Source organism: Megalops cyprinoides, chromosome 14 (genome assembly GCF_013368585.1).
Source record: "Megalops cyprinoides isolate fMegCyp1 chromosome 14, fMegCyp1.pri, whole genome shotgun sequence".
In the NCBI taxonomy this organism is placed as follows: Eukaryota; Metazoa; Chordata; class Actinopteri; order Elopiformes; family Megalopidae; genus Megalops; species Megalops cyprinoides.
The window spans coordinates 15358351-15430439 of record NC_050596.1 but is presented as its reverse complement, the minus strand read 5'-3'; the positions used below and the strand labels follow the sequence as shown (position 1 = coordinate 15430439).

The following is a 72089-nucleotide window of genomic DNA, read 5'->3' as shown; positions in this document are numbered from 1 at the left end:
TTACCACAACGCCACACTGCAACCCAGCCCATAACCCACAGGATATGCTTAAATATGAGGTGCTTAAGGGCACGTAACATAATGACACAGGATTTAAATTACATAACATTTGATTTCTTTCACAAGCATGCCTTATAATGACATGTATGTGTAGCAGAGCTCAAATAAGAAGCTTGTGTGAGTCCTGCGTAAAAGGCTGGCAGGTAGTACAGTCGTTTCAGCGGTAATGTCAATCCCTGAGACTTGATTAGTTAGAGTTGTTGCCAATAGAGCTAGGGGCAAATTGTATTTAGAGCAACTGGTAATGACACTGGCCATTAGACTTTAGCTGAGCAACGAGGACATTGGTTTATAGTACAGTATATATGAGTGCCAAGTCGTTTTTTTGTTTACAGGCATTTGTTCCAAGCATTTGGATTGTTTATAGAGAGGGATCTTGTTTCTGCCTTATAGAGGACCCTTTAAAAATACTACCATCTCTGATTTTTCACAGAGAATTTTTCATAGACAGTTTTTCAAAAACATGTTTAAATGAACACATTTTTTAAAGTGATTCCTCTTAAGTTTGCCTCCTGAATCACATTGCCATTTCGATGTGAAGCTTCTGATTCAGATGACTGATAAAATGTTCTGAAGGGGCGAGCATGCACTCTTACCCATGTGAAGTGAAAGTGTGATTTACAGTGCCGGAAGCGAAAGGGAGGCATAATCGGGCTATTGTATGGGAAATGTGTTTAGCAGCATTACTGCCAGCCCTCTGGCTGTTCTCACAAAAGAACCAAAGTCGTTAAACTCTGACTACTGTGTAGAGTCATATAATAGCAACAGAAGCCCTTCTCAGAATCAGAAGAGAAACAGGATTGTATCAGATGGTCATGCCCCAGTGTTATGTCCCAAACCTAATGCAGGTAACACAGAACAGCTGATATTGATACTAAACTAAACCTTTAGAAAAACTAGTAGAAAGAAGAACAGTGGGCTGAGAATTATACGCTATGACCACTGAAGTATTTATCAATACCTGCAACTGGCTTTGATATAAAATATGAGTCATACTCCACAAATATGAGAGGTGATGATGACAAACAATGGTTTGTTTATCTGAGTTCAGATCTGTGTTACTTTGTGTTATTTCGCTAGCTGTAGCTAATTACAACATAATATTGTTCACAAAATGCTTGTTATTCATTTATAACCCCAGTGAAACTGAACATGCTACTTGCGTGAGTCCTCCAGCTTGCAGGCACCAATGCCTAGTAACTCACAGACCTGGCCTGCAGCAATACTGGAGAAATATGCAGGATACTACACAGAAAACACCACCTAACTAATACTCTACTGATCCTTGGTCCTGCGTCTTTGCCTTGCAATTAGTCACAATGGATAGTTTTAGCTGTGGGTCGAATATGATGAGGTTAATCCTATCTAGACAAGAGTGACCAATGGTCAGAACTTGTATTAGGGGGTACTGAAGGATGTGCAGTAAGATAGTTAAGACGATAAGGAAAAAACATGAAATCGTCCAAGTTTTGGCATCTAATGTGTAGCTGTATGCTTAACTGAGTTTAGGTGGCAGGGCTGAGAAATTCTGGCTCTTTTGGTCTCACACATATCTGTTTATTTTTTTGGTGGATGATTTTGTGGTATTAAATTATGAAATGTAATTTTGATGTAAGTCAGTCTTTTGTAGAAGAAAGGCCTGCTTTTAAACTGTTACAGTATGTTACAACATGCCTGATGATCTCACACAGAAGCATATGAAAAAGTTCCAGTCTGGTCGCAATGCTGACTACTACCTGCCATAGTCTCCTTTAATTAGACTATGTTTTCAAGTTCACACAACCCTCTCTCACTTCTTTCCCACAACATACACACTGAAACCAGATCCTCTGGCACATTCCTGCAAATTAATGCTTAACACAGTTTGTTCTGGTTGAGATCTAGTATGCTGAGAAAATCTCAGCAACCTCTCTGCACTACCCCCCTCCCGCCCGTCGCCCATGATGTCTGTGCAACGGACGCTGTCTGTCTTTTAAGAATTAGTTTTGTGGAGGGCGGCCTGGCCTGGCTGTTGGCACAACTGAAAACAACACCGCATGAATGCGGGGCAGTGTGCTTGACATTGGCTAATTGCCTCCGAGTGATTCCTCGTGACCCTCTGAGACTCGCTGAAAGGAAGTCACTGTGCGCACTGAGCTGGATGCAGCTCTGAGCTGCCCTAGACACCACAGGGAGCCAAGTCACTCCATGGTGGAGTGGCGGGGTCTTACGGCAGAGGAAGTTTTCAGATGAAGTCAAAAGGGACCATCTTATAAAGGAGATATTTTCTGCCATGTGGCTATTTTGCTTTTTGAGAGATTTGTGATTCTGTCAAGGGCCAGAATGTGCACAAAGAACACTTGCTTATTAAGTGTTGCAATCCAGCACTTTGCATGTAATCTGTCTTAAATTAAGCGATGAGTTTAAAATAAACCCATACATTTAAGATCTTAAATGTTCAATAAAACAGAGCTTATTATAGATATCGTATTCAGTGTTTTTTTTTTTTTACCTTTTTTTCTTAAATGAGATTATTCAAGTATTCATTGTACACATTTCATTTATGGCATGCAGATATGTGTTCAGGTTTATTTTTAATCAGATAGATTTACTGGAGTCACTGGAGTTACTGGAGTTTCAACCCCAATATAAACTTCCATCACAAACCCTTGCTCCATTATTTTATACCCATGTAAATACACTTCTACACCAGCCCAAAATTACAGTAAATGGGGTTGGGAAAAATAAATAAATAAACACACTGAGCAACTAATTTCTCTCTCATATTTACATTTGTTATAGGGTTTAAAATAAGCTGTTTCTTCGCATGAGAAGTAATGCATTGATTGGCAGGATTAAGGGGTATTTATATGAATCAGGATAATTGTGACTATGTGAAATTGACCTTTCCTTGTGAATTCTTTTTAAGGCAATCATCTCATCAGTTTTCCACTCATATCTGTTGGGCTCCAAGACCCTCATCACATACATCATCATTTTGTTTTGATCTGAAGTTACTCTTCTTAAGTGTGTCGTGGACAATTTTTATCGTAAGATATGCCACAGTTTCAGAAAAGTTTGTAGTTATTTTTTTCTATAAAGGATAATACACATACAATCTGATGGCCTTGTTTAAAACGACTGAAAAACATTCCAAAGAATTTTCCTGGAGTCGGCAACAGACCGCTGCTGCCATCCCCCTCTCCGCCCCGTGTACTAATCTAATAAATCACATGGAATGTACAACATAATTGCAGCTAAGATACCAAATGAGGTGGGAAATTCCAAAAAACGTAACCCATCAGTTTGCAATAAAATTTCAGTTTTATTCTTGAATATATTTTATCTGCGTCATCAAATCATAGTGTCAACGAATAATCAAATGCAGCTATACAAGTGGTGCCAACAGCCAGTGTTACTAAAAGTAATACTAAAGCGGATACTTGTAATTTGTAATAACACCGAAGCAACAGTAACATATGTATTAGTTTGGTGGCAATGACTGTTCCTATGACAACATCATAACAGCTTTTGTCTTCTCTGTCCTTCTGTATTTTAGCAAAAAACAAGGTGCTGAATTGGTACAATGCTGAGGAGTGGACTGTATATCATTTACCCAGCTCCAGCAAAGAGAGGAAAGTACTATCAGGGCCAGATGTAACAGTAATTGCATCTTGAAAGCAAGGTCTGACTCTTATTAAACTATAGTTTGCCAGCCTCTGATTCAGCTAGCAAACATAACACCCCTTGTTCTCCCTGGATTATTTCTTCTTTTTTCCCCTTTTTTTATTAGATGCATGCATTAGCAATCAGTTTGCATTAACTTCTCATTCCAGCCTTAAATTACTTTACCAAATTTCCCAATTTATTTTTTTTTAATCTCTTGATGTTGAAAAAGAGAAATTGTTATGAGCTTTCATTAGGCACTGTTTGGGGTAGACATTTTAGGAAATGGAGTTGGGCTCTTGCAGCAGTGTGTTAAACCTCAGGCTGATGGAAAGAATGGGGTGAACCAAAATCCTGTCTGATCTCCAGCTCTTGATCATCATCCCACTTGTCCCAAGAGATGTTCATCTCCTAGCTCATCTCTTTTTTTCTGTCCAGATTTTCATCACATTTATCATTCAAAAGGTTAAAATACACCTCATCATCTATGCCTCATAGCATCTCTGACTGAAGTGGTGATGTAGTGCTCATGCCTCAAGAATATCACAATCAGTACTGGAATGTGGAATAATGTCCAAAATCCATTTTTTAAAATATGCAAGCATTAACAGACAGTTCTGTTTCTTTTGAAATTAAGCATCTCTTCAAATATTTCTATATATTTATTTTTTCTCATTTTCCAATTTTAAGTTCAGTGTTTTCTTTAGAAAAACGTTGTGCTTCTTCCTGAGACCGACAAATATATTTTACCTATGAATCCTCATGTCTCTCCTAAAATTATTATTAAAACTAGTGTTATAATCTGTCAAGACCTCTGTATGGATCAGTGTTCCCCCAGGAAATATGTATGCAGAAAATATGGGAAGGATTAACAGAAGCATGCCACATCAAAAACATCTATATGTTTCTGCAGCCATGAGGATTTAGAAGGACATTCCATTTACAGACACCCATATCAAGGGCAATTTACGTTGCTCACATTTTCACAATCATCCATTTGTGAGGCTGGACATAGTAGCTTTGCCCCCACCTGGTATTCAAAACAGCGATCTTCCTGCAATACGCTTACTGTATATGCAGGTACCCTCATCAGAGGTCCTCAGGGATCAAAGTGTCCTTCTTATGCACAAATATATGTAGCCGTGTTTGGGACCATTAAAGCAGTGTGTGATCTCTGTTTTTGTCCCACACACAAATGTTTCTCTCTTTTACAGGGCGAGTTTCCTTACCAGCATGCCATGCTGCCGCTAATTGTGCAGCACTAATTGGACTGGTCAAACAATTTGCTGTACAATTACATGCTCATTATGGATGGTAAAAGCAGATATATATATATTTTTTTTTTTTTCCATTGAGGACCATATTAATTGAGATGCATGCCCCAGCGAAGCTGGTTATGACTAGCAATACCACTGGCAGGCCAATAGTGGTCACTTATGAAGCCCAATCTCTCTACTGTATTGCTGGAAAAACCTGTCTTGTGTGGCTGTTAGAAGTAACACTTTGATGGACATCCCTCTTTTAAAAATGTTGATAACACTATGTCCCACTTCAGACTATTTAGATGCTGTCATGCACGTCAACATGTGACAAATATCTTGTGACTGAAATTTGAAGATGAATTTTATTTTTCTCCCTGAAAATTTAATTTCCCTTTCATGATCCACAGCTGTTATATTCACCTTAAAAGCAAATTACTGGGGTTGGATGAAGTATTGTGCTCTGAGAGGAAAGACTGGGTTTAGAAAAAAATATCTGATGTTGATATTCTTATTCCAGTAATTAAAGGTATTCTACAGTTCCAGATATCAGTTACTGATTATCCAAAGGTATTTTTGACTTTCAAGAGAAACTTTTACTAGAACAGTATAACTTTTTGATATGTATCTTCATGTCTTTATGTGCATGACACAAAACCTTTATGAGCTCTAAATAAGCATTAATAAGTAATGCAGTATACTGACCTACGCTGTCATAGGCATCATTAGCATAAAATACATTACTATGATACTCTGATTCGATATGTGAATAGACATACAAAACACTGTTTACTGACAAGCCAGAAAATAGGTCATGTGAAGCACTCAGATGCCTTTTCTTTGAATTTCCTGCATTTCCTGGCTTTTTGTCCTTACCTCTGTGTAAAACAACTTTCATTAATTCAAAATGTGTCTCACCTCATTTTTTTTCACTAGCTTTTCACCCTAGTTCCCCTTAAACCACATTAAGATTTGCAGTAGAAAACTGTGCAGATATCTTTGCAAATTGAACACCATCTATGTGTTGTATGTAAAATTTTTGACAATATATGTAAAATGCTGATGATATACATAAAAGTAATTTTTCATATTTTGAATTTTTCAAAAAGCAGTATAAAATTAAATGTCACTGGGCATGTCTTGTAATGAAAGTGTCACTAGTAATGAAATTGTCTTGAAACATAAGAAATAATACTAATGTAATAGTGTGATATAAACATCTGTTATTATTTGGTCTATTTTTTCCACACTTTTATATGTAAATAGAGAACATATTTTAAATTTCCTCTGGAATGAAAGATTGGAGATCTCGAAAAGCATGTTAATTTTGTTATCTTGTGCAAGAACCAAGACTGGATAAAGTTTCTAATTATATTTTCGGCTGACCAAAACTCAGCACCATTCATGGGCCTATTGCTCACATGGTTAGCTATAAGCACAGGCCTCTCAACAGCTGTACACTACACTGTAAATGCATATGCTTGCATCGCATACTAATGTGTGGCAACCTCCACTTCGGTCTCACTATCCCTGACATAATTTATGTTTGTTTATTTAGTCTTATTCTTTTCATATTAGATGTGCAGGGAATAGTCTTTTCCATAGAAACCAATATATATATATATATATATATATATATATATATATATATATATATATATATATGTATGCATGTATATATGCATGTTTAGCCTCATTCTAGTCTATAACAGATTGCATTTGCTGCATTTGGGCTTGAGCTTCATTCAGATTCACCAGAAGCAGCAGGCTCACACACGTTGCATATGGAGATATTTCAAACAAAACTTGCCAAAATATATAAATAAGCAGAGGCACTCTCTGTCAATAGCAATCCTGTCATAAATGGGTTCTCTGTCCATTAGGCATGACAGCATATCTTCAAATAAGCCACACAATGTAGATGACGACCAAGAGCATTAGCTGCCATGGCTGAAGCCCAGCCTGCATTACTGAGAATCAGCACAGGCCTACAGTGGATGAAGGTGTGTCTAACCTAGCTGAGCACCACGGTTGCTAAGAAAGGTCATGTGCTAAGTCATCCTTGGGTAGACAGTATCTCACACACCAACAGCTGAATAAGAGCAGTGACAAGCAAAGTAACCAGCTCTTCACAGCAAAAACACTAACATTTTACATCAGTTATGTTCTGTTATGTTTCATTACAAGTATAAAACATGAGGTTTTGAGTGGCATGTATTTCCCCACCGATTAGTTAGTATAGAATTGCTCCAAATTTAAATGAATATGTACAATAAAACATTAAAAAAACTTTTTTTTTTAAGATTAAAATTCTGAAACAAGCCAATGACTAAGATAGCCTTTATTCTTCTCTGACATTCTTCCTAGTTTTAATGACGAGACAAAAGACAGCATAGCTTTTGTTTTTCAAAGTGCAGTATATAATCAAATGATGCAAAGAACGCAGAGATAATAAGCAGCTCCTGTCCCTTTAAGTGAGCTTAATATAATACTGTACGGCACATTCCAGGCTGTTATCTGTCTGGCCCTATATGAACTCTGCATCCTTTCCGCTTAGAGCTTGGGGAGAAACTCGTCCAGTTGGCTCGGCTGCAGGATGGACCGCCCACAGCTGGATTCACGGTTCCGGTCCACAGCTTTCTTGGAGACAGTGCAACGGTCTTTCATCTCAGGCATTCCCTGAGGTGAGGAGCAACCAAATGATTTTGACTCAAGCTATGCCAGTTGGAGACCCATAATCACATATGGTGGTGTCCGATGCGCACACATTACAGACACAATATGGGTAAAGATGGTTCTTCAGTGGTTATCATCAGGCAGTGGTGCAGTTTTTTTAAGTGGTTTATAATACTAACATTTTAGGACATTTAGCAGATAAGCAAGGGTTTAAGGTGCCAAAGTGAAAGCAGGAAAATCTGTTCCTACAGCTAAATGACAACAAAAATGAGGCTGTGAGTCTCAGAAATGACAGTAATAATCCCGGGTTTGAATACAGCACTAATAAAGCCATTTTTCCTCACTGGTTAAATCAAATTACATGAAGATGAGAGTGCCATCTAGTGTTGAATATCTGAACCACATCATTTATTTGGGTAACCCCATTATACTTTTCACTTTTATATTTCATAATCTTCACAAATTTGTTATTAAGTGACAGAACTGAGGATGTCCTCCAATGGAGGACTGAAACAACATTGCAACACTCGTCAGGTGTCTGAGGTGAGGAGAGGTGAGGATGGGAAGAACAAAATGGTCAAAGACTTTAATGGTACTTCTTAGCCCTGGTTGACAGAAGCCAATCACAGTACTTTCAGTATTGCACATAAACACATACCTCTGCACAATTTCTCCTTTGGCCCACAGCAGATTTGTTACAATTTTGTTGCTTACTGAAATACACACTTGCAAAACTATGACCATCACTACTGACCACTGTTACTACAACATGGTAATGGGGGCTGGTGACACTACCTTTTCATTTATTTCTTACATATATGAATACTTGAATTATATATGAATTACTCTCTATATCTTTATCTTTGTCAAACCTACTTTCAGTACAAGTGTGAAAAAGCTGGCTGATACTACTTGCCTTAAAAAAAAGTTGGTTTTTTTTTTTGTTTAAAGCCACAGGAAAGGAGATGAAAGGTAGTGAATTTATATAAATGAACAGGACAGGGCAAAACTGCTAAAATAAGCAACCAAAAGAGTAAATTGGATAAAACAAGAAACAAAACATATCTAAAAATGGGCCATAAACCACAAACCCTCCCCAGTTCTTCCTTCCTTCCTTTCCCCTCCCTTTTTTTCTCCTCAAAACCCACTTTTTTATCAGTTGGTGGGTGTGACTTCTCAGTTAAACAATTACCCATTTATCCACTGCCCTACCAACACAGACACACATTTTCATGTTTTTTACTGTTTGGAGGTGAACTTGATTACTAACCGCTTCTTATTGCAAGGTTTTGTATAGTAAATCATTAAACACACAGAGTAACACACACAGGGCCCTTAAACATCTACACAAACAAATACAAACACACGAATAAACCAGGACGGAAGAATTCCCCTTGGGAATATTACATCTTCACAATGAGTATCATATGTTTTACTCAATACTGGGTTATTGTAGATGCCACACATGAATTTTAGGTAGCACCTTTCTGTCTCCAAGGTCAGGCAAACTGCCAGTTGAGATTACAAGAGGGAGATGGCTATGCACCCCCTTCAGGATCAGGCTGACATAATTCCTCAAGCTTATTCTCCACGGGCCTGGAGCCATCATTTGGGGACCATAAGATAAGTTAGGAAGTAACATAAGGAGAGCTGAGGGAATAAAGAGACTTCTCTGGAGATAATAATTTAGATTTGTGGTTCACACCTCTATAGACTCCATATGCTTTCTCTATCAGTACTAATAATAATATTATTGAGCATCCTTTCTGGTGATACATGAGTGCCATGTTAGTAACATATTAGCTGAGACAGAGGGGGCGGGGGTTATTCAATCAATTAATTTCAGGGGTGTTTAGATTACCTCATTGATAATTTTGCTAGGACACCAATGAGCTCTTTTCATGGTGTCAGTTTGCAGCTTGTTTGGGGAAAAAAAAACAACAACAGTATTTCCATTAGGACAGTGCCCCTTCCAATGCACTAGAACATCGGCATTTTGCTTGGTCCAAGGGAAAAACCGCCCCCTACTGGCCCACTGACACAAATTATACCATTAGCCTGTTTTTTTGCAGAAGGGTTCTCATCTAAGTATAAACCAAAGTCAGCAATACTTAGCCTCAGCCATGTGCAGGAGGTGGTTACTTAATAGCAGGGCATAGTATCTGACAGCCCCATTAAACTGGGGACCCTTTATGAGTGCTAGCACCAGAACTGTCAACATGATTCCCATCACTGCTCAAAGCTGAATTCTCTCTGTTGAATACATGAACTCCATATGTCTCTGGCAAATTCTTTTGTATTTTCTGTACATACAGTGGCTTTGGAAAGTATTCAGACCCCTTTACTTTTTCCACAGTTTGTTGTGTGGTAGACTTAATCTAAAATGGATTAAATGTATTCTTTTGGTCATCGACCTACACACAAGAACCCATAATTACAAAGTGAAAACATGTTTTTAGATGTTTTTACATTAATTTAGTAAAAATCAGTCTCCATGAATTTCCCTGTTGGCGCGTGATTCCGTAGTGCTTTTCACAAAACACTTCATTAACAGCAGTGTTTAGGAAATGCCCCACGTTTAAGATGTAGGTCACCTTCCGTTGCTCAGTTCATCGCATAACCCTGAGATGACACACGGGAATAACAGTGCACTGTGGCTGTGCAGGAAGAGGCGTGGTTTAAAATCCGGTCCCACAGGAAGTCTTCTGCTGATCCTGGAAAGCCATTGTGACATCTGGTCTGAATATCATCCAAAGCCCTTTTGACGCAGTGGACACAATTACCAGCCTGTTATCCAACAGAGCCTTTTAAAAAGACGAACCCATATGTTTAAGGAATCTCCAGGAACTGTGCCATCATTTCCTATTCAGGCCTATCATCCACAGCCGTTCTGCCGGCCAAGACTTTCAGTCCTCTTGTATATTGTAGTCATGATGAATCACCACTGAAACAGTGATTACTGCAACTACTGATGTAAGGCGATAAAATAGCGTTCCATTAATTCTCCAACAAAAGCAAATGCAAAGAGATGAAGTTCAAAGCAGATGTTTACAAGGAAGCCACAAGTTTCAGTGGTGCTCATTCATTTTCTTGTGTGGGAAAAGCTGGGATAATTCTAAAACAGCACTGTGATTCGGGATTTTGTGGCGTTGGCTATGTTGCATTTCTTTGCGTATCAACAACATTCCTGATTCCCTCTAGCCACGATTCCCTCTAGATCCGGAGTCCAGGTGGTGCCCATTACTGGCAGCCCTAGTGAGCAGTGCATTGTTGCCATTCCAACAAGCTGCACCAGTGGTCTAGATAATGACATCAGTGGCTTTTCGGTAAGGACTGGCTGCAGGCAATCATGGCCTCTTGCGATAAGCCTTGCTAGATGCTCTGTGGAGGAACAAAACAGAATAAATCACATTAATACAGAGGTGTGGAGGTCTCAGGAAGTGGGAGAGGGAAAGCGAAATAGCTGCAACATGGAGCTAATGAGATACAGTATCTCTTCTGGTGAGGATGCCTGGCTACAATTTGACATTGCTACTTTATTATCACTCCCATTTATCTGAGCTTTTGAGTAAAAGTAACATTAAGCTGAATCACATCAGTGAACCAAAATACACTAAACATTGTGGATATCTTAGAAGAGGTCCACACTCAAATCAAGCAGTAGATTGCTTTCATTATTCTGTGCCAGGTAGTATTTATTTTGTACTAGATAAAACACAAATGTTTTAGCTATGTACAGGTTTCAGTGTAAAAGACTACAAAATTCTAATACATATATCTATAAAATTCATGATAACATTTTGATTCAAGTCAAAATATGAGGGCACAGCAAGCACAATAATAATGGGATCAGGATGAGATATTCATATCTGACAATAATTTCTCATTTAATTAACCAGGAAGTAACACCACATTACCTTACCCATTTCCTCCACTGCAGCCCACCTTTGCATATCTCATCCGACCCTCAAAATGAGTGCACACAAACCATTATTGGTCTGTGTCCATATATGATTGCAGATACACCCAGTATTGATTGCACTTTCTTGAATAGGCTGCACATTACTACGATATGAACATTTTTTTTTCTTGGGTGAGGTAATTGTGGGTACTTTACTCACAATCGTCTCAGTAAATAGCCAGCTGTATAAATGGATAAAATATTAACCTATGTAAGTCACTCTGCATAAGAGTGTCTGCTAAATGACGGTAATCTACAGTATTCCTCCAGCTCTTCAGGATGTCACATATCTCTCGAAGAGAGTCTCCAGGGGGATGACAAGTACCTGGAGCACATCAGTCAGACACAGAGTTTCCAGCGCTTCATTGTGAGCAAGGGACACCAAAGTGACAAGTGGGGCTGGCTAAGATATTGTATTACATTCAGCGCCATTTCAGATTGAAGGGCTCCCTCTAGTGTGGAGTTTCATTCATTTCTGCATTTTGATTGCTTTTCATATACTATTTATTCACAGAAATCAGTGTGAGTACAAATGCATCCTATCTAATCTCTAATTAAAATGGAGGCCGATTTTGTCCAAATTGTGAGGGCGTGTTGCTTGAAACAAGACCGTGTTTCACTATTTTCCAGGATATGCATATTCAGACTTGACAAATCAGCTTTCTGTCCACAGCCCTTTGACTGCAGCTGACATCATGTGTAATAATAATCTTGTTAGTAACTAGACAGGCAAGGTCCAGTAAAAATGAACATACAAAAGCAGGTTTCTCTTTGACATGTATTAAATTTACATTTGAATCAATTCACCCCATTTGATAACCCTGCATACTTAGTCTATCAATGAAATAAATGTTTACTTCCTTTAAAGACAGTGCTCATTATTTGCAGATAATAATGTAATTATCTGCAAATAATGAGCACTGTCATATGGTGTTCTGTAAGATCAAATCATCATGCAGGTAAAGGGTGGTCCTGAAGTGAATGCTAAAATCTCAGGTTTTCTCTGAAAAAATAACTAGCTAGGTAGTGAAGCCAAAAGGAAATGATTGTATTGTCACACAATGCACCATAACACTGTCATTTGAAAGGTGAGATTGGCATGACAAGTCAGACATCTATTTGACAATGATATCCCCTATGATTTAAACAGCAGCCATCTCCAGACAGGGCACAGTCCTATGAATTTGCTGACATAGCTGAAACAGTCAGAAAGCGTCTCCCACCACTTTAGACATCTTGCATTTTCATTTGCTGATGTATAAGGAAAATAAAACTGTTGAAATTTTATGTTTACACCCATTCCTCTTTCTCAGTGTGAGAAATACTTTAATGCACAACACAATCTACACTGTAGATTCTACAGGAACCAGTCTAGTTTGTGTTTTAGTTGTTAATTGTTTCTAAAGGAGCATTGAATTAGATGCAGCTGATTATTTGTGTGGTGTGTATCTGTATAAAAAATAACTTACTGGTATGTTGATATACATACATAAACTAAACAAACATCACTGGACCTTGCAGAGGGGTCTGAAATAATATCTTGCATCAAACAGAATTATTGTGCAGAAATAAAATTATAAGGTCAGTATTGTTAAAGAAAGATTATGTCATTTCCATTTATAGTAAGGCATATATGATGATATATCCATCAGAAGGAAAATTCATAATGATTAAAATATGACTTTTTTACATTAAAGTTTTTTATCGTTTCTAGTCAGGGTGAACATCACCACCAGGGGGCGTGCTTTGTCCATTCAGATACTGTCACTGTTCACAATGGAATTATTTCATCATCAATTTGTCGATCGAAACATGTTTGTGAGATTCTTTTCAGATGAATAAACTTGGTGAATCTTTCTGTGTCATTATTTAACCCTTTATTCTAACATCCCACTATGGTATGTCATTAACAAATGACAAAAATTTAAAGTAAAAAAAAAATCCCAAACTGGGACACTTGAGTTCCCGTTTTGGTAGCCTACTTATGTGCTGTTCATTACATGTTAAGGTATTGATTTTTAAATTTTAGTAAATCCTTAAATAAGATGAGAACCCCCCATAAGTATTTCAAACAATTAAATAATGCCTTGTCAACAATGGTAGAGCTAGGGTTTAGTGACTGCAGGGGTGAAATTTTACAGGTGAGTTAGGGGGTTTACAGCATGCACATCATCCAGGTTAATTTCTTGCCTCAAGAGTATGATGGCAGTGCCTCACCTTGACATTGAACCTGTAGGTTACATGTCTATCTCCCTAGTGATAGTATTTGTTTTTCTTGTCTTTTAGCTTCAAAAACATGTAAGAGATTACATTTTGATTGTGGATAAATCAATGCCATTGTCTGTAACCTTAAAATGGCATGCTATTGTGGCCTATATTTTAAGTTGTTTTTCCTCGGGTGAATCGTCACATGATGCCAGCTCTGTGCCAACATGTGTGTGGCTGTACTTCATAAAAAAGGAATAATGATGGCCTCTGAAATTTTCTTTTAGAAAAAGTGTGAAAACCATTGCTTTTCCAGGTTTTTAAACTGATGACATTTTCTGGCATCCTGCTTAATTTATTTGAGTGGTAGCACAGTGGCTTCCTCATTGCTTGTAGTGCGTTTCCTGTCGTGACGGGATACATTCATTCCTTTTCCCATTCCTTTTCCTGTTTTCCCCACAATCGCTTCTGAAAAAGGCAACCTAGGGTTTGCGTTGAAGGTCATGAAACATACTTCTCAACAATCAAGTCCGTCGGTGGGGGGAGAGGGGGCACAAGTCCCCTCTGTGTTTCGAAAACCCCATACACAATTATTTTTCCCCAGGGCCTTGGTTTGATAACCAGCACTGAATTGCTCCAGCTATGGGCCAAAACCCAAATGCATCCTCAAACAGCGGTAATAAGCATGGATTTGTTTTGAACACAACTTGAGGCTATTTTTTTTTAAAGAAAAGAAAACATGAAAAATGCACACAGGAAAACAGGCTTTGCTTCATGTTAAGTGAAGCGGAAGCTACTGTACTTCAGCAATTTCATTTTATTTGAGCTCGGCCCATACAAAATGAGCCTTCCTCTCTTTGTTCCTCATGCAGCCAATAATCAGCTATCCATGCTTGGCTCTCTGGACTGGGGGATTTGGATACCCTCCATGCGTTCCAAACCTCTCCAATGCAATGGGATGGCATAGTTCAAAAGCATGCTTCTCCATTACTTTGCAAAGTCAGAGCCAGAAACATTTGCACATAAATTCTGAAAAACATAAAATGTTTTTAAGTTTTACTTCAACTTTTCTCACTCTGGACTTAATCCAGTTTGGACACTCAGTGAGTTTATATATTTATTAGTACATATTAATTCAATGCAATTTCTTACCCTCCCTTCAGTCCTGACCAATAGTCTTGCCATCTAGAACGTATTTGTCTGTTGTCTGACATGTTCAGCAGACAGCCTTAGTCCTAATTTGCCATCAATTAAAGACTGGGCAGCAGCCCTTTCACAAAACTCATTTTGGCTTTAATCAAGCAGTTCTGTCAGTATTCCTCTGAAAGATAGCCTCCTATCTGCTTCGTCTTTAGGCTTATCCCAGCCTGATTTTCTGTCGCTGTGAGAAACAAGTGCCCTCCTGCTCCCTGTGTTGTACCTCCTGTCCGGGTTGTCTAACTGGAATGCTTTAGCAAGGCCATTCAGCGCTGACCTCTTTCACCGTCTGTTCACACCAGTGCAGATGGACCACGTATCAGATCAGCAGGTGCCTACACTTCAGCCAGGAACGGATTAAAAATAAGAAACAAATATTTGTGTGTCTTCATGCAGAAACACCAGTCTGCCACAAAGACACACACACATACACACATGCACAAACGCGCAAATACATACGCATGTGCACAGACAGACACGTGTGCACAGACACATGCAGGCATGCACACACACACACACACACACACACACACACACACGTGATTAAACCGAAATGCTTCAGGGCATCTGCTGGGCCCATTGTGTCACAGTTGGCCTGACACAGTCTTTTTTTTCCAAAACACTGTTCTGCCTCACAGTGAAATGTTATGCTTAATTAACCAAAAACCGAAAATCATTTTCAAATTTCAGGATAAAACTACAGGAGGGGTCTATGGTGCCAAGAAAAGTCATTTTCTATCAGCAGTTACATGGCAGAAGGGACAGCAATCCCTGTGGTACTGACTGCAGCTTCCTTCTGTCCTGTCTCAGCAGTTACACATTTGAGAGCTCCATCCTCTCTTTTTGAGCTGAAATTATTTTTTATAATTTTAAGCCATTTTTACAAACAAAATATTTGCAGATCCATGCAATTAAGGCCAGGGGGTATTTCTCATATCCTTCAGGGAGGGCAATGTTGGCGAGCAGTTGTTCTGCCATGATCTGGGTTACGTAGTCATTGATGCAAGGGTCAAGGAAAGTTCACACATGCTTTACCCTATCTGAAAGGAAGTCCAGCGGGTCCTCAAGCAATGTGACCGTGGGACAAAAAGACACGTCAGAAGGAATCATGTCATTCCTAGTGTATTTTTGTCTGGTGGCAAAGCTTGTGCAAATTAGCCTTTAAGGAATCTATTGTTATATATTGTAGGACAAACGTGTTTTTTAAAAGACATAAGGAACCATAATCTTAATGAATTCTAACATATTTTATAGAGATATGTTATTGTTAGTTTGTTCATTTTTAATTCATAGGAAGGCTACCTTCATGGCTACTCTCACACTCTGTCATCATCAAATGTGTGTTGGTATGAATCCAGATGCATTGAGGCCAAGACTCTGTCTCACTGCAGTGTGCTTTTTCCTAATGAATAATGAATGAAATTAGCATTGCATTCTTGCATTTTGCATATTTACACAACCTTTTCACTTGGGCAAAGAAAATGTTGTGTAAGAAATACTAATAAATGCAGTCCTTTTTTAAATTCATTCCTAAAAGACAAAAAGAAAAGGTTCATTTGCTGTGTTCCTCACTTTTTAAGGAGTATTCAGGAAATGTTTTTACCACAATACAACACAAGCAGATTTACCTCTTACCTGACTGCAGATAGTGTAGTCCAATGGATTTGTTCTGAGATGTCTAGACATTCAATCCCTGCAGATATCAGCGATGCATCACCCCAGCATAGATCCTTTCAGGTAGTAGCTGGTGTTTACATAATAAGTACGAAACTTTATGTTATTAAATCTATGAGACGTTATGTTATGAAACAAGAGAGTCATATTCATAGTTTGTTTGACACACATACACTTCTATTTTTTGCCTTTTTGTAGTGTAGAAGGAAGTTCAGACACTATGGGGGGTTTGTTGTTTCTTTGTGCTAGCCGGAGTGAGTAAAGTCAAATTTATTGTTCACACTATTGACCTTGTAGGAATATACAAAAGCTACAAGTGTTAAGAGGATGTGTCAGATTGCCAGCTGAAGGAAGTTCTCAGGATAATTCAGCAGCTTGCTGACTAATGTCAGGAACTATTCTGTGTGAGTGGATGTCGGAGGAGCGAACAAAACCAGGATGAAGGAACTCTAAAAGAGGCTACTGAGCAGTTGACAAAGAGCAGACATTTATTTCACCACATATTCTCACAGGGTGTTTGCAAAACTTAAAAAAAAAATGAATATCCGCCACCAACATAAATGTCATGGATTATGTAAACAGGAACCTATGCAATACACCGTAAAAGCTATTTCAAATGACGTATGACTAAACATATGACATGAAGTACCTTGCTTATAAGTGGTGACCAAGGCGTGATTCAAGCCTACAAACCTCTGTCTATAAACCTGCGTCCCTCACCTATGTGCATTTATTCCACTCCAGTTTAATAAAACACCTGTGACATTGTCCAAAGCCACTTACAGCTTAATCCAAACTCCTTCAAAACAGATGTAAAGTATGCTTTTCATTTTTTTTTTTTTTTTTTTTAACCACAAAAGCCTGCTGACATGTTTCAGCATTTGGATAATAACCACATTATGCAGCGTGTTGGCCCCTATCGTTTTATTTTACCTTGCACACAGATACTGCACTAGGAAATAAAAAAGAATGCACAGTAATGCAAGCATCTGGAGTCCATCGACACAGTCCTCACACGCACTATTATGACAACAAGGTGGAAAATAAAAAGCGGTGAGAGAAAAGGATCATGGGGGAATTACTCCTATTCAGACTCCGTTACCGCAGCGAAGGGTACTTCTTTCAGTGAAATGAATCCTTTCAGTCATTTTCTGTCCCACAACATTAAAGAGCATACAGAAAATAATAAAACATTGCTGTTTCCTCTTCTGTTACATGACAGAAGTAAGCAATAAAGGTGCAACAACTATGTAACATCAATCGTCTGTATGCAGTGGTAAAAATATCATGTGATTTCACAATTTACGTCTGAGGGAGAAATCCTTGCTGGGTCCGATGACATCAACGGTCCATTGTGTCTTTGTGCTTCAGTGTACCCAAGACTGTAAACGTCAAGAGCGCAGAGCTTCTGCTTAAGTGGATGTGCCTGTGACCTTTTAAAATAACAACAGTGCAAGACAGGCAACCTTATCAGTTCAAAAGACACAACATGTGCCATTTGATTCACTCACACCCACCAATTCATTTTTTTTTTCATGATTGCATACACTCCAGTTAGTAGATAAGCTACACATATGAGTGAAAGCAAACTGGGAGGACTTAAATTCCCTTTGGGAGATGAACAGGAGATAAACACAGGAAATCACAGGGAGTCATATAAAAGAGACCATGTTAATCTCTTCCAAACATAAGAATAGTAATGCAATTATCTAAAAGAGTCTGACACATTGGGCACGACACTAAACAGGAAGCAAATGCTGTCCTCTCACACCAGACAACTTAAAAAGTTGGCAAAAGTGACTAAGCACTGCACCTGAATTACCTCAGCAAATACCTAACTGTAAAAAGTGACCTTATACATAAAGTGTAGCTATGCACCCTGCATAAGAGTGTCTGCAAAGCAAATAAATAATGTAGCACACTGGTATATCTCAGCTGATTTTCTCGGCATTTCTCCCTTTTCTCTCTTCATCATGCTCAAGGTAGATTTACAAAGCTCAAGGTTTATGGCATAACAAATTTTCAACATATAGAGCTGGAACATAAGCTTTTAGTTTTGTTCATATTTGATTACAAAAAAAAAACAAAAAAAGCTATCCTGGGGTTGCACAAAAATAAGCTCCTAAGTCTTTTTAAAATGTTATATACAATTTTTGTCTCCCAAAAATCAACTAGGCATATATATTAGTAAACATTACAATGTGCAAAGCATGAAAAGAAATCTACAATATTTTGAAATCCATTTTTTTTCATAAATATTTCACCACTATTCCTTTAATTTCATTTAATGACATAAGAATGCCATGGCTTTTTCGATTTAGAACAGCAACAGGATGAAAGTATTCTTGGACCTTTTCTGTCTGACAGAGAGAGCCCTCGTTCTGCGGTGGGGTCTTTGAACTCTCCGCTCTCCTCCCGAGGCTGGCCGTTAATCCTGCAGCTCGGCCCCTTCCAGGTGGTCAGGGATGGGCAGGCCGGTGAGGATGGTCAAGCACTTGTTCCAGACGTTGAAGACGGGGCAGACGGGCTGCGCGAAGCAGATGTCGAAGGTGTGCAGGTGCTGGGAGGTGACGGCGTCGTAGAAGGCCAGCGAGCCGGCGTCGTAGTCCAGCAGCACGCCCACGCGCCGCAGGTGGGGCGACGGATCGATGGGCTCCTCCTTGCCATTGTGCCGCACCACCCAGGAGCTGCTGCAGCGGCTCAGCACCCAGGAGGCCGAGTTTTTGCCGATCCACTCGTGCTTCGGCGCCGACTTGTAGGCGATGCCAACCGCGTACCTGCCACAAAAAAAGAGTGACATAAACATGATGATACAACTCCATTCAGACTAGGTAAATGCTACTACAGTATGCTTTACAACCAAGTTTTAACAGGTCGTTAAACCCTACCACTTTGCAGTTTAATTTAAATAAGTTTTACTTTTTTACATGCTGACCATTCAATCTCTTCAATCACCAGGCTTACAAATAAAACGAACATTTCTTAAATGTTTTCTAGAAAAAAAAAAAAATAATGAAAAAGAAGTGTTAAATTCGTGACTCAGATTTGAATCATGCATTACAGTAGTGGAACTGTTGATATTCAGTGAGCAGCAGTGAAGAATGATGGCTTCTTAAATCTGTGCATGTGGTCAAAGGAGGTGGTTCATCAAAAATTTGGTTTGTCACAAACTGGTCAACATGGTGAATTCACTCCGCTGCATGGCATGGAGATGATTTCATACTTGTGAACAAGTTACATGATGTGTGTTTCCATGAATAACGGAAATCTCTTGTTTGCTGATTGCTGGTACTGTAGTCAATAGTTCAGAAAATCAAGAAAAATGAATGACAAACAAAATCGCAGAAATTTACCAAGGCTGAAACTAGAGCTCAGTTCAGAGACAAAACATTTTAAAGAACTCATGCACCTGTTTGCAACTGTGCATAACTGTATTTATTGCATTTTCATTATGGTGGTTTGAGAAAGTCATAACAAACCATTAACAGTAGGGAGTGCACTACTCAAAAGATTGTTCTCTAATGAGGTCAATAGAATGGGTTACAGCAGGGTAATTCCACAAATGGGTTTTGACTGGACTAGATCTTGAACGTTAATAGAGCCTAATATTCTCCCAGGATTTTCATACCATGTGCTTCCTCCAATCAGAGCTTCCCAATAGTGTCTGCCGCTGTCGATGTACACGTTGCCCAGGACGCCGTAGCTCCCCTGGCTGGTGAAACGGTCCTGGGCGTGGCTTTTCTTGGAGGAGGTCTCGTCACGCTCCACTGTCAGGTTGTCATGTGACACTTTCAGCTTCCTGTGGGCAGACTTGGGGTCCAGCTTGAAAGGCTGACCTGGAATCAACAGAAAGAGCAACAATGACAAGCCGATCTGTGATTGGCTTTTTGGTAAAACTGGTACAGCCAGTCCCTAACAAACAACCTGTAGATTATAATCGATGCATGTCTTTCTGGGCGACAGTGTAGCATAGTGGTAAGGCACAGGGCTCGTAACCAAAAGATTGCTAATTAGTTTCCATGCAGGGGCACTGTTGCTGTACCCTTGGGCAAGATAACCCAGAATTTCCTCAGTAAATATTTAGCTGTATGAATGGATAGCATGTAAGTTGCTCTCGATAAATGACAAATTGTATATCTTACTCTGACATGTCTCTGGTATTTCATGTCAAAATATAGGTTTAGCACATGCTCTTTGCAAACATAACCATATCATAATGATTTCAATGATTTCAGTGATTGCAAAAGTACAGGTTTCTCATTTTCATTCCAGCAAAATATTTTATTTAGAAGTCTGCATAGGAATTGAAATAAACTGTTGTTCAAGGATACATGGATCACTAAAGCCCTCAGCCCTTCAGATCCCTAGGACCAGGATCGGGCACGCGTTTTCTTAGATGGACATATGAATGCATATGAATGTGGGGAGATCACATAGGTGGTCTATATGGAAAAGAGAGTGCTTACTGTTGGTCTTCAGCGTGCCCGGCTCGCTGCTGCGGCTGCCTGCCTGGTTGATGGCCTTGACAATGAATATGTATTTGGTGCCGCTCTGCAGGCCATGCACGGTGTAGTGGTTCTGTTTGATGTTGGGCACTATCATCCAGCTATCAGCAGAGTTACACAAACCTGCACACAGGGAAACACAATTAAGGACAAGTCAATTTGACCAGAAGCTGTACTACCTCTCAATCCTATAGAATTGTACTAAATTTATTCGCAATTTTGCTTATTCAAAAAAATTACAAAAAATACACATTTTATTATATTTGCCAGTTGATGTCACGCAAATCAAGAAAATAATGACTTTGTTAGGACCATCAATTGACAGCTTGAGCCGCTTTAGTTTGGATTGATCATTAGTATGCACTGTACAAGCAGCAAAAACTAACAATCAAAATGTTTTTGTTTTTTTTTCTTTGTTGCATTTTCCATTTTTTAGTGTTGTACCTTAACTGTTGATTCTTATGTGCATGTTAATATGTTCCCAGTTAAAGCTGCACTGAATATATTTAATACATGTGGTTTTACAGAGCACTGGATAAAAGATTGGCTAACAGTGTTCCACGGAATGGAAAAATCTGCTTAATCGGTGTGTTTGAGCTTTAGTGGAGGGAGACTGGTGCAAACGCGCTTCCCATAACAGTCATTTCCTCCCATTGGTCTCAGAAAAATCAGTGTGAGATTCTATTCAAACGCAGGCTGCAGATAAACGGATGTTCCTAATCAGATTGGAAAGCCGCGAACAGGAAATGGGTCCAAAGAAGCTGCACTGTTGGTTCTAACCGAAAGATTAAGTTAACTCATCTGCTCTGTACTTGTGCAAACTGGAGGGTGAACAAGGATTAGTGCTGGTTGGCACTTGCTAAGTGTAGTTTGGAATGAAACTATTGAATCCCCTGGCACTTCAGTTTGAACAGATTCATATGGTGGGTCACAAGACCTTAACATGGTCTATCAGCTCAGTCGCGACAATGTCAATAGGTTCAGTTGTTCAAGAGAAGAATGTTTTTGAGTATTTGATAAAACATTGAAAAATGGGTAGTAAAATGCCCGCTTCACCATTAGTTTTACAAGCTTAAACATTTTGCAAAAAAATTCAATGTAGGCTATTGGAAAATTCCTGTAACAGCCCCATAGTGGAATAGTGGAGATGTGAGTATGGAATTGTGTTGAGCAAGCCGGACTAGAACAGAGAATGAGTCGTTGCTATACCCCTCGAGCAAGACAGTAATCCGAATTACTTCAGCAAATATTGAGAGATATAACTGGATAAAATGTAAAGTTTACTGAGCACAATAAATAATTCAAGCACTATCGCTATCTTGAAATATATTTAACATAGAATTTATTATTCACTGCATTGTGTCATTTCCCCTCATCCGTTTGTGCATAAATATAAATCATTTACACCTCAGTGACTGTGCCAGTTTGTGAGCATATTCTGGTCTCTGTAGGCTGTTTCTGTGTGTCCCCTTCATTTGCTCTACCCCATGCCACGCAAAAAGGATGGAACGGCTGCTCTGTTCACAGCGGAGAAATTCAAGGGGTTATTCAATCTGCAGCCAGATTGTGAAGAACCCTGTTCTGTGTGCCTAGTAAGCAGTCTCTCTCAAATGAACCAAAGAAGCGAGAGCGAGCTCAACTTTAGAGACCTCCCTGTTGCAGACTTACATATTTTACTGAGCAAAGAGCTGATTGCTGTTTATCTGTCATGCTACTTTGGCATACCTTAAACGTTGTATCTTGCAACCTGCTTGATAAAGTGATGCTTGGACTATTTTCAAATGTCCAGTTGTGCTTCTGTCACTGTTGCCATAATCAGCAAAAATATGTCAATGGTATGTTAATATGCTCTGCACTAATCAATATTCAAAACAGGTCACATATATACTGTTTTATACAAAGGTCCTATATTTAGCGCAGCAGCCTGGGTGAGAGACTGCCTTCAGTCTGCCGATGCTGCCCTCTGAAACGATACACGAACTGATAAGTGCAAAACTGTACCAAGTAGCTTTCTGTATCTAGCCATACGTGATCCCTCGGTGACAATAGCGTTATTAATCTTTGGTGGTACACGCACTCTCAGGAACTGAAGCATGACGCTTAATTTAGCATACATGACCCCATTACACAGTGAAATAATCAGCCTGCAGTTGCTATGAGCCGCTGGAAAACGCTCTGCCTTTAATCTGCAATTTGCTTGTAATCCACTCTGACTCAGCCTATATATATTCTGCCCCACTTGATTTGGTGCCAGAGACTTAGAGCAGAGATAATTCAATGTCCTATGTTCAAGCTCATTGAAACAGAACACGCATTCTTGTTTCCATCTTTTATGCAAATGTAATATTTGAACTCATCTGTGTAGCCAATATTTTCTTCACTCTTGAAATAAAGGTAATCTATTTGTATTATTTCTTGTTCTGAAGCACAAGGAAGGGATGGATTACTTCCCCCACAATGCAATAAATTGATGTACCACTGAGCATTGAATGTGTCCACTGAAGTTTACTAAACCTTTGAGTGGGATGTATATGGAAATACCAGAGCACAGAATCCACATGTCTTTACTTACTGATAACGTTGGCTTGCCCAGTGTAGATGGCGTACTGAAGCTCGTAGGAAACCACACTGAACTCATCGTCCGATGTCCAGTGGACAGTGATGGTGTCGTACGAAGCTGTGCACAGCTCCTCTCGGATGCCAGGAGGGTCTGGTGCTGAAACAGAAATACACGCATATTTCAGTGCAGTCCCCTGCATCAGCTCACCATAGATGTTCTCATCAACAGAGTTCTCTTTTTTTAAATGATATGCAGTACATCATGTTCTGAAATGGTGTGCGTTTCATGGTAACACTCAGTACTCTATGAAATCTAACACCAAGGTTTGTCTTTCAAGTCATTCATTTAATGAAGTGTCAGTTTAAACCAGTGTTAAAACCGATGTGTAAGACATGGAAAGCAACAGCATAAAACCCTGCTTCAACCTTAAGAACAAGTTGCGCTACAGTTAGCCCCAAGTCGAGATGAGGGCAGTCAGAATCAGGAAGATCTGATGAGTAACACATCGCCCACACTCTCTGCTGCAGTGGCTACAGTGTTGATGACACAGCACTGTGTGATTCATTCAGTTAACAGTACTTTCCACCAAGCCCTCTGCCATATCACAGCCTTAAACGGCCATGCTGAAACCTCCCTGGAATGTGAGCAGGCAGAGAAAAAAAAAATTGCTCTCGTTTCTCTGAGCATCTGGCTAAATCTGCAACTAGCACATGCAATTCCATGCATGCCCATAGCTGGGATGGAGAGGAAAGAGGGCTGCCCTCAAGCAGAACCCAAGTAATTACATTTCCACCGGACTGGTGCATAGAGGTGCTAAACTGTGAATTTTCATCACATCAGATCACATGGACATTGGGATAGTCAGGTTACCCTGCAGTGATAAAACATATCAACACACAACTCTCCTCCCAGAACAAGACTTTTCTAACATGGCCCCATTGGGGTCCTTCTGGGCTGTGTAAGCAGGACACTCGTTCCTCACTGCTATTGCTAAATCCAGTCCAAACTGGATCATATTGGTACATTAATTACATACTTTACCTGTAAGGTAATCCAGACTTTCCAACATTTTCTTTTCCCTTGTAAAATCTAGCGCAAAAGTATCAAAGGTGTCATTCAGGTTGATTTCTGGAATCAGGACCTGAGAAGATGCTGTTGCCATGGATACTCTGAAATGCAATCATTATTGATATTAGTGAGTGCTTTTGCATTTTGCAGAAAAAAAAGTTTTTCAAGATGATTTCAATATCAGTGGTAATACCAGTTCTAGGCATCAATGTTTACCTTGTTTACTTTACAATTCCTTTAACCTTGCTTCTAGTTCAGAATAACTTACTTCTAGTGTAGAATTTTGGATGTTGTACAACATGCAAGGTCCCCCTTTTTGAAAGGAGTTATTGTGTTTTTTTGGATAAATGGTTCACATAAGAAACATTATTTCAGTATTGATTTGCTTAACATATATACAAACAGAAACAGACAATATATGCAGCAAGCCAAGTGTAAGGAACAAATAATGCTCATAGCACTCCAAAGACACATATTCATAAAACCAAAGAGTGGATGAAAGCAAATGCAAAAAGATCAGACTTTGATAGAATGATTGATAGACTGGTTTTCTGTTCTGTTCTCTTTCAGATTAAATTAAAGAGACAGAGCAGCACATTTGATGTTTCAGGCAATACATTTCCTCAGGGTCTGCTACAGCAGAACAGCACTCTGTGGAGAAGTAGCTTTGCCTGTAGTGGTCTGTCTCCTTCATCTCATCTGAATGAAGCTAAAATTGAAAGTCACTCTATAAATACACTCAAGCATTTTTTGCATGGGCTCCCAGCCCATCCTAACTTTATTAAAATAATATGGACTTATAACACTTGACAACTCACAAATTAAAAATCTAATGAACTCTATTAAGTCAGCTAATTTCTTTTAAGTATAAATCCTATGACCCACATATATTAAACTACAACCTCGCTGGTCCAGCATCCTGTGTCCTAGCTGCTACTCCACACTGCCTGTATTAACTCCAGTGTAGGCCTGTGAATTGTGTCCTTGTTTACCTCTCGGAGATGTTTTTGGCAGTTTGCAGGAAGCGGGCATGGTCCGTTTCCTTCAGCGTCTGATCGGCCTGTGTGATGAGGGCGGAGGATCGCTCTATGCATTGCTTGCAGTTGCTGATCTGCTGTGCCAGTTTACGCAGCCTGACGGCCTGAAGGAATATAACAAAAACCAAAAAAAAAAAAACTTAAATAGATTACAGCTGTAAGCCTGAGCTCACATTTGTGTGTTGGCAAAGTTCTCATTGATGGAAATTCGGTTAATCTGCATTTATGTTTTATTCATGTGAATCACTGTTTTTAACTAAAAGCATGAAAAATTGACGGCTTGGAAACTGTGGCACCCAAGCCAAGGTCAGACTTATAAAATAAGATTTTATCTTAGAATTACTGTAAGCTTCAACGGTGGACTCACTTAAACGTGTACATACTAGTTATACTGGTACAAAATCGATCCTACACTTAAATTAAACCTAAACTTAAATGAGGCAAACACAATTTTAGAAATGTGTTGTTTTTCATATGTCCTATGGCAGGAAGCCAAACTGAAGAATCTTTTTTTTGTTGTTTGTTTTTTAAATCACACAATAAAATAGGTTTATATGACGCTATTTTGTAGTTCTGTGGCTAACCCTTTGGTAATCAATGTCTCAAACAAGTCTCAGGGTGCATTTCACCTTCAAATAGCCACCTCACCATGCCTGCTGTGGATTAGATGCAGTGTTGAAGGGATCACTGTTGCTCTTCAGTTGAGATCTTATAAAATAGCAATACCCCACCCCCCTTAAAAATATAAATTGATTACTTAGCCCCTGATCAACACTATGGTACTCAAAATGTCTACACATCTCCAGAAGGCACTTTGCATCCAAATTGATATAAGCATGTCAAGCTACCTGCTATGTTTGTTGGGTACTGAAGGCAGAGAGCAGAAACCCCCATTTAAATGCAGACAACCACCTCAACATATGTTGAGGGTACATACAAAAATACTGACCTGTTATAAGAAGCCACCTGTTCTGCATGCAGAAATTGAAAAAAAAAAAAAAAAAACATTGGGGGCATTCTCTGCTTTTGACAACATTGGTTGCACCTCATTGACATGCAGGATAAAGAGTAAGGTAAGGAACAATATGAAAATAGAGTTGTCTTAGTGCCAATTTAAAGGCTATTTTTTCTGTGTTGACAGGTAGTGGCTTAAGTAAACAATGGATGAGAAAAGTATGTAATGTAAATGTACAGAGTTTTCACCTTGTGCATCTGTCTTAAGTTTTTAGAACTGATTTTGTCCAGCATGTGTTACAGTCCAATTACAAGATTACTTACTTATGTTGTCAGGAATAAAGTTATTTTTCAAATGAATCTGATTTTTTCTCACTCAAATGTTCACTTAATGTAGCATTTCCAGCAAACATTATTTAACTATGCATTCATCTGCACCTATGAAGTCTCCCTTTTGTTAAGGGAACTCTGGCTTTGGCTGGAAAGCTCAGGGGAAATGGAGCCAGAGCTAGTCTGAATATGTCTGCTTAAAGCAATGTGACAGGCTGTTCCATCTGCTCTTTGCAAAAAAAAAAACAACTGTCAAAATACATAACTAACACATTGACAATATTCAGGTTCCTCATGATCAGCAACAGTAGGCTTTATTTAAGGCTCAAACTAACTGTGTGTGCTATAGATGAGGAATGAAACAAGAATTGCAGTAACCAGGGGCATTTTATCAAAACTGAAGTTCCACCAGCAGCTGACCTGTGGACCAGTCTGTATTTAAATAAAGTGTGTATCACATGCTTACAGTCCACACTTATTCAAATCACCTACGTAAAGTCAACAAATTAAATGTGGTTCCCAATGTTTTTGAAACTTTTATTTCTATGTTTTATTACATTTTATAAAAGACCCAAAAAATGCTGAAACATATGGGAATGTCTTTCACCAAATTGAGTCTACTGAGTTTACTGAAACTGAAACTGGAACTGAAAAACAGACCAGTACACTTTGAGACTAGAATTGTGTTTCCAGTCAGGTGCTGCAGCAGGTACATTACAATCCCAATGCATCACTTCAGCATTGCAAGTACCTAGCCAGGTACAGTAGCATGTAAGGATAACCTTCTGAAAAAGAACAATTCCCATAATAACTCTAAAGGTATAGCCATCCTAAGAGAAAGACAGACTAAAAACACATTGACAATATCCAACTGCCTGTCATGAAATGAATCACTGCCATTTCGTATCCTTATCCTACCTTTCATAGCTTAGACTTAACTTCTATGAACCCCCTAACTTATTTTAGACTAGATAAAGTAAGACCTGTCTGGTAACCCCCTTCTTATATGGACATTTCCTATTGTCTCAACACAGGAATCATCTCCAGATTAACAATAGGTAATAATAATGATGGCTGCTCATCTTACCTTGCTTTCATTAAAACAGTATATGGAAAACATGTGTTACCTTATGGCTTGGACATGTTTTATATATACTTCTGTTGATGTGTACACACATTCAGTATGTCTTCTGTGGGCAATGCCAGCATTTATATTTTGCATCTGACAACAATCTCCTTAATCTGGCAGACTGCAAAATCCAAACACCAATTTTGGGTCTTGGTAGATGGATTCTCTCGAGGTGACTATCTAATGGCCTGCGCCAACAGCAGAAGCATATTATAAGAGTATAAGCAGTGTGATATATGACTACTTTACCTTTCCCTCCTTGATTTTTGCTCCAATAATTTGTCGTCTTTCTTGAATGATCTCGATCAGGAGGTCACACTCCTCCATGAGCTTGCTCTCTTGTTGAGATGCATTCACCTTAAAATAAAACTGTAGTGAATAGATGTTCAATATATATACAAAGACAACTTTTGATTTTCCCAGAGCACAAGAGAACCCTTAAGCTAAGCCAAATGTTTCATGTCAGCAGTTTACTTAGGTACTCAGACAGATGGACATCATGAATATTAATGTCGCTGGTTTCCCAGCAATACTAAAATCACAGTGTCATAAATTTCAGTTGTTTAAAATTGAACCATTTAACATTCTAATTTAGTTGCACTAGGGTGCTTTGTGCTTGTGGGTCATAAAGATTTTCAAACATTAAGACCAGGGTTGAAAATCTTTGCATGCAGCATCACATAATAGACAATACCTAGTGTATAGCCCACTTTCAAGAACAGTATTTCCCATTTTATCTTCTATGTACAGCTGGCAATAATAGTACCTTCATCTTTTAGCATAATTAAAGATTACATGCATAATCATCTGTTCTACGAAGTCTGACATTCTTGAGTTTTGCATCAATTTGCCACAATTGTAGTCCTATTGATACAAGGAAGAAATCACAGTGCTGCAGCAGGTAAAGAAAAAATATATCATAAACGACAAGACTATTGGCACTTCATGATATGAATTAGGTGCATAGTGAAGACTCTTTCATAACATCAAGCTGTGTCTTTACAGTATGTGGAGAAAGTTACTCTGTCAGCTCTGTTTCAGTCTTTTTGACATATGCATTTAGGTTTCATTTTACACACTGTGAGTAAATTAACACTGTGGTTATACTGCATCTTTATAGCAACTATAGCAAATACTATCACACAGCTAAAATGTTGAAATTGCATTTCCAGTTCATGTGATATGGAATATTATCTGAATAACTTTACCTTTCCGCATTCATGCTCATTATTAAATTATTAAATCTTCCTAAATGTTAAAAATATATCAGATATATGGAGAGTATAACAAACTCGGATTTACTTTGGGTTCGTGTGAATTAATCTGGATACACTCAGGAGAAACGTAATCTCCTCTGGACTACTTAAAAAGGCTGAGAGCCATTTTCTTAGCGTGCTCAGATGTATGTATGCGTGCTTTGTACGCAATACAAAGGAGCTCAGGCATTTTTCCCCCAGATGCACTATTAAATATTTACATGGCCCAAGCAGATGTGTTTTGGGGTTTTTTCCTCTGAGTTACAGTGGTGCGTCTGGCATTAAAATCATTCCAGACATGTGGCAGATCAGTGCAGAATATGTCTGTCGCTTGTGGAAGCCATTATTCCCTTGCCGACATGGCCTTGAAAGTGCCTCAGGTGAGACTTAGCTGAGCAAGGCTTCTGCGGGGTAATAATCACAAGCACCAGGCCATGTATTGTCATGGCTCTGTGCATCTTTTCTTTCATGAGCTATTTTTAAATCAGCTGGGTGCAGCACTGGGATGTGATGTGCTAATATAAGCTAAAGAAGGACTATTACATTTTTTTTTCTCTTCAAGTCATTTATATACACATAACATATTTTTAGTGACATCCTGTGTCACCTTCTAAGCATTTGGCACATTCTAAAACTGACAGCAGGTTTGTATGCATAAACAGACACCATTACAGAACAGAAGGATTTTTTTTATCCACAGTATATTATTATCACTGTAATGGCACACAATGGTATTTTGTAAATACACACTACTAGTAAAAGAACAGTAGTTGTGCCCAGGATTTACATGATACAAGATTCAAACGAGTGCCCAATCAAAGTTAAACATCACTCATCATTTAGCACTTAACATTTCACTTTTAAACAATAATTTATGAATGGAAGTGACATGATGACATCACATCGCAATGTCATGGACACAACAATCAAACCACATTATAGTATCACTTGGCAAAGCATGACATAGTACACACAGATGTTACACGCAAACACATTCAGCAATAGATTTCACAAGTCTGAGAACAGTCTGGTGCATAAAGATCAATGGACAAAAGCGCTCACTGTACCTCTACTTGTTGGCATGTCTGGATCAGCTTGCCCATGAGAGTTTCCAGTTCATTGTTCCTCTTAATCAGGTTGCTGAGGTTTGAGTCTAACGCTTGCTATAAAAGCAGAGGATAAAAAAAAGAGAACAAAAGAAGTAAGACAAGTAGAGACATTGTTAAATTTTGTATTTTAACACAAATCTATGAACAACCTACCATACTTCAGTTTAAAAAAAGAAAGGAGAAAAATAATGCTAAGAATCCTACAATCTTGTCTGCCAGCTTGAAAAGGGCGAATAGACGCATTTCTTTTTTTCGTCCGATTTGAGTTTTGTGCCGCCTGTCACATTTGGTTTATGATGAGTCACTTGCCTCTTGGCACTCCCCCTCCGCTCCAGAACTCAGCATCCTGGATGCTCAGCTCAGATGCTTAGAGGAGCAGCTCTCAGTGTTTGCCGGGCAGATCAGGTTCAGGAAACTAGACCATGCGTAAATCATCTGCCATCGAATTAAGCATCAGACCCTGAAACGGCTTGTCGACTCACCATCTGAACTGTGTCTATCTGTTCTGCCCAGATACAGTCTAAAAACGGAACAAAACCAGAGCTATGGCTGTATTTTATATTTTGTAATAATACTGTCCAATCAACCACATCAAGCCACAATGTTTTGAGGGGATTAGGTTAAATTGGTTTATGGGAGGCTTTGTAAACAAAGGATATTTTGCTGGAGCAGGGGCGGGCATTCATGGCATCATCATTATACGTCATCATGAACAGATTTAATCTTCTAATGTTAAAGGACTATTTTTGTTACTTTTTCCCAATACTAGCCCTGGGGCCTAACTGTATACGTTGGGCTCCTTCTACTAAAAAGTAGAAGGAGCCCAACGTAGCCCTCCTGTTTGTTCTTAGTGTTTTCCTTTCTCCAAGCTTCATGTTTAGACTTTCACTGAACAATGAATAATTTTCAGCATATTCTCGGTAACTTAAACCAGTAGCTAGTAAACATACTTAACATACACAATGGCGCTGAAGTGTATTTTCTTTTATGTCTAAAATTCCCATAGTCATTTTGCCATAAATAAAGGCCTACAATGGCAGTCTGCATCGTCCATAACTTTGAAAAACACATTTGAACAAGTGCAGCATTTGCTCCTGATTGGAACACAACACATTTCAGTTAACTAATTTCAGCTAAACTAATATTGTTTATGAATGAAAGGAAAACTGCCTAGAAGTGTAACTGAACAGAGGCCCTGTTGTTTTGCTGGTTGGAGGCAGAAGAACCTCTACAGCAATGTCAGTTTGGTATAAGTCATGTTTATGCCAAGCACGGGGTTGGATGGAGGGTAAAAACCTTTTTGAGGCAAGAGGTTTTCACATTGCGGTTGGGTAAGTGGTCTGCGTCAGTGTGGATGAAAATAGCCTAGGTTCTACTCCAGTGCTCTCAGTAAATCTTTTATTTATGTTAAAACAGAGGTGATGAAAGCCATTAGAATGGCGATGTCCAAGGTGCGGTAGCAGGAGATCTGGCAAACATGAGACAGCAAGTAACGTGGGCATGCAGCTTTCTGAATAAAATACTGAATAACAGTAAAGGGTTTAAATTGCCCTGCTACAATTGCTAATAGCATTATAATTAGAATATATTCCCACTATATACATGGAGAAAGGCCTTACGCTGTTTGAACTTAACATGTTTAATAATTCAACTTTTTAACACATTATTATAATGAACTTATGATACCCGTATTTTTATTAATGACAACTTTGCATTTAGAACCAATCATGCCATTTTACATCACAAGCAATGTATGTATCTCGTATTCACTCATGAAAAAACACCCAATGTTATCTATCACAGTATCACAGACCTCAGGCTCAGTACTTCTGATTTTCATTTTACTCACATGCACACTCATTTTCTCAAAGTGTTAAGAATGTAACATACATAATATGCAGAGAGGATTGCATCAAACATTATCAAAATAGTGGTAAAGATCAGCATAAATCTAACTTATATAATTATAAGGATCTTCTCTGAGCAAAAGTCTTAAAAGTGTCCTCCTCAGCACAGTCTGGCATTGTAACTTCATTTTATAGACCTGTCACTTTTTCTCCTCCTTACTGAATAAATGCGGGCCCATGTATGCTGGTCAGACAGATACACCACATTTACCCTAATGTTCCCAGATTAGAACACCAAAATGTACCCAGCATGAAAAGTGAATTACAGAGGCATCTGTTCTTCTGCAAGAGGCAGTGTGAGGCAATGACATAAGTCTTAAGGCAAACCAGGTACTGCCTAAGTTACAGAGTCATAAAAAAAAAAAAACTTTAAAGGCCTATCTTGCCATTCACAGTAAAACTTACATCTTGGTTAAACTGTAAATTATTTTGTTGCAACCAGATAGGCTGTAATGGTAAAACACATTTCTTCTTGGTATTCTAACAATAATAATAAACAACTTTTAACAATGCTGAAGGGTGTTGATTAGCGTTCCAAATGTCCTTGCATCTGTCTTTGCATACTCCTTAGCAGGAGCAGATTTGGGCATTGCTGCTTTTTTTTCCATTCAATTTGTTTGCCATGGAATAACATCACAGTTTATGCTGATGCATTACACTCACACAAAAGATGCCAAGAACACAGTTTCAGTGAGGGTTGCATGAAAATTAGAAGAAAAATGAGACAGTTATACAAATAAATCTAATAAAACATGCTTGAATTATAAGTTATTTGGTCTTAATTTCTTTTTGAACAGAATTGCCCCATATGATGACATACAAGATAACATTACATTATTGGCATTTAGCAGATGATAGGTTACATAGGTTACAATATTTTATTTATTTATTTTTACATGTTACCCATTTATACAGCTGGATATTTATTGAGGCAACTGTGGGTAAAGTAACTTGCCCAAGGGTACCTTTCGGTTACAAGTCCTGCTCCTTACCACTATGATACACTATGATTCTGCCCTTATATGTTCTTAATGTAACACATATTGTGGTAATAATGGAAATGCAATACATTTTCAATATATTAGCGTTATTTACAAGATATAAGCGTCTTTGCTAAGATCCTGAAAAATACACCCATGAGTCTATTTCCTTTCAGAGTTATGCATGGGAACACAAATGTAGGGAGAAATGGCATAAAAAAGGAGCCAAAAACATTTGGGGCCTCTCTGTGGGTAGAGCTTTGAGATCATGACATCCAAAAACAAAGAACTTCTACAAAAGCTCTTTATGTAAAAATGTAGTGGGGCATCTTTCCATTTTTCCCCAAATTCGTTTTCATAGCTGACACTCACATCATCCGTACACTTCTGACAGCATGGGGGAGCTGCCAGCTGGCACATCAAATCACATCAGTGGACAAATACACCACTTCCTTTATGAAAACGTTCATTGTGTCCCAAGTTTCTAAGAGAAATATGCATTCCAACTGGAAAAAAAAATCTGAATATCAGAATGTAATGGCTAAAGTGTAAAGTAAACAGTTAGGTCTATGGGGGGGGGGGTCACATTTATGGTAAATATGGGAAAGAGACAAAACAAAATGAGTAAGGTCTGGCACTAAAATCTCGTAGATATTAGATGTAGATGGTAGATATTAGTAGATAGTAGATGTTATTCATGAGTTAAACTGTAAATGCACAATAACTGCAAATTAATTTAGCAAGCAAGTGGAGTATGAAAATAAAGAAGGGCTTGCATTATCGCATAATAGTAAAAACAATAACAGTGGTGTTAAACGTTATGTATAATCCACCAGCATGGCAAGGCTGCTAATGGTAACTGTCCAAAAACTAACTGCTGAGGAAATAACCATCAAGAATGGGAGAGTCAACTATGAATAGACAATTGGCATTTTCCTGCTGAATAAAACTTACTAAAGTCCCACTGCATCTCCTACAATACTGTGATCTGATTTGTTCTGATTTTACTCTTTTAGAACACTGATCTGTACTGTCTGGAGGTCATGCTGAATGTACTGCATGCTCATATTGTACAATTTAAATACAACATTTCCTGATATCTTTCCTTGTGGCTGATACAGCCATCTTCCTGCTGTAAAAATGGAAAACGTACACACTTACATGGCATTACAACAATACACTTCACACTTATGTGTTTCTACCCTAATCCTGGAATGTTGCTAGTTCAAGAGCCTAGCCAAGGTGTACTGTTGGCTAGCTGTACTCTCTGCCTTTCTGCCTGGCATTCAGCAGAAAGGAGATGAATTGGGATGAGGGCCCTGCTGAGTCTGCTGCTCTATCCAGGAAAGTATACTAAATCAGCCACTCGCAAGTCACACAAGTCAGAATAATCCACCCTGGCTTGAAGCAGCTCATTTACTTTTGGGTATATACTGCACCGTAATGGAGACATCAGTTTCACGGCAACTCCACAGAAATGCAGAGAGCGGCTGTCCAAATGTAGTACAGTACACATTGCTCGTGTAGATTTCCTCCATCCTGGGAAGGTATCTCATATTTATCTTGATCTGATTTAGAGCATCTCTACCTGGCACTTGCAACTTCTGAATTTGCAATGTGAATGAGCATCAACACTGACCATGAGGCATGAACTGTCTTTGATGGTAAATACGATACCATTAATCCCTTGACAAAAAATAACAGGTTTAGCCACTGACCCTCAACTAAATTGTGTAAGGAATATTCGCACATTTCCATTTCAATGACTAATAGGTGATTACTGCATATCAAACTTCAAAGTGCATCAAGCCCTTCAAACGCTTTTAAACTTGTGAGCAGTGTCCCTTTTAAATGTGCCACGCAGGATTTTGAAAATAGCTTCCATAAATGAATGTTTTTTTTTCATTACCGTGGGCAGCTTTGTTTCCATTGCTCCCAATGACTCAGGATGTCACAATGTGTTCTGCACTTTCTGGCATCTCTGCTCTCTCAGACATAAACATTGTGATTATGTTTACCCTTTGAGCTGCCCTCCTCCGACCAATGGCAAACGCACAGATCCGTTCCCGGGCCTGTCAACACAAGCACAAGGGGCGAAGGGCCTTGAGCAAACAATACTGAAATGCGGAGCAGAAATAGAAGGTCCAAAAGGAAGGCCGTCGGACTGACAACCCTCACGCCCAAAGCTATGCAGTTTGTGAGTCAAACCAGACTGGTTCCTCGTGCTACCACTCTGTCCACACTGTTGCAATGCGGGTTATCAGCATTTTACAGCATTTTGTTTGCACCTCCACATCAGGTGACCCAGCCAGAAGGAAGCCCCTATCCAGCTCGCATCTAAGGTGCAATTTCTTAACCATGAGTAAGAAGACACCTTAATGGTAGTAGCGAAAAGGTATTAGCCCTGAACCCCTAATTAAAGGAAAATAAGCAGCTACGATGATTGAAAAGTACAGTAAATGCACAACAGACACAAGAGTCATACATATGAATAATAAAGACATGTTTGCATGATGATAAAATTTACAATGAAACGTTAAAATCAATATATTTTTTGAGGTATGACAAATACGAAGCCTTTTGTTTTTCCTCTGGAAACCTAATCCACAATGATAAATTGACACAGCATCTGTAGCAGTGTAATGTTGTGCAAAAATGGACATATGAATAGGAGGCAGCTTTATCATTTTAAAATGCATCTTTTCTGGAGATTATCCAGTTAACATGCTAACTGGTTTCAACTGCCACTAGGCATACAGTATATAATCCATAGAGTGCCCTGTAAAAAGGGGCATGAATCCCAAAGTGTTAATCCCTGACCTCAATCACAGATAGAATATCAAACACATAATTTGACAGACAAATTGAGTGCAAATCAAATTACTGGAAATAAAAGGAAAATGGCCTGAAAGGCTAGTCTGCATGGCTTAACATTTTTACACATAATTACAATCAGATATAACAGAGGAGGATATCATTCATCCAGTGACAGAAGTGCTATATAACCCCCATAGCCAGTGGCTTCACTATACTCACTGAATCTTCTTAATATCTCTGTGTGACAGTTGCCAGCAGCAGAGTGCATCTATATAATGTGTTAAGCTAATCAGCTATTCATTTTAATGATATCTAAAAGGTTATGGATATTGTGACCTAATAAGCTACTGGTAGTTAGCTAGCCTGTTACCAACCATTATTAATTATTATTATTATTATTATTATTAGCATTAGCATTAACATTATTAGCATTATACATAACAGTTACAGACAAATCCCTTTGGAGCAGAGATAGACAGCATGGCTCCAGCAGAAAAGTGAGCATTGAAAACATGAAATGGGGCACATTAAATGCCATAAATTTTGCATCATATGTGAGTTTATTTTTGCAGTGTGGCCTACATCTACACCATTTTACACTTCAGCGATTTGAAATATTAAAAGAGCAACTTCAAATGTAGAGTGAAGGGCTTAACCTGACTCTTATGTATATCATAAATCAAAATAACTCATCTAGCCCTCTGTTGTCCGATGTTAAACACAGCAGTACTGAGTAAGGCATCATTTATTTGTGGTCATAACATAAAGTCACTCGCACAAGGTGGCTTTTTTATAAACCAAAATAGTCATCTGTAAATCATCTGTTTTCTTGGTGTAATTTTGTTCTATGTCTTTTTAGAGTGCACTCCTGTATATGCGCATGTGTATGTGTACACGTGCGTGTGTATGTGCGTGCATGCGTGCGTGTGCGTGTGTGTGTGCACACTTGTGTATGCGTGTTTGTGTGTTTTTCTTACTCTCCAAGATAACACCGATAAGGTCAGTCCAGAGTGTGTTGGGCCTTGATAAGCAATACCTTTATGTTTATTAAATCAAGTATGCTGTGCATTGTATGTCAAAGTTTATCAAAGTTAAAAATCAACAGTTTTATTTGATAAAACATATTTTCAAACCATATTAAGTATTAATATGATCCACAAATCGATGAAATGACATCTCACTGTGAATGCTTTATTTTTTATCATTTGACTTCTGCCATGTATTTTTGCTCAAGTTATTTATTATTATTTCTAAAATTACAGCATTTTGCATGCCCCATTTCCTCCCTGGCAGTGCACTGAATAATACAATTAAAATCATGAATTCCTGTTAATTAAAATAATTTTATTCAAATTAAAAACACAGAATTACTGAAAAAGTCATTTGTGCGCTTACCCATCTGTGGTTACAAACTCCCCTAACCTTGTGATTAGAATTTTTGTTCAGTCTTCAGATAAAAATGACAGACTTTCGTACAAAAAGTTTACATTCATAATGAGATCCAGATTGGAAATATGGCTGAAAATACAAACAGAAACTATAAGGTTACACTTTCCTCAAAAAAGCTTGTGACTCGCCACTATTGAGCAAAACCTTCTGAATGTGTACAACAGTGAGACTGTCTGCTAAGTCTGCTAAGCCTTAAACCTCAGTATCAAACCCAGAATCGTCTACATATATCTTGTCAGTTACACAGTAATTCAATGCTTTTGTGGTTCCCTCCCTCTTCATTAAGAAGACAGCATAGCTGTACAAAGCATTTCAAGGGTCATTAATTCAATTCCACAGGTGCTTTGAAGTCAAGGGAGGGAGAGAGGTTTATGACCCTTTCTAGTTATTATACCTGAAACAGCTGGTAATGCTGAGCCTGTCCTTCTGGTATGTGTCAGACATGCAGGGGTCATGACCCTTGATGTTAGCATCAACAAAGGCAAATGTACAAGCTTATCTGTGTTATCTGTGTTTTAACTGAGTGATATTAAACAGCCACAATGACTTTAACTCCAGTCCCAGAGGTCATTACAATTTCAATGTCTTTTTTTGTAGGGAGGGTGAGGTCTACTTTATATATCAGCGATAAATAAGCTATATAATATCACTGAGTGGGGTCAAGTTCAGTGATACTTCTAGAATTGCTGATAAGATTAAGTAGCGATCAAGACACGAAAGCAAATTCCCTTCAAGATGGCCAAGCTGTTCCGTAACCAGATTATTTAAATCTTGTTTACATTTCAACCCAAGCAATTTAAATATAAATCAAACCTTGTTTAAACTTTCAAGTTAATTGAAGTTAATTGTACAGTTAATCTCATGTAAATGCAACTGATCTTTTAAGGTACTGTAAACATTGTGTATGTCTAGCCAGATGAAGACCTTGTTTGATGCATTAGAGAAGATGGGACTATTTCTTATACTCTCCTTCAAAAGGAATATGAATTTATTCATTATTCAGTATTTAATGATGTCTGAAATTAGAAAAGTCTTTTCAGTCATCCCTCTCCTTTGATGAATACATAGGCAATTACATGCCAAATTTGGTGGTTATATTTAAATCACATAATGCAGACAGAGGTGTTGATGAATCTAAAAATGTGTCTGGTGACATAGGTGGTCATTAACTAACAAAGTAATATGTAATAATGCAATATGTAACATGTAATAATAATATGTAACTGCTGTGCCTCAGCTTACTTATGCTAATAACAGCTAATCTATATTTAATCGGTGTGATATTTACTTAATGGAAATGCTGCTATACCCTTGAAATACCCTTCTCCACTTTTCAAACCTCCCATAATAAATGGCAGACTATGTCTTTGAACCTGTAGCGGAGCGAGCGGGGGGGCAGAGGGTGCGTCTGCCCTGGGCCCATGGTTCTTCCAGTTACAAAGGGGCCCATCTTGGGGACCAATCTGTCTGACTGAACATGCATTTTTGTTGTTTGGTTGAATATTTTGAATAAATTTTGTCTGTGTGTCTTGATTGTGGCAAAAAATTAAGTCAGACTGGGGGCGTAATGGTTTCGACCCCTAGCTAAGTTTCTATATTTATTTTGAATGAGCAGAGTTACAAAAAACTTTGTTGCCCAGTATCCTTTTGTAAGTGTACAAACAGAAAAATTACGCCCTAAGCAGGAACTTGGCGATCGCCGGCTGTCTTGTTTAGTTTCCCATCGCCGTCACTGCCAACGGAGCCGCGGTATTTAAAAATGGTCTCGCGCAATGAGGTGTGCTGAAATAGCACACCTCATTGTAATCCACATTTCTCTCCGTTCCGCCCTTCCGTCTCCGTAAGTTTCCCCTTGGATCTGTCTTGCATCTCCATACAGCCTATAGGGCCCACTACAGGTCCTTGCCCCCTCTGCAATGAGCCATTGGCTTCGCGCCTGCTTTGAACTCATAAACATATAGCCAGTGAATAAGTGAACATACCGCAAAGGAAGAAAAAAACATCCCGCCAGTCGAGTTGGACGTATTGCACAGGAAGCAAACAAATAAACTCTGGCATTATAGTAGCATATAGTAGCAAAATATGTTTGCTGGCCAAAGAAATTAGATTTGACAAGTGTCAAAGGCTAATACATCCCTGCCTTAAAAACCGTCCTAGTTAAGGGCCCTGAAATCCATAATGGGCTGTGCTCACAAAATGATGATTAGTCGTATTTCTTTAACAAAACAAGTCAATCATCTTCTCATCTAGTCAAAACTGCTTCCACTCACAATCTCTCCTCCCCCAAGTCTCTGAGGTGTGTCCTGTTCATAGTTCCAACCGGCAGGGGCCTGCTTCTGCTGTGTAATGGCGTGTGCAGGTGTGCAAAAAAAAAAAAAACAAAACCAACAAAAATATAGGGACGTGTGAAAGTGTGAGTGAGATGTATAACCCTAACACAAGAAGTCACTGACAAGATCAATTTAAAAATATGATGTTCCTAAGGAAACATACTACATAAAAACTTGCATTTTCATTACACTATATTAAAATGTCTTCTGGGATATGTTGGTTGTTCATGCTTTTCAAATATTAAACTGTGTGTGTGTGTGTGTGTGTGTGTGTGTGAGACACAAGTTAAAGTTGTGTACAGAGCACTGATTTATTGATCATTAACGTATTGATTTGTTTATTTGCGGATATTGCCATGTAGTAATATTTTTTGTTCCTTAGAAGAAATTTTACTTTCTTTAAAGTCCACACACCTTTTTGAAAGCTTTAGCTTACTGTTATTTCATGCAGATAACTGTTCCACCCTTACCCTACCCTCTTTCTTGCCCTTGTCTTGTTAACCCAAGTTCTGTTATCTGGCTACATTATTTTATAGTTTGATACACATAACAGGCCACTGCTGCTATTGGCTGAACCTTACCTTTCAGTGTTGGTGAGTTTTATTGATTTAAGATCACAGTGCTTATTAACACTGAAAGAAATAAATACTATACTGATCAGACCTTAAATGAATTGCTATGTAGTAAAATGAATCCAGGCTGATGCCAGGTCCAACACTGAAGGTGATCTCTAATAATTTAGCCAGATCATTGATGCCAAAACATATACAAATAAAAATCTATAAATATACATAAATTCCAGTGCATAGTTTATTGGTTAATGGTGCTGATACATTTGGGACATCAGAAACCCTCTTTATGACCTCTCATAAAGGGAGCACTTGGAGAAACTGAAATGCGATTACCATATGAAAAGCCATCTCTTACTGTATGTGCAGCTGTGTTTATCCGTTTAATTTCCCATTCAGTAATGGAGTGTTAATTTGTCTCGGAGGATTTGGAGAACCACCACTGAGTCCCATCTGCATGGGGTGTGTTGGCACAACACAATGTGAGAGACGCTGGTTCCCTCTGGACAGGACAACATGCTTGGGTCAAGGGTATAGAATTCAAAGTGGCCTTTCTTTATGGCCTCCTCAATAGCTTTAAATGTTGTGGTTTACTAATCAGGGCCAACATGGGAAAAGCAATTAATCTCATTTAACCTGAAGCTTAAAATGCAGTTTATATTATCACTAAGGGTCAGTAAAATAGTACATTTTAGCAAATCCTACCCCTGGAGTTATAATTGCATTCCACCATGAAAACCCAGCTGTCCAGTTTTAATACGTTTCATACAAATGCATATTTGGCAATGGCACTCTCTGTTACTGAGGCTTTTTACACTGCTTTATTAATTTACATAACAGACATCTCATCCAGAGCCACTTATTGTACACAGCTTACATCTTGACATTTCCATTTTATAGCGGGATGTTTACTGAAGCAATCTAACTGTAGTGCCGTGCTCAGGGGTGCAACAGTATAGCCACATTACAGACTGAAACATGCAATTTTCTGGACATGAGTTCATTTCTCTAACTATTAAGCCGTATTGCTTCAAATCAAAGACAGTGGTAATAACCGGAATAAATCATTTTTATTTAAAAATTTAATGCTGTGCAGTTACAGCGACTAGCACAACCGCTAATAGCTCACTAATTTTTGATGTTGATGGCGCAATTCGTTCAATTTACTTCAGCAGTCAACACAACTTTAAAGAGTCAATTTTGCCGAAGTAATGCATGCCCGCCTTTTATTTAAACTTTTCAAAAACAAGCAGAGCAATTGCAAAATCAGAAAGATTTTGGTCCCTGTAAGCTTGATGTTTCACTCGTGCAGCACTCGCTTAATATGTGCAAAGGACTAGCATAGTTGTGGGATTCTTATCTTCTGGTTCATCACCCTGATGACCCCATGGCACACAGGTCTCTGCTGTGCTCATTCACTCTGTCGTGAATGCACAACATGTCCATCACCAGCCTAATAATACAGTAAAATCTGATTTGCAGAAAGACCCGATTACCCTGGGTTAAATTATTGATTACATTACAGAGTAGATATACAATACAGAGCGTGCACTCAAGATCAAATATTAAATGCACTAATTAAACAGTGCTTTTAATTAAAGTCTAGTTTATTATAGCATAAATTATAACAGTAACATTTTTAAACCACGTGGCCATGGAAATTGCATGTTTAATTTGGCCATAAAGGTGTTATCCTGGACATTTTGATTCTCATTTTACATGTCAACACAAAATTACATTTTACAAAAATTACACACCGCCAATGTGACTCCAGAAAGTAGACATGCTATTTAATTAATATAATAGATTTAAGATGCATTATCTCCTTTCACAATATATAATTGATTAATTGATCTTATTTCATTAAGCAGAATTTCTATAGTAATCATATGAGTGTACATTTTTTCACAGTATAATAAGAAAGTAGAAAGAGACTGTGCCTCTCCAATGGAAGACGTAAGGATTTCTTCCAGACAGCAGGAATTGAGCAGAACTGATCTGGACATCAGCTGATCTAAGCCACCATTAAACATTAAGGTTAGGAGTTTTTTTAATATATATGTATTCAGAATATTCAGAATTACTAACAAAGACAAATGATGAATCTTCAAAATAACGGAAAAAGGTGTTTCCCTGCCTGTAATGCAGTCTTTTCACTAATATGATCCCCCGACTGATTTTGCTTTAAAGAAAATTAGCATTAGCATGACTTCACCAGCTTTATGATTTGTTTTATTAGAAAGCATCATTTTGCGGACTTCATCCTCCATCAGAAAAATCTGTGATCGCTTTCCAGCAGCATCCACTCCTCAGCCCACCACGGAGGCCCCCGCATCTCTTACCTTCAGCTTCTCGAAGCGGTCGCTGAGGGACGCCACTTGGTGGTCGCGGTGCCGCCCCACCAGCTTGCAGAGGGAGCAGATGAGCTGCTCGTCCGTCACGCAGTACATGTTCACCTTCTCGTCCTCGTGCTCCAGGCACATGAGCCCGCGCAGGTGCGAGTCCGGGAGTGGCTCGATGAGCCGGTGCCCGGTGAAGGGCTTCTTGTTGGGGTGCGTGGCCCGCAGGCACTCCTCGCAGTAGGACACCTCGCAGGTCACGCAGGTCTTCACGGCCTCCTGCGGCGGGTCCTGCTCGCAGAACTGGCACTGCACCCTCTCGCTGGGCGAGCTCATGGCCGTGCCGTCGAACAGCGGGCGCTCGCGCCGGGTCTCGCTGGGGGAGTTGGGCCCGCTCACCGAGGCCTTCTGGTAGCGGTCGATGATGTTCTGGAGAGTGACGTTGCGCTTCAGTCCCTCTAGGCCCCTCTGGTTGAGGGTGATGACATAACGACAGGTCGGGCACTGGAAGGCGCTGATGGACTCGACGGGCTCGTTGGAGGCGCAGTGGGACACCAGGATGCGGTGGGCGCAGCTGAAACACAGGCTGTGAGCACAGGGCAGCAGTAGAGGATCCTCAAAGAGCTCCAGACAGATAGGGCAGGTCAGCTCCGACTCCAGTGTTTCCATCTTCAGGCCAAACAAAACGGTGTCGTCAGCGAAATCCAGGGAAGCTGGTCAGCTATCTGGAAGGAGAACACAGAATTTGATTGGTTGAAAGAGGCTGGAAGCCTTTTTTTTTTTTGTGGGGGGGGGGGGGGGGGGGCCGTTTGCTTTCCCAGAATGGAATTTAATTAATGAACCTGCTACATCGAAATGATGAATATAAACAAAGAAGTTCTCGAAATAAAGAAAGCAAGAGTTGAAGGATTCAGTGAAGTAATTTTTGCAGCATTATAACTGTAATAATTTGATTCATCTACAGTAGCACATGAAGTAGTACAGAGACGTCCACTGGTTTTCATACAAATCCTGACGAGTGTTTCTGATACACAGACAGATAGACAGATAGATAGATAGATAGATAGATAGATAGGTCCATTTAATACATAGAATTGTATTAAATTTCATTTCAAAAAGTAAGCAAAGAATATGCAATTCAGCCACGCTCAATTCAGAATTCAACTGAACACCAGTGCATAAATAGAAGTAGACTTTCCCCTTGACAAAAAACATATTTACGTGTATTTTAGGCAACTTAACTTTGGATGTAGTTATAAAGTTACACACATCTTATTGCAGAGCTCCAACAAACCACTTAAAAAGATTAACCACACATCTTCTCTAGCTAAACCCCAAGAATGCATTTTTGGCTTGGAGGAAATATGAATGCGGAACACAAAAATGCAAACGTTACCATCTTTTCTTATGTAAATATAACCGAAAATGATCTGCCATGACTCGCCCTGTCGACTCCCACGCTTGAGGCTGGCGAGCGGCGTGGCCAGACAGTGCAGTGAGGCAGAAGCTGCCACCATTTCTCCATACGACTGGGGCCGGACAGAACACCGCGCAACTACAGTGATCCTTTGTTCCGGACAAGTCCTAACACCCCAGCTGCACCTCTCCTCCACTGTACCCGCCTTGTCTGACTGTGTGAACCCAGATGTCTCGCTGGCTCATGCATACCTCTGCTCATTAGGAGTGAAAAAAGGCAAAAGCTCATTATCAAGCCAGAGAGACGTGGTGGGCTTTGAAGACGTGAAGATACAGCAATTACCCCTGATACAGGCCCATTGGTTATTCTCCCGATCTATTCAAAATCACAGTGCCATTCTGGGGCTTAGAGGCCACATAATGATTGCACTATATTAGCACTCTAAGTTTGGGTTCCTCTGATGTATTACAGGGACTGAAGATATCAAACAGGTGTCAGTATGTTTGTGTACCAAGCAGGGAATAGAGGACAATCAAGTCTTCTCTTTTGGACAGAAAAAAGAAGTGCTAGACATTTACACATAATTACACAGAATTGCTACTGACATAAAAGTAACCAAGACCGATACATAACATCATCTGGTAATTAAAATGAACTGTGTATCAAGTAAAATAGATTCTATTATATTGCCATTTGTTTTTCAAAATACTAAACCAGCACAAGAGAATACCCCTGCAGTGGCTGCAGAAATCACCGTAATATGACTTCTACTGCAATGAAGGAAATAAATAATTATAAATTTATAGATATTTTTTAGATAATTATTTATCTAAAGAACATTTACTTGTTGAAATTTCAGACGAGTCATTTAGTAAATGCTACATTAGTTCTGGGATAAGGGGAATCTGTTAGTAAAACTTTTTTCTCACCCAAAAACAGTGTTTAAACTTCTCAATGATGCATGTTAAAAACACTGTAATCCCCCGTCTCCTTTATGTGAAATTTTAATGCTGTATCATATTTTGACCACTTGTGTTATGAGAGCATTTTAGGATACTGTAGATCCACACTCTCCCACTGACCTAGTTCCTCACAAACTGGCAACCTTCCATGTACTCACACACACACAAAAAAGAGAAAAATGTAGCATTACATGACAAGAAAGAAACTAGAGTAAAATAATTATAGGAAGAAGTCAGCTTTGAGGAATAAATGATACTCGTAGCTTTAGACACTAAAGGTTTAGACAGTACAGGTTTGCCTGTTGTGTTAGATTCAGTTTTTTCTTCCTTTAAATCAATAATTACTGAAACATTTATTAAAAGATTAAGAAAAAAGGTTCCTTTCCAGTCTATGCATAGTTTCTTGCTGACTTTTTTTCATATCCTCAATTTTAAGCGTAAATCACTTCTAGTCAGGTTTGGAAAACCCCTAAACGTGGATAAAACAGCTGCTCCAAATGAACATGATGTTGAACTTCAAACATATCCTAAATATGGAAGGCCCCCTCATAAACAGTCAGCAATAATACCAATAACAGCACTTAGAAATAACTTCTATACTTTCCTGTAAGATCATGCCTTCAATGACAAAAACGGTTAAACAAAGCATGTAAAAGTAGACCCTGGCAGCGAGCCAACTCAAAGCACTGAACATTATCTGCTCATTGAGCCAGACGGAAAGCTTTACCATTCACATGTATTTTACATACCGATGGATTTCGCCCCGGTCTGTATCGCAGAGACATCTCTGTTGTGCAGGAACTGCCAACCCAAATCACAAATGCATATTTAAGGAGTATAGGGGAAAAAAAAACCACTGTGCTAGGTCAGAGGAGCCAGATGGCAATCCTTCGTAGCCCTGTAATCCTAGATGTGGGCTGTCACTGGCCAGGAGACGTTCCGATGCGGTAGCAAGCACAACAGGAAAAAGCTGACCGACAATTTCTGGGAAGCCGGCTCCACCTAAACCGCCTCCGCCAGCGCCGCGAGTGAAGGAGACACTCCTGCTCGGACAGGAACGGAGCACTCGCACTCTACAGCCCGGCTGTTCCCCCGACCTCACGAGCGGGGCGCCTGTGTCCTCTCTCTCCCCTTCCTATTCAGCTGTAATCGAGTGAAAAAAAAAAAAAAAAAACATCGAGGATCGGTTTCCCCCCCTCCAACTAACCCCCAGTGTCTCTGCCTGCACAATGCTGTCCTGTTTGGAGAACTTTGCTAGGGGTTTGTCGCCGGGAAGGAAACAACAAAAGCCTGACGTTGCACTCCGAACAGGAGCCCAGCTGGCAGTGTGATTCATCAGGAAGGGAGCGCTGGGATCTCTGATGCCCCGGCTTCTGAACAAGGGGCTGACCTGGAACTGGCAGATTACATCACAATCTGTCGTCTCCCTCCACGACCAGTCGACAGCTGTGTTAGTTAGTGGTTTGTGTGTGTCTGTGAGTGATCAATCAAAAATTCTACCCGCAGTTCAAGGGTGTCATGATTTTCCACATCTACACTGTAGTTCCATCTATTGACTACACTCAGCAACTCATAAACTCAGCAGACCTAGTATCGACTGCTGTATGATGTTCTGTTGTTTATATGTTTGGTGCTCATTCAGTTTTCTAGTGTTCTCAAACTCCATGAATCAGAATCAATTACATGTTATTAAAATGTTATTTGATGCATATGTTTGTATTATAACTACAAGATTGTTATACATATATACTTGCTGGGTAGGTCTTACCCTATAGCGCTCTGAGATCCTGACAGGGAATAATCATTCTCAATAATCAGATATGGGTCAAAGGGCTATTTCAGTACACTGCCACATATTCCCCAGACGTTCCGACTTTTAGTCATTTAAAAAATCGCAGTTCTAGTGTTAAGGTATAAATCTTCTAAAAGTTCCTAAAAGTATTGGAACAAATTCCACTGATTTTGTAAGGTCTTGACACAGAAAACTTTGATTTACATGAAATGAATGTGGGCCTCCTTTCTGAGCAGATGTAAAATGTCAGTTGTCTGGTTTTTGCCTTGACCCTTCTCTAAAATCAAAAACCTCACAAAAACAAGCAGGTGGTGACCTTTGTGGATCAGTCCGTATTTATTTTGTCGCACGTACATTCCTCCCTGGTCTCATCCTAGGGATTACATAGGTGAGGAGGTGCATGTGACTTTAGTGTGCCTGATTTTCAGATTCATGTCACCACAGATTAGATTCTCAAATTATTTAAACCTCTGTAGTTTGACACCCCTCGGATAACAGCAGATTAATTTTTAAAGCAGAAGATCTGTGTAGAAGATCTTTAAGTAAACACCAGACCACAGATGAAGCTATGGGGCCTAAGAACTGGCGTGAATAAAGTGTAAATCGCCCCTTCTAAGGCTGCCAGTTAGGCAGAAATATGGTGTGTACATCACAGAAAAGTGACATGGGGGTGTTGTTGATGTCTTTTTCCAAGCACACACATGACAGCTGCACTTTTATCCACATTCCCTAACACTTCATTTCGAATTCTCTTTTGTTTCCTTAAATACATGCTTCTACAGCATATCCCATTTATTTATTAAGTATTTTAAGGAAAAAATGTGGCAATGGTCACAATAATTAAGTAATAATTAATAATGTGAATAATTAAAATGTGTTAAAAATAAATTTGTAAATATTCTTAAAACCAACTCTAAAATGTGCAACAATAAATTGGTGTTAGGAATGCTCTGACAACAACGTTCAAACAAGAAATATTGTCTTTCTGATTATCTTTCTGTTGCTGTGTGTATTCAATAACCAAAGTTAATTTTTTTTATAAGCTTGTCATTGTCCTTGATTTATCTTTGTCTGATCAAACAATATCACTACCGAATGTTGTTAGCTGTATATTTCTAATATATTCTGAAAGGTTTCATGCATACAGTTCCTGTTTTTGATTTTCTGAGGATACGAACAGGACACGGCTGCCGTGATGTGTAATACTGTATCAAATATAGCAGATGTTGTTCTACACTTTGTAGCTTGTCCTCAAATATTTATGTAGAGATCACACACAAATTCCATAACAAATGCTTAAAACCGCAAAAGATAAAACTACTGTACATAAAGTTCCTGTGCAACAGTCTCACATTTAGACTTGAAGTTGTCTGAGGTTTGTTGCTACTATTCTAAAAAGAAAACACATGAATGACCAAAGACATAAACAATCAAGTGTCCAGGCTGGTATACAGTCTGGCAGTAGCTATCAATGAAAAAAAATTGTCAGTTGTTCCCTTTAAAACAATGGTCGCCTGAGCTCCGAGGCCGAACTGAAGCTGGCCTTGTACCCCAAATCAATTAAACACCACATTTTCCCTGCCTGTGAAAGAAACAGGCCAGTTAGTTTGACACAAGTTGAAATCTCCAATGGAGCATGAGAAAATGGGTTGTACAGAACATCTACTGATGCTGAATTAGTAGCTAGCCTGTTGGTGTGATCAATCTGCTCCCTTGGGGCAGTATGATGCCTATGTGTTTGAAACTGGTTAAACATACAGCCTTCATCAATTCCCTTCAATGTCAATGGCAATGCGAATGCCTCATTTTCCTGTTTATACTCAAAGCCACAAAAAACTCATTTGAAGAGACCACTGGCCTTTCAATCTGCAGGGAACTAACCTTCATGCTAAATTTGGTGCATCTTCTTCTTAATAAATAATAATAATAATAATAATAATAATAGCCCCTAAATAAACTTCATCGTACATCATATATATATATATATATATATATATATTTTTTTTTTTTTTTTCCCCATGAATGCCTCTCATTGTCCTTTTTTCTAAATGTCAGAAATTGCAGAGCAGAATAAATTTTTAATCAAATCAAAGGTGGGAAGGCAGCAGCATTTTTCTCTATCTCACCATATGCAACGCTTAACCTGTTCAATTATTCAGCAGTCTCTCTCTAAAAACGGTGTGGAAAATGCCTGAGCCTCTAGGGTGAATAAAAATAAAAAAAGGCTGAGACAATGTTAACACTTACTCTGAAATGTTCAGTGACCCATACATCAGAGAGGTGTCTGAGCCCAGCTAAGACATGCCATGAGATTGGAAACGTGTGGGGAGTCAGAGAGCCCCTCACATTGACAGCATTAATGCCACATTACAATCTAACACGGCCGTTCTGCAAGACAACTAGCAGGGCAAGGTTATCACATACATAATTCTTCTAATGCAAAGTTAAATAATAAAGAAAGTGTGAACCAGAATTTCCTCCAGAAATAATTCAGTTCAAATATAGTGGGGCAGGGAAGTTAAATGTTTATGTGCTGGTTTATATAATACGTGTTTTTGCACCATAAGGGAGTAGTGGAAAAATGCAGAAATGCTCATGAAAATGCTTTTCAACAGAGTGGAGGGTAAATTGCCCACCCAGTGCCTTGACATAACCAATGCTGGCATCATTTAGAGCGGTGAGCTGAAAGTAGGTCAAACGCATTGACCTATCTAACATAATCAGTGCACGCGTATGGAGTTTAATTCTCAAAAGAATGAAGAGTGCGGAAAAACAAGGCTCGGCCAATGACAACTGTTATTCTTTCTGTACATATACTTATTCAAATGACAACAATGGCGATAATCCACATGAATTTACTGTGCAAAAAAAAGAAAAAAGAAAAAAAACAGCAATACTAGCCATCTGATGGCTTAACAGATTCAGAATACGATATTAAAACGGGTGAAGATAGGAGCCTGTAGGAGGCTTATGGAATCTAAACAGTTTTTAGAGGAGATGAGTCTCTTCAGTGTCTTTTTTGTTGACTCTTTAATCTGACATTGCCGAGAGTGTCCATCTAAAACACAGAAACAATTGGGAGAAGCAGCCCTGGTGTGGTGCCCATTACTCAGAATGAGGGGATATTGCAGTAACAATGTTATGGCCACTAGAGGCACTGCAGGGCAAACAGTTTAGCAGAAGTCACAGCCAATATGAAGCATGTCTGTTGAGGTTTTGTTTTCCATGTCAAGTACACATCATTACAAGAATCATGAGAATCTTCTTTGTTATGCATACTCCAACACTGTATAGCTACCAAAATGTGCAAAATTTCACAAGATACACAATCTACTGTAGTCTATAAAGATACATACTCATTCTCTGATACTGATACTGTACATAAGAATGGCCTCTCATGTTGAAATGATTAACAGTGAATTTCAGTTTTAAGAATTCTTCTTAGACAAAAACAGACAGTGCTAAATAACAATATTTAACATTACATGGATACTGCATCATGTGTGATTTTCTGGTTTTATTTCCCAGTCTGTTTTGGCTGTACCATTTTTTAAAACCTCTGGTCCTCAAATGACCTCATTATTTTTCCACTTAAAAAGAAGAGTGTGAATTGCTGACTCTGGACTGGATTCATTGTCATGACAGTATAATTTATTCCCAATTTATTTTCATTAGACTGTATTTTTGTTACATTTGTTTTCCAATATTGAAAATAAAATCTCTCACTGGACTTGCGCCATTTCTCTGAACACTGACTTATGAGGATTGTCAAGATCTAAGGGGCAGTCTATTATCAGTATCTAATAACAAAAGACATCCATATCTATAACACAAAATGTGTTTGGACATCTTCTGTTGTCTAAGGAATAGATGCCTGTTTATATAAAATCCTGTCTACCAGCATGTCTGTGACCAATCCAAAGTCTTTCATCTTCAGATTGGCACAACACAGACTGATTAAGCCTGCTTGCTTTGCCTAATGTGATGTGCAGTTTATCTGAAACTCTGGCAGGTAGCATACAACGGCCTGAGCCCTAATCTTCTAAATCTATACAAGGACATTTCACAGTGATTTTCAGCATGAACAAAATCTGAACATATATTTAAAAATAAAAGAACATATATATTACAATTCCTAGGTCAACCACATAGAAAAACATCCACATCAGATGACATGCCAAACAGTGTTTCTCCTTTTTTGAGTGTATGTGCGAGACAGACGCAACTAGATAGATCTTTCATGTAATTAGGTTGTATTCCCTGTACATTTAGATTATTTTACATAGTTGCAAATAAACTCACTCAGTTAAATTAAGTAGCCACCATTTTGAACCAGCATTTTTATATCCCTTTGCGCAGACAGCAGGCCTGTGATCAGGAACTGTATCATTTTCGACTCCTCGACACCAGTCATGTTTCCTCTATAGGGTACTCTCCCAAAGTTCAGTCTGCTCAACAAAACAAAACAGCTGTAACAAAAAAAAATCTAGATTTTTGATTGACAGTTGATTTCAAGCTGAATGCTTCTCCACTGAGATTGTCAAAATAAGCACACCGACCAGCCGACCAGCTGAACCCTTTACTTTTGGACAGCACCCTACAGAGAATGTATGAATTCATTGGGGAATCAAATCTGATGCAACATTAGGAGCATCCGATGAAACCATTTCCCCTTGTAGGTCACTGGAGAGCTGCAATGCAGACAGATTTGGGAGCCCCAGATCTGATCCTTTATGATTGCAGGTAGATACTATCTGTGACCTTACCATTATCATTTTTTGTGAGGTTAGTTTGATATCCAGCAATTAGTTGTGACAAGAAGGTGACAATGTAGACAGCCATAGCTAGCTAGCTCGCCATGTCTCAGAGCAAATGTTTATTCACCAAACCTTTGAAGATTTGACAACTAAATTAACATTCTCTGTATTAACCTTAGAAAATATTGAAAAAAGATGCTAATTAACTAACAATTCAATACTTTAGGCAAGGTATGGAGGCTAAGTAGCTAGGCAAACTAACATTAGCGAGTTGGCTAAATGCTGTAGGTCTATCTGGATAGCTAGAGTAGTATCCTTGCATCTTTGAAGTGACACTTGCAAAGTAGAATGAGAACTAAAGTAAGCTAGTAAAATACTTTATAAAATACTGGTGTGCTGGTATTATACTGTAGTTTATATTATAGCTATCCACCATGTGCTGAAAATCAAATTGGGGCTTTTCATTGCTTAACCAGCTAACCATACCAAGATCATTATATAAGAATATTATCAAGTAAGTAACACCATGAAAAGTAGTCAGTGGATTTACAGTGGATGGAGGCAGGTAGGCAGGGATCTTACAGTACTGCTAAAAATTTTAAAGACTTTCACTCTTGGCTAAGAGCATACTCTGAGAGATGCAATACATGGAATCTAATACAGAATAAACCATGTGCTCCATTCTCTTAATGGCATACTGTATATGAAATCAGAGCATAGTTATGGTCTTTTATTTGGCAAGCATTTGATAGTATGTCTATTCTGCTGGGTAGAAGCACTCAAACGAGTGCAGTAGAACAGAATGTGTTAGTCCATGAGACACCCACCCTTACTCTCCCCTGCAGGCTGTAGGGCTGGCAGAATTAGTGGCTTGTTGACAACATCTATTAAACTGTTGGAAATACAGACATCTTCTGCAGAGATATATGCCGGGGGAAAAGGGAGGAAGAAACAGGCTGAGGTGAGCATAGGCCTCTAAAATTCATCAGACTAATTGAAGCAGTTGAGAGTGGCGGGTTCACAGCCCTGCATTCCATAGATGGCCACACGACCTCTCCCGGAAAGAAGGGAAATGCTTACCTGGAGCCTGTGGAATGTTCTGTATGGGAGCCAAAAGACTCAGAGTTCAAATTTTGTCCGTGGGCCGTAGAGGCGCTTACGGAGTTCCAGACTGAGTATAATGCATTCTGCAGCAGTAGTCTCTGCTCTCTTAACAATGAACTGTGGCAGTTGGAATATAGTGAAAAGGAGAGAGCAAATATATTCTCAGTAAGCTGCTTTCTTAATACAGGAAGTCTGCACATCTTTTTCTGCAACATTCTTTTTATTACCCTCTCCCAGGGAGTACTACATCCGGCTAACATGGCACAATCTGTCTTGCTGGGTCACTGATATGCAGTTTTGATGCTTTACCACTAGTGGATAACGCTGAATCTAAATGGTGGTGGTCTGCTATCTGGGAGTGCATTTGTTTGCATAGACTCAAGGACCAGGAGTTGAACCACACCACAAAAACCCAGTCAATCTCAGCCACTGAACATATTTAAAATCCTTAAAAGTCAACATATATGCTGTAAAGCAAAAACACAATTTCAAACCTAATACATTCCATAAAATAATCTTTACTATTTAATCCGTCACAGTTCATGGATCCTGAATTAGTGTCATTTTATATGTTCATTGTTAGTCTTGGCGACTTCTGCATGCTGCCGCAGCCAGTCATGGTAGCTAGGGGCAAAGGTGCCCTGGTCAGTAATCATCATTACCACCCCTTTCCATTTCCTCCTCACTGCCGTGCATGGGCCACCAGCCATAACACTGCTTCCTCTTCACACCGACTACCACAAACAAACCCAGTTTTCTCTCTGTAACAGCAATCAATACCAAGCAGCTGTTTCAAACATAGCCTTCAAGGCCTTTCATACATACTCATTCCAAGATTGCGAAAATGCCACCCCCATATCAAAACAAATGCATACCAAAATGTATGGCATGTATGGTATGACATGTAGTCTGCAATCCCCCCCCACAACACCAACTGCCCCTCAAAGGAAAAGGCCTTTTATATCACAAATTACAAGCCACGCCTTGTACCAATGGCTCTGTTTCTACTCGTTTCTAGTCCAAACTGAACCTGTAATTTACCCTGTGTTTGTAATTTGAGATAAACAGATGGTCAAGGCTTCAACTTGGTTCCAGCCAACACCCACGGTTTTAAGTGAGAGAAACCGTATGCAGTTTTAGAACAGGCGGTTTGATCTTGTTGCTCTGAAAATAAAACTGTGGGCACGCAGATGGTAAAGTCCTTGTTATGTCGTTATCATGTGCCACGGCCCTTGAGTGCGAATCTATAATCCTGATGGTACCACATCATCAGTCACATCGCATCTCTTTTGACTGGGCCAGGAAGGTCGTCACGAACAGGGGCAGGAGGAAAAGTGGGCTTGGTTCATGTGGTTGGGAGCTGTCGCGCTCTGCTCCAGGATTTTCACAGCACAGAGCCGAAGCGTGAAGAGATGAGAGACACTCCAGTGATGGCGTCCTTTGGCCGGCTTGCCCCTGGGCTCATTTTTCTGTGTCAGGCAGTTCAGATATGGCAGTTTCATCATTCAGGTTCCAGAGACAGCTCCAAGGTTACCCGGCACATGCCCCCCATCTTTGCGGCACGGATTTATCTATAAATCTGCTGCTTCCTGTGTAACCTTGCAACGTGCACAGCATCATACTCTCATGGAAATAGTGGTTTTGGTTGTATATCTACACTGAACATGTAAAATGATGCACTGAAAAATGTACAGTACAACTGATGTGAACTTTGAGGCATAAAATCTCCTTTGACACCCAACACTCACTGACCTGAGATCAAAAGTCATTGTATATATATATATATATATATATATATATTTACGCTGATTGTTTTAAGCTGATTTTAATTCCAGAATGTTTTCAAAGAATACCAACCAGTTATTGCATGTGCTTAAAGTAGTAACTTTTCAAGGAGCTTCAAGAGCGCCCTCCTGAGGCAGAAATGGAGAATGTATGAAAAGTGTTCAAACTTGAAAAGGTCTATAAAGATGCCTCTTTTTGTATCCTGCTTTCCAAGAGTAGATCATGTCTTACTGATATTTACAATTGCAAATTTTTATTAGAGGACCAACACAGAAGACACTGGCTTGCTGTATTTAGTAAGAATCATACCAAATTGCATGCACTTTATGTAGGTCCATTCAAATTGATGAATGTCATTTTAATAAAATTCGCTATGACTCCTGCAATTGGAAGGACTGTATCACATACAAAATACATAAACAATCTTACATTTTAGTGTGACTGAGCCACACTATCCATACATGTCCCTGTTATCCATTATTTCTAAGTGAAAGTCACACGCTTGTTCGGTTTGCCAAACCCCATACCTCCAAAGACCCACAAATCTCAACAAATCACTCATTGTCTCATGTCTGAATCTGTCATTCTCCCACAATCCCACTAAAAAGGTTTCCATGACAACAACGCATGTGTATTTACCAGACAAGCGATCAAAGAAAGCAGGTATTGGAGAAACAGAGGAAAAAAAAGATGGGTGTAATAATTTGACTGGCTTTTCAGTGGAGAGTGAAAAATGTATTTATATATATTTATTTATATATATATATGCATGAACAAATTTTATATATAATGTGTGTGTGTGTGTGTGTGTGTGTGTGTGTGTGTGTGCATAAACTGTTATAGTGCCATAGAACTGCAGAAAAACCAGACTCAACCACACTAATGCAATGCTATCATTCAGTTCTTTTTTCTCCTTTGGTGGCCCAAATAAGCAGGGGTGGTCTGGTCATTTCTACAAGCACCTCTTTGTAGTTTTGTTAGTTGCCTATATTCACATTTGAAATGCAGCATCTATCAAAGTTTAGCGCAAGAAAAACTACACTGAGAAAGACAGACAGCAATTAACACTGTTTTTAATAAAAATGAAATATTGTGCAAAGGGATATGGCTACATATGTTTATGTTCAGAAACTTCAGTAGCACACTGTCAAAGGCATAATTAATTAGAGAGGGTACAGAAACTGAAGCTTAACGATCAGACAACATCTCGGACTATTACCATCACAGCTGTCAATACTTACATATCACAAGTGAACGATGCCTCTGACAACATATTTAAAGTTTCTATACATGATTCTCAGCTTGATATCTAACATTTTCACATGCCCTGTCATTTCCCATGCATCAGAAATACATCAAACTGTCAGATGGAAGTACAGATAAAGTCTTTAACAGATTTGCAGCACTAGATTACATTATTCATATGCCAAGCAGACGCCCTTCCCAGAGTGACATAACAAATAATCTCATCCTTATATTATCCATTTATCCTCCTGGATATTTACTCAAGCAATTTAAAGGTCTCTTGCCAAAATGCAAAAAGGCAACGCCCCATCTGGGATTCAAACCCACACCCTTTTGGTTACAAGTCAAGTTCACCAACCACTCCACACTGCTGCTCCATGCCAAGTTAGAAACAAAGGCTCACAGTTTCAGCTTCTCAAATCACAACAATCTACTGTCCCAAGAAATAGGTCATATGAAAATAATTCTGAAGAACTGGAACACCAGCCCATAATCATGATTATGCTGGTTATCTCTCGGAATTTTTTACATGCTCTTTTACAGCTCTTAACATACAGCTCTTAATGAAGAAGGACCAAGTCGCAGATGCTTACAATTTTTAATTTCTTACAAGAAGTGAAGGGCAAAATGCCAATATCACTTTCAAAAGAATTGCCCCCAAAACACACAACAAACATCAAGAAAATTGGAGTATTTCTGATTTCTCATGTTCATCAAAAGTTACAAATAAAAAAAATAGTTACGTATTCAACCCACCAGTGAATCTAGCAGGCTTTAGACAAACTGCTTTCCACTCAGCACATGTAAGACAGTAAACTTAAAAAATAATAATAATAATAATTAACAGCTAAAATATTTCTGAACAGATCAGTTTGCATTGAACTAACCAGAAAAAAAGCATACAGCAGCACCTTCCTTACCTGCCACATGGTTAAAGTTCCATCATTCACCAACAGCATATAAAAGAAAAAAACAAAATAAAACGCAAAATGCATTAAAGATGATAAAAAAAGCTTTTCTGTGACCATCCACAGCAGCAACCTAGCAGGACTGCAGGGCGGTTAACTTATAGTTTTCATTTGTTCATCCCCCTCAACGCTACCACTTCTTGAAGGCAGAGTTCCTGGCAGACTATTGAACGCCATCAGAGGGGATGCAACTGTCCGCCCTTCGTCTCCTTTCAAATGGAAAACGGAAAGCAGCTGCTGTAGGCTGCACACTGACAGCCCAGCCAATGATATGCCAGGGGGTGGAGCCTGCCGTGGGAGGGTGGGTGTGCCTGCTAGGAGATTACTGGGCCAGAGGGTTGAGTCCCTCACACACGCAACAAAAGTCTAACATGAAAGCTCCCAGAAATCTACAGTGATGTTAAAAAATATAGTATAATAAAGTATACAGATTCTTTAAAGATACATGTAACTAACAGAAACTATAGAAAGACAAGTGTAAGGCATGTATTTTGTATTTTGCACTTATCCTGTGCATGTTTAATTTACAAACATGCAGCCGCTTCACATAAAGTTTTTCATTTTTGCAGTCAATCATATGAAGGAATTCTAGGTTATTCTCACTCCCACAAGCAGCATAGCGCGGTCAGAATTACGAGCCAAAGCTGATTCCCGCATCCTAGCAACCATCAGATTCTGTTTTCCAGACTTTTTCCAGTCATTTACTGCTGGAAATGTAGACAGCTTTCTGGGAATTCACAATCTTATTAGTTTTTGAACTGTGTGTGACTCACCAGTAAAAAGTCTTTTTTTGTTTGCTTTGACTTCCAACCACTTCCAGTTGCCTAAGACCATGCAGACTGAAATATTTTGGTTTGTTAGATGTGTGACGCAGATGGCATTGTTAAAAGGCAGTTTCCATTTGAGCAAACAGTGTTGCCCACTAGATCATCAACACTAAATGTGCAACTGTGTGCAGGCTTATGTGGATGACTGCATTGTAAGATTGCTGAAGGAGTGAGAACATTCCAGGGTGAAGAGCCATGCCAGTGGCAAATTACTGTTATCTGACCTCCTCTGAACTAGTACCTGCCTCACGGAATAATGCTTAGGTGCCAGTGAAAATTGTGGGCCTTTGGGGATTCACAAAGCTAGAGTTTAGAACAGTGTTCTGCAGGTTTGAATTCCTAGTGGAGTATGTTATGGCTGTGACACCATTGATCAGATTGTTTTTTTTAATCTGAATATCTTCAGTAAATATCATTCTGACTCCTGTGCAATATTTATCTATGCCACCATGGATAAAGTTGTCTTCTGACTAAATATTGAAATTTAAATGAATGGAAGCTCCAGGAAGAGCTCATGGAAGATACAGGCAAAGAATGAATATTCACATTCAGACAGTGCCACATTTGAAAAAGACACATGCTCTATGAGTTCAACAGTCAATTGAGAGATAATATTGATAAAAGTACAGATTCCCGTAAGTGTGAAGGTTCCGTTTTTCCCTGTCCACTGAACTGCACCGCAACTGCAAAAATCTGCGCTCAAAGGCTGTTCTTTGTCAAGTTGGAAAATCCAATTGAGCCCTGTGACCTACAGGCAGGGAAAAAAAAAAATCAGTGATGTCACAACGCATCACCTTTCAATTGAGGAAGAGATTGCAGTGCAATCAGGGCAAGACTGTAAGGGAAAGGTCACAGCATTCATAAGTCGCCCACAGCCATGTCAGCCACCACTAGATCCCTCTCTAACACTAGAGAGCAGTGCTATTGAGTGAAATATCCCACTCTAACACGAGAGCGATATTGTGACTTGAGGATTTTGGTTTCCTCCCTGGTACACTTTGGGGATGTGCAAAAATAGTAACCTATCTAAGTGGATTTCAAAAAATGAAGGTTCTAACATGTTACCTGGGATATGGAAGTCTACAAATAAGTGATAATACATGTCCAGATTATAATCAAAGCAATCTGGTTTTATATGTTACTTTGGTACACAAATAATTCCAAAATGAATAAACTGAGAGTGGAAAAGGTAAATGAGTGAGATACAATAATCCAGGACATTGTGCAAAACATGTACAATGAATCTCAGCTGCCTCCCTCATGATATCAAAGTAGCATCAGAAAAATAAATAAATAAATAAAAACAAAAAAGCAAGAACATTCAAGGTCATGTTTGACTCTGCATTCTGTTTACATTACATTACATTATTGTTTTTTTAGCAGACACTCTTATCTAGAGTGACTTACATATGTTACAACTTTATTCATCTATACATCTATTTGTTCTTAAAGCCTGTCAAACTGGCAGCTTTCTGACTGCACTATTTGCTGATGTGAGTTACAGGTTCTTGAGGAAAGGACATTCCTTGAATGCCTGGGGCTGTGGTATGATATTGAACAGTGCTCTGCAAAGCAGATGCCATGTGCCTTAAGTTTATAGAAACATGTAGGCTTTGCAGGCATGTCCGTAAACCAGAACAGACAGATTGTCTCTAAGGGGAAACTCTTAATTACTAAAATGCTAACACTCAATAAACTAAAGAATCCAACTCAAGCTAGTAGACATCACTAATGTGTTGTTGTATTTAATAGCTGTTTTCGGAGTGTACACTTGATTCACTGAAAATTGAAGATTTGGAGGTATGCATACAGTATAGTATCTAATATTTACATATTAAATAAGCAAGAGATTGAACTCAGCCTCAACAATCAATAAAATCTACATGTTAATTTATCATAAGAATGCACTGAGTAGAAACCAGACCTCCTGACTAATGGACATGTTGTGTCAAGCGTTAATGTACCAAACATGGTCATTGGGAATCACTACTGTAAAATATGAAGTAGGTGCTGGCCCATATTACTTAAAATACCAGCATACTCTGTCCTTAAGTCTGTTCTAACTTCTGTAACAGTACATATTAAATCGGTTTCTCAATCATATATCAGATCGATCTCAACACAGTCACATCTCAATGTTACTTCCAGTCTGTTTCTTTCCACCTTTGCCACATTAATAATCAAAGAGGAACATCAGGGAATCCCATGTTCTGCTTCATTATCTACCACGCAGCAACCGTTTGCTCTGCAGATTTCTATATAAACAAAATGTTCCCACACATAAATCACAGCTAATTTACCTTCAATCCGAAGAGGTGGCACTAGATCCAGTTTATTTCCTTGGGCACCCTCAACACACTTAATCAGGTATGCACTCTACAACAAGGGCCAACTTGAGACCAAAGCCATTTTGACAATTTATCCTAGCTCTGAGAGGTCTGGATTGCCAATTACACCGAGCTAGAGGCAGCTGATGAGTGGGAAAACAGAGCAGTGGCAGAGAACTTACCCCAACATGGTAAGTATTCTGAACCATTTGTATTGAAAAAACTTACAAACATGCCGGGTTAAGTGTGGAACACTCATCTACAGCTGGTTCCTTTTCATATAATTGCATGCAATGAGTGATGGTGTTACCTCTGCCTGCTCACATGCAATCATTTTAATTACAATGAAAAACAACTGTCTCTTGGTTCTAATAAAATTATTAACTGTGACATCTTCTCTTTGGGTGATGGATGTGTGATCTTTAATTGAAAAGTTTATTAATCATGAAATGTCATCAAGAACAGGTTCAAGAGTTGTACATGGATTAAAAAGTAGCATATTGGCAAAATAACTTTTAACAGCAATAATTTACTCACAGCTCTGTACTATTTACTTAACTGCAGCATTTTGCATACATTTACAGTAGAGGTTTATGATGTTAACATACAGGTACTACAGCCTAATTACTGATCTCGGTAATTTGGAAATTGTGTAAAACATTTTTAAAATTGATTATGCTGGATTAGTTTTTATTAATCAATCTCAGAAATTACCAGTATAGAATCTGTACTTTACAATTACAATAATTTCCATTTAGACCACACTGTGCTCTGTTTTATACAGCTAGCTTGTTTACTTTACATAGCACAGCCTCTCATTATTCCACCCAAAGATGCAATGGTTTTAAACACCTGCTCTGAAAAAGCTGGCCCATTCTATATGACAAATCCTCGTCAAGAAAATCTTAGGTTTTCTACTCATTTTCAGGGGGCATAATGCTGGAAATATTGACAAGGGGCTTGTACAACCACCACTTTCAAGTCGTCATCATCAATCATTTTATACACATTATACCCTCACAAAGCCACATCCATGTTAATGTTAAGATGTCAGCAGCATATTTTGCGAAAGCTGGGAAAGAAATTATGCACAAGTTTCATTAAGATGTTGCCAACCTTTAGCCCCTCAGAAGACCTGTAAGATCAGTAACACTAAACAACACATAAGGAGGCTGTGCTGATGCTGAGGTGAGTGAGGAAGTAAATTAATAAATTACTCAAACAAATAAAGAACACAAGGCACATAGCCTAATGAAGAACTTTGCCATACACCTTGCTATTAATTTCTGTGAGCTTTGAGGTTTCTCTCACAGTACATGACATGATTTCCTCTGGCATAATGTCCAAGACATTTAGCAGAACATAATGAGCTTCACCAGACATCATTCCAGCTGTTCATGAGTGGAGCACCTTGACCGCATGCTGCCATCTGCACTCCTGGAGGAAGGACACCCTTGCGGGGTGTCAAGCTTTGCAAAATGGAAATCATTTCAAAGAAAAATGTGAAATGAAATTCAAATCACTTCTTTATGTATAGCATTACAATGACTTCCACTACTGAAAGAACTTCAATATGACCAAGGCACTATGACACTAACCTGGATAGCCCTGAAAATGAGACTGAATGTGACCGGCTCAGTTTATCTGCTATAACAGGGAATAGACTGGGATATAATTATAAACTGTTCTGTAACTGCTTTTGACATGCATGATAGAGTTGGAAAGAAAGTCTTCTCACTTGACTGCTGAAAGTTGACAAAAATTATATTTTGCTCATGTGAAAAGTGCAACAATTTCCTCCCCAGACAAACCTAAACACAGTGCTTCAGCCATATATCATCATATTTATCTGGATTTAGCCAAAACTCTGACCCTGTCATGAATTATACTAGCCCTCATCTCTGTTGAAAAAAGCAAAAGTATGTTATACATGCTTTACAAAATCTGAAAGTAGATTTACAGTTATTCAAAAACCACTTCATGAAAGTTTTATTCAGGTCATAAAATATATTCTTAACAAAATAAATTATTCCAAATTGCATTCACATACTCAATCTAAATATCAGTTTATAGTCTACTCTGTATAACTTTATATAATTGAGTAACAGTGCCAAAGTCATTTATATTAGCATATACAATCCACAAAACTGTTCCTGCCACGTGACCTGGTGTCTGTGCTCCTGTCTGAAAATCGAAAGTTAATTTAATCGGATTGAAAAATGAATTGCATTGCAATGCATGCATGCAATGCACTAATTAGAGCAAGCTTACAATCCAATAATATTAATTGAATGGCCGAAGAAGGTCATATAGATGGTCTAAACAATAATCAAGTACCACGTACAACTGCCCCCTCCAACCATCACACATATTGAGTAAATGCTATCTCATAACAAAGAGGCCTTAGAAATAAACATGGTATGAGTGGATTCCACATGGCTACTTGACGCAAGCCATGTGGTTCAGTGTGTACCAAAAGACAGCAGGAACAAATGCTTGGATGAAGTTACTGTTGTTTAGGGTTTTCACTTACACAGTACACATTGCAAAATACGATACACTGTACAGACAACACTGCAATTATCAGTTGGTTCTGGGTAAAATGATATTTCTTCTATGTTTGATCAAAGTTCAATTTGCAAGATATGATGATCACCTTCTCTAAATAAGGAGTAACACAAAAAAGTCCACCACTGAAATGTGATTAATAGAGCAAAAAGTTCATATTACAATATAAGCTGGGTAGTGTATTCTAGTTCTGTAATCTTACTGAATAAAGGCCCTTAAAACAAAACTGAGTAATCCATGTGGGCACAAAGGTCTTTGCTGGTGGAAAATTGTTAGTTGGCAAGTGGAAAATGTTTTTCCTCAATACAGTAAACACTACATGTAATTATATCATACTGTATTCCCTAAATACAAAAAAGGAGGTAAATACCATGTTTGTAAAATATCCTAGATGTGTAATGTATTCTAGGTATTTACAGCAAATTACATATATTGCATTACATGATTTTATACTATCCTGTAACTTGAGATCTTTTTGAGGTTACATTCACAGTGTGTGCATTAATGCATTTACTGGTGCACTTATCTTGCTTGCTTAGACTTGAAAAAAAGTCAGCTTTTGACTTCAAAAACAAATCACAGTTCTCCCCCTGCCAAGTAAGGGAATTTACACATTTAAGAAACAGATAAGATTCAGAGAAAAGGGATAAAAAAGACCTTCCATTTATTCTGAATGCTTATGAACGAGCAGTTCAGCATTTACTTTAGTCAGCTGTGCGTAATTTAATTGTCATGGCATGCATTATTCCAAATAATTTCCTTCTACGCATTGAGTTGGCAAGCTATACCTGCAACTCCAAGCACATTGAAAAGGAAACTCATGTGACTCTAAGGTTTTAGCTTTCTAACAAAAAAACTGAAAATAGTCATGGTCCAAATTATGATCAGGTTGCAATAATTCAAAGCCAGCTAATGGTGCCTACTTGAATTTAAGTTATGGAGTTCTGCTGTATTATACCAAAAATGGATTATTTTTTAGTGGAGAAAGTGCATTACATATACCATAGGCACATACATTTGCATTATAAATAACAGCTACAAACAGAAATGTAAGTAGTTCAAAGTCTGTGCACTGACTCAAATGCCTGAGAAAGTGAATTTTATTATCATTTATAAGTCATTTTTAACATTGTTATACTATTTAGATAAATCTTCCAGGCTTATCTTAAAAGATTTAATCAGTCAGATAAACCAATCATCCAAGTACTGTGATCCTAATAATGAAATACAGACTGTGAGGAAAAAAAGTATAGTATGTTAGCACAAGGTTTTTTGAAAGGATTTTAAGAGCAATGATATATATGTTTGTGATATCATGGAGATAACTACGCCCCATCAACATTACCTCGTCATTCTTCTCGAGTCTTTAACGTTAGCTCAGTCTCACACAACTCATGAACTTCAAGCTACAAACACAGCTGAAAAGCAATACTTCATTGACCTTTGCATTACAAAGCAAACAATGGATTTCCATTAATGCCAAAAGCTAAAGGCACATGCTGAACCCTGTTAACATGTTGGTTTTAGCAAAATGTGTCCTCTCTGGATGCACAAAGTGACCTTCCCTGCTCTCACGCAAACAATCAGCTGAGTCCCCCAGATACAGCGATCAGAGGAGCACAGCGACAAATCAAGCCGACCACAGAAGACTATAGTAATACACTTTATCGGAGTGTCGTGCATGCAGGTATTCCTTACCAGTCTCTGATACGAAACTTGAGGAGAAGAGAAGCTGGTATTGTGGAGCTTAGTATTGTGGTGCTGAGAATGCGACTCTCTCCTTTAAGAGTCTCTTGACTCTGTGCCTTGTCTACAGTTTCCTCTGTTTGGCCCTTTCTGAAATTCTCCTCACACACACTTCTATTCTGTTCCTTCTCATAAGGAGGCAGAGCATAGGCAAAATTACTTCAGCAGACACCAGCTTCTCAAGCCTTCCTTTTAGCTTTGTTTTGTTGCATTGCTGGCACAGGGGTTGCTAACTGCACATGGGTCCTAAGAGATTTCGGAGGGTTAAATAACACCCCTCTCAGACTGTCAGTCACCTCTAAGCAACTGCTTTGGTGTCTGGCTGCCAAAATGACACATCTTTGATTGCCGATTAAGAATGAGAAATGCACTGCATGCGGAGGAAGAGGGTGAAGCCGAGGCAACCCATTTGTGTCTGTATGCAGCGGCACGATGTAGGGGAGCAAAGGGATCGATGTTGGTTGTAGTCCAATAAACGCCTTTGGCATGCATCTTTAAGTGCAAATAGCATTTTTAGGGGGAAAAAACACATGAACACATACCTCCTCTGTCCCAAAAGATCCATCAAACGTACAAAAGTCAAATCAGTGGTATTTTAAAAAGGTTTGAAGAAGCTTCTGTCACAGAGCAATGAAGAGAACATGCTGGTTTGGCATGACATTCAGCTGTGACAGCAGATGTGTGTTGTTACTTTAACATTTCTGTTATTTGGCTGTGATTATAACTTTTATTGAAAATCAAATGGATTGCCAAAAAGAAAAATATGGGTTAATATAAAATAGCTTCTTTAAGGATAAAATGGAAATTAAAAAGAACAATAGCTATTTCAAACATTATTAAGATTTTTATAATTACAGGGTATAGAGTATGCAATAGATTGCTGTATTATGCTTAAAATGTTTGCATTCTGCTTCTCAACTTCACAATTTAATGCCAATAAGCATAGCTGATCATGTAGAGGAGCGAACTAAAATGTAAAAAAGCCTCTATTATTCAAAGAAATGTACTTGTAAATGTACTTTGAAGGTTTTAAAATAGCTGTGCTGTAAAACCTTACGTTCCTTTCATGTCTACCGTTGCCATGGTGGAGCACAACAGCTCCTCAGCGCGCCTTGGCACCAGCGCCAAATGGCACTCTAATCTTTTCATGGCAAGAAGGAAATCTTTTCATTCCAGGGCTCCAATGAAAGCCTCTTGTCTCTGGCCCAGGCTCCCTTGCTGGCTGCTGCATCCTGGCTCTCCCACACTCTCTTGTACTTCAGTGAAGACCGGTGAAATTACAAAATGAAAAAGCTATTTGTTTACAGAGGCTTTTTTCCACGGGACAACTCGACCTCTGAATGGGCTCTTCTATGTCCAGTGACCTGAACACAGCACTTTAACTGACAGCTTGACAAGAGACAGCTTGATGGACCTAGCCCAAGAAAGAATTTCACCAGGGACCCAAATTCGAGTGAATTAAAAGCTGTCCATCCACCTGCCCACTTGACCACTATCCCATACTTGCCCATACCAAATACTGCATTCTGTGGGAGAAAAGACCAATCTGTACTCATGGCCACTGGGCACCGCTGGCTCTAGGTCAGTGCCAACCTCACACCCTTTCTGATAAAAGGTTTGTGTGGATATTCAGCTAAAACTTCACCTGCTACTGATGTGCTCAAAAACTACATTTCTGCATGATGCTGGCACTGCTTTCACTTCTGCCATGAGAAATGCTAGCCCAAATGCTAACCAAATCTGGGTGAACTCACATGGCTGTAATGAAAACTGTGTAAAATGCAACTTCTAAGGACAAAAGATGCTATTGTATATGTTTTTTGGCTGATCAGCGTTTCACTATCAGCAAGCAAATATAAATGTCACTTTGCTTATGAGCTGCTGTATGCCTCTTGCAGACTAGGCATTTTTTGCCAATGCCCTAATTGAAAAACAATGAACAAACATTTAATGAATGTTTAAATATCTTTCAAAGTGTGGCTTCTAACTTCTGGTGATGAGAGATTTTAATGTACTAGTATTATTTATTTGATGAAGTACACTTACATTAGTATATCTCACTGGTCCATTAGCAAAACGGGCAGTAATGTCTCAAGAGATTTCTTGGTGCCCCATCGGTGAACCAAAATGATCATATAATATTCATACATAAATATAGTCTGTAATGTAACAATGGACGCAAGGAACCACAGTTCAGGTTTGAAAACAGCCTACAGCAACACTCACAAGCAGCACGTGATATAGCAAAGTACAAATTCTATGTAGCATGTGGGCCACTAATCTGCTCTTTGTCAGCAAGTGTTGAGTATAGTGTTTCTGCTTATGTTGTTGAGCAAGGTCTTTTCAGAAGGCACTCAATTAATGCAAATGCACAAAGAACAACACAGAGCTAGGGTTGAACTATTGATGATGTGAAAATTGTAATAAGTTAGTTATGGGAGATTTACACTAATTTCAAACTGTTACCCTCAGCAAATGAACATAGATGAAATCGTGCACAGCGTGTTTGCTGCATATTATCCAACAGCTAGTGCCCAAGCAGTGGTACAAACTGGATTCAGAGGACATATTCAAACATGCCAAAATAAAATGGAGCTGGAATCTAATTTATCATGGATTTAAACAACCCCTAAATGACAAGGCTAATTTCTTTGGCTCCATGTAATCAAGTCACAAAATTACCCTGACCTGATGTAGCTCCAAGTAATTCAAAAACCTGTCATCTAAAGAAATCATATTCTCAACACAGTAACCATAAAGTAGCAATGTGCCACCATAATCAGACAAGCCCTTGTTTGTGCTTTTCCATAAAATGCATGGTGACCTTGAGTGAAGGCATATTCGAAGGGACATGAGTAACATGGACTCAGATAGAGCTCATCTGAATGGCATGAGCAATTTTAATTAGCATGTTGTCCCACTTCAGGAGTCATTCTGCTCATATTAATGACTTTCGCCACGATACGGGAGTTTGAGAGTTCTCTATTTTCATTTTTACCTTTTTATTACTATATAAACATTTGGGTCAACACACCTCACATAAACAATACAACTTTTAGTTATTTGTTTATTTAGCAACACTGTTCATAAACGAATTGTCTAAACCATTTGGCCACCTCCGTTTCAAATAATACAGTAATTACAATAACACACACTTCTGTTGTTAATTTATCATAATATCACATGTTGATTATGATTTTCTAAAGATTACTTCAAGATTACAGCAAATATTGTTTGGTTTGCCGATAAATGTCATGATTCACTTTGTCAGGCTTAAAAATTCTAACTTCATTCAGTATTTACCAATGTAAATAGACACCATAATCCAGATTATTATAATATTTGATTGATCTGTGAATGATAAAAAAAAAAAACTAAAACGTATTCTGCATTAACAGTATCCCACCATTCTTCCTTTCTGTTATCAACTTTAACATTTAAAGCTTCATGCAACCGACAAGTGAAATTAATTCTAAAATTGAAACAAAGAAAACATGCATTTTACTCATGTCTATGAACTGTACCACCTGCACTTTGAAGAAAACGTGAAGAAAACAATTTCCACGTGCGTACATTGTTCGCATGGACATCCCCTAAAGTCAAAACAAACCTTTATCCCCCATTCTCTTTCTTTCACCCCCATCACAACTGCCGAGAAACACGAGTTCAATCTGAATGACGTTGCAGAATACCGGGCAAAAGCTCCCTAAACACAGCATCTTCACCTGCACACAAGTCGGCTGCACACAGTTCTAACACGCTGCACAAAAAGAGAAGAAAGTTGCGGTACCTCTTAAATGACAATGGCGAGCGCGGCTGGCGGAAGCGCATGCATCCACGCTCTCCTCTCTAAACAATACGCAACCCCACGCATCCACGGCGTTACCTCCCTCTCTCCCGCGCGCTCACGCGAGCGTGAAGCGTGCCTGGAAACTGTCACGTCAAATGGGATATCTCTCATGGACGCTACGCCCATCAGGGGAGGTCAGCCCTCTGAACCCCCCCCCCCCCCCAACACACACACACACACACTCACACGCACAATGCCGGCTCCCCCTTAAACAAAAGGCCCACGAACAGAAGAAGAAGAAAAAAAAAAACACGTGAGCGCGGGAACCTCCGGAGATTCTGTGCTGTGATGATGAACCACTCCAGTTAAAGCAGCTGGGTGGATCTCTGAAAGCTTCCCCGCACCGCTGCATCCCTCTTCAGCTTCTTTTTCTCGGCGCACAGGAGAGATTCCTCTATAGCATAGTCTTTAAGTAAAAATGTGGCTTATTTATGTATGTATGTTTGAATGCATTATTATTATTATTATTATTATTATTACTATTATTATTATTATTAGTAGTAGTAGTAGTAGTAGTAGTAGTAGTAGTAGTAGGGGTATACATAATTTATACATGATTTTCTCATGTAATAAATAACGCATGAACATTTCAGATTTACAAAGCCTTGAAATGGCAAGCATTTCAGATCATGTCAGTTAAGTCAGAATTCAGAATCACAACATACTCAGAGGAGGAATATCAGGAACTAATAATTAGTTGTTATGCTGTAGTTTCCCCTATAAATAGGATAACCCTGAAAAATACAGAAAAATTCTACCCCTAACCTAATTACAGCAGAAACAATGCCATTCAAGGATGCAACACAGAGACATAAGTATATAATACTACAAAAAATGTTGCATACAGTACTGTACATATCTTAGTATATTTTTAAAATTTAATTACCATTTATAATTGCAGCTAGGGTGGCATACACACATAAAAGCAGTACACTTTGAGCTTATGGGCATATAGGAATAGCTTTATTCAGTCATTAGAAGTGGCTGGTGGATGTCTCCAGATAGGTCTTAGGGATCAAAATACCTTGTGATCAGATGGTGTTCATTTGTTGAACTGTTGAATCTAATACTGCCTTTTATACTTTATGCAGTCTCATGATTTAATCACCTGCCATTATATCACATAAAGTCGTTGTGACCAATTGTGAGACAAAAACCTGATCATTTCAAGAGTGTCCATTCCTACCTTCTGCCCATACTGTGAATGTGTGTTTTCTATAAGTAATAAGATGTTCAAATTACACACTACACAGTGTCTTTATCTCAGCTCTCCTGTGTATGTGCAGTGATTGCATATTTATGCCACAGACCTGATGATTGCTCTTTACTTTACAGATCTGAAACCACTTCATTTAATTGTAATTGTTGGTTGCTGTATTACAGTCCACACACTCTGGGGGGAGTTCAGGAAATCTACAGTACACTTAGCATTGCAGTCAATTTTGTTACATTACAGTACTTCATTTTTATCCTGAACTATAAAGGAAAGCATAACTGGGAGACCACAGAACTGCAGAATGTTTCTGTTTACACCAGTCATGGCTGGAGAAGTCAAGCCAGAATAGCCTAGCATCAGGTGCAGTTAAATTGGATTCACAAACAAGTGAGCACAATGACAATGACAATGGGTGGCCACTTAAGCCAACATCAGACAGTACTGGGGTCAACAGTTTCTCTGTCTGACTTTTTGTATGTCACTTTTTAATGTGTTAAAGAACTGGACAAGCTTCATTTTTTTGGGTGAAGTGCACATAATACAGGAAGAGCTATTGTACACTGATCAATTTTATTTTTTTGGCAAAAATGGCAATCCCTGGGACTAGGGAGGCAGAACTGGTGCAGCAGTGGACCAGTGCTGCATTGTAGCAGTGAAGAAATCTATGATCATGGTAAGCTGAACCAGGGTAAAACTGGAGTCTGTGTTCATTAAGATAAACAACAATCTCTCTGGATTCCACAGCCAGTGGACTTTAATTGGGGTGCTGTGCAAACTGCATGAGAGTGATGACATGGTGGCATCATGACATGCTAAGGCAGGACGTCCACCCTTTCTGTTTAATACTGTTATTCCCTTTTTTTATGTATGGGTGGGGGTGGGGTGGGTGGGGTGGGGGTTGTGGGTGGTGGGGAGGTGGTTTTATTGATTTATGTTTCTATCTTCAGTGGTGGCTGAAGATATAAAATAGACATATGCAATGCAAGGCCATACCCTGAGAGCAGCTACTCGGTATGGAGCACCTATGATTGAAGCTGCGTTCTTCATAATGTTTACTGAATGCTTGTGCAGTTGAAACCATCATGAGGATTATTTAAATCACCAATATGAAATGTGTTATATTCACACAATAATTTGTTTCTCTACGTTGACTCTTTCAAAGCTTATTTTAGTGCCCTGCTGCTCCAATGTACCCTCCACATAGATGTTTAAGTGGTCTGTGGAAAGTAATAAGTAACATTATATTGCAGCCAATGCCCACCTTGCCCCATACTGGCAAAGACTTTTGATTTTAATTACCTAGCTGTATCAGCTATCCACCTCTCTGCTTGAGCTTACTGGCAAACAAGCAAGGACAGACAGCTGAGCTGGCAAGTACTCCCAGAAGTCCGCACTGAAGTTACAACTGATGCTGCAACAGAAATTTAATCTGGATAATAGTTCTGGAATTCTGGATAGGGGTGCAGAAAAACTTTGCTGTTTCACAATAAACATGTGGATAAAAAAAAACCCTCCTTAGACATGTTTTCTTCCATCTACTTTGGCTCCCAATGTAAAGAAACAAACAACAACAGCAAAACAATCATTATGCTGATGAGGAAAAAAATGGACTCAACTATTGTCATCTAAAAAACATTGTTAGTGGGTGATGTGAGTTGACCGTTTTCGGTCAACAAAGCGCATCGAGATCCTTGAAAAGGATGGAAAATTCTATGAAAGAGCAATTGTGCAATTAGGAATAATTACTATTATTATATACTACACATTATATTCTGCAGTGAATATTATGCTACTACCGGTGAATGGGCAAAAACGTTTAGACATTCTTGGCTAGATGTGATCACTGCATTGCAACTTTCTGTCAAGAATATTCACTACAATGAATATAAAAATGAAAAATGTAAAAAAAATCATTAATCATAAAAAAATAATATAAACATATAAATACAAATATTATAAATATGAAAATATTTATAAACAAAGTATATAAATGTTGACTGAGTGACAGGAACCATGAGGAAAAACTGCCAACGCTTACATGTCCTCTATGGATACATTTTGTTCTCTACGGACAGCAGGGTAGAATAGTGGCAAAGAGCAGGGCTCATAACTGAAAGGCTGTTGGTTCAATTCTCCACTGGGGCACTGCTGTTCTACCCTTGGGCAAGGTACTTAACCCAGAACTGCCACAGTAAATACCCAGCTGTATAAACAGATAACATGTAAAAATTGTACCCGATGTACGTTGCTCTGGAAAAGAACATGTGCTAAATGACAATAATGTAACACAATGGATATAATACTTATAACCAATTAGCCTTTTTACAACCAATTCCACTAAATACATAAAATCAACTGTCTGTTTTAGTCATTAGTTTTAAAACAAATGTAATAGTTCTGCATAGTCATGCTCGTACAAATACGAACCTAGCTCCTAACTCGAGGTGCAGGACACCCACAGTACCTTCTGGCATGATGACATCAGAGGCGAATGGAAAAGTACACTCAT

General features: G+C 38.8%; 1 protein-coding gene across 4 annotated transcripts; it reads right to left on the bottom strand.

The window, feature by feature from the left end:
- Window positions 1-17505: 17505 nt before the first annotated feature.
- On the bottom strand, window positions 17506-68357 carry mid1 (midline 1). Of its 4 annotated transcripts, none has more exons than XM_036545509.1 (10): window positions 68305-68357; window positions 43020-43741; window positions 30584-30679; window positions 28510-28617; window positions 25803-25951; window positions 24784-24911; window positions 23755-23898; window positions 21144-21305; window positions 20306-20513; window positions 17506-19454 (listed from the first exon to the last, which is right to left on the bottom strand). In XM_036545509.1, exons 2-10 carry the CDS (start codon window positions 43683-43685, stop codon window positions 19106-19108), a joined length of 2010 nt encoding a protein of 669 aa, XP_036401402.1. In that variant the 5' UTR covers window positions 43686-43741; window positions 68305-68357; the 3' UTR covers window positions 17506-19105. The 4 variants fall into 4 exon arrangements, with proteins under 4 accessions (XP_036401402.1, XP_036401403.1, XP_036401400.1 ...); XM_036545510.1 differs by lacking the exon at window positions 68305-68357 and adding an exon at window positions 64467-64493; XM_036545507.1 differs by lacking the exon at window positions 68305-68357 and adding an exon at window positions 56999-57219.
- Between the last annotated feature and the right edge of the window lie 3732 nt (window positions 68358-72089).

What these genes read in the sequence shown, in the direction of transcription:
- mid1 (XM_036545509.1), bottom strand. Translation starts at nt 43,685, where the DNA reads ATGGAAACACTGGAGTCGGAGCTGACCTGCCCTATCTGTCTGGAGCTC. An exon ending in ACCGCTTCGAGAAGCTGAAG is followed by an intron (nt 30,680 to 43,019) that starts GTAAGAGATGCG and finishes CTGCTTTTATAG; the next exon opens with CAAGCGTTAGACTCAAACCT. An exon ending in AAGTCTGGATTACCTTACAG is followed by an intron (nt 23,899 to 24,783) that starts GTAAAGTATGTA and finishes TTTCTGTTTCAG; the next exon opens with CACCAGACCCTCCTGGCATC.